Below are 72089 nucleotides of genomic sequence, written 5' to 3' on the forward strand. Positions count from 1 at the left end.
CCATTGCCTAGTTTTATCTGTCAGCAGGTCTTAAGTTCCTGCCATGTGAAGGAGGTTACGAAGAAGATACTTTGTAACTGAGGGCGAAAAGTAAAATGAACAGAAATAATATTTCTGTCACATCATATGTTTATATACTGAAATACTTTAAGCAAATTAAGTATTTAAGATGGAGGTCTCAAAATCACATTAAGAACTTAAAATGCTTCCAAGTATTCAGTTTTCTTTATATGTGTTCTTCCTATCTCTGTTAAATGGCAGAAAATCATACTCTTAGTGGTTCAGGCTGTGAATCTCTAATTTATTAATGGCTCCTCCCTCTATGGTTTCAGCTCCAGAAGCCATCTATTGCCAACCCCCTGCTGTCACCTTAGAAATAGTTTTTACACCTGTTCCTTTTGTAGATCCTCACTTCCTCTAATAGGGTTCACTCTTGTCACTTATAGTTAAGTCACTTTTTTTTTTTTTTAAAGAAGCTCCTGTAATTGTTCTCTGTGCCTCCACTTTCGGTCCATTTCTTTTTCCAAAGCAAAGTCCTGTCATGTTCCCCTTCTTTACGGAGGCCATACTGCCCAAAGATAAAGCCAGGAGTTTACACTGGCATTCACAGTTCCATAGACCAGCTCCAGTGGCTTTTCTGCCTCTGGTCTTACAGCTGTCTGTCACATTCTCTGTTCTAGAGCATTCTGTGGTCTAGCCCTTGAATTGCCTTCACCTTTTTTGCCTTGACCCCTTATCTCACACTGAATCTTTTTCTTGGAAGGTCTTTCTTCCTTTCCTTTATCTTTTCAAATTTTAACAACCCTTTTCAGATCATCTGAAATGATCTTTTTCTTCTCAGAGTTCTCCTAATCCCTCAGTCAAAAGATTGTCATTTCTTCCTGGAATTCTCAGTTTTCTCTCTCTCTTTCTTTCTTTAATTGCTTGGTTGGTACTCTACCACTTTGAGCCATTCCTCCAGGTCAGTTGTTTTTTATTGGTTAACTAGGAGATGGAGTCATGTAGACTTTTCTGTCCAGGCTGGCTTTGAGCTGTGAGCCTCTGATTCCCTAGATCATAGCCTCCTTAGCAACTAGGATTTATAGGCAGGAGCCCCTGGCTCCTGACAGATTTTACCTTTTTATCAGTGAAGTCATTTACCTCATCTTATCATCTGAAACAGTTATTGACTATTTATTTTATGAACATTACAAAAAAGGATGGAGTCCTGGAGAACGAGAGCCATTTTTTTTTTTAAATTATAAAACTGATGTACAGAGAGGTTACAGTTTCATACGTTAGGCATTGGATACATTTCTTGTACCGTTTGTTACCTTGTCCCTCATACCCCCCTCTCCCCTCCCCCTTTCCCCCCCTGAGGTGTTCAGTTCACTTACACCAAACAGTTTTGCAAGTATTGCTTTTGTTGTTGTTTCTCTTATTTTACCCTTTGTCTCTCAATTTTGGTATTCCCTTTCAATTTCCTAATTCTAATACCAGTATACACGGTTTCCAATATACTCAGATAAGATTACAGAGATAGTGTAGATACAATCACAAGAAGGTGATACAAGAACATCATCAATAGTAGAAGCTACAGATACACATGGGATGTTGAAAGTAGTTACAACTGTGATATAACAATCATTTCTACAAAATGGAGTTCATTTCACTTAGCATCATCTTATGTGATCATAAGGGTATAGCTATTGGGCCTTGTGATGCTCTGCTGTGACTTGCCTAAACCTGTGCTAATTATTCCCAATAAAGGAGACCATAGAATCCATGTTTCTTTGGGTCTGGCTCACTTCACTTAGTATAATTTTTTCCAAGTCCTTCCATTTCCGTATGAATGGGCAATGTCATTCTTTCTGATAGAGCAAGAGCCATTTTTGTGTTACCTGGAGCACCTATTATTTTCCAATAACTAAGGTTGAATTGCTAAAGAATGACTGGCTTTCTGTTGTCTTCTCATGTTCAAACCTTTATTCTCTGATTAAAATGAATTGCAATAAAAATTTTGAAGAAGCGGGAAATCAATGGTTTCATTAGTTTAGTCAGAGACTAGATGAGGGAGAATAAGTAAATGATGAATTCGGAATCTTATCAACTAGGATATGATTCCCTCGAAAACTGAGGCATTTCACAGATACTCCTCATATGAAGTAGAGGTCGGAAAACAGACAAATGCTTCTGGAATACTTTCTAAATTTACAAGTACTTTCTGGCCTTTCATCTGAACACAATCACATGAACTTTACAAAAGAGATGATTTGGGTTTACTAATCAGTATCACTTCTTCATGAGCCTAAAGCTCACATGCACCACTATGAAGGTGATAGAATACTATTATAAAAGCAAAGTCTATTTCTCCTTCTCCCACCCACTCACAGATTTACTTATCAAAGTTAGTGCAAGGCTGATCATATGTAGGCATGCTGACGAGATCCATAATTACCTAGTTACCAATTAACACAGAGGGGTCCTGTAAAACCTCTGAACAGTGGTCTACAGAAAAACAGTACAACATCCACTCGCTTATAATCCTGAGAAATACCTGGAACTACTCTCCATAACTTATCTTTAATTTCCCCAGCTGTTTAGGTTAAATTTAATGCACAGTTTCAAATAGGAGTAGACCCAGAGATTATTAGAAGAGGAAAACTGAGCAGTAAATAGGCCTATTTACTTACTGAAGTAAGTAAGGAGACATGATTTTTCAAAGGGTTGGAAAGGATTTCTACCACTTAGCTAAACAGTACCCTGAGTCCTACTTCTCGGGACTCTACAGATGCTGGGGAGAGGATTTACAATGAGGTCAGACAGGGCTCGTGTTATATAAGAAGGCAGCAGCTAAGCCACCTTGTCAGATACTAGGTAAAAGGAGGACTGTGGAGTCTAAGGCCCTTCTCAGAATTTCAAGGCAGTAATTGTAGAATTTAGCCATTCATAAGAGAGTGACAAAGAGGCTGTGAATATTAGAAATATATGTGGAATTTGGCTCTGAATTCTCCATCTGGATGTGTTTCTTTAGACATTAGGATGCAAGGGTAGTGTTAGGACAGGACAGAGAGCTGCCTGCTTTGCCGGAGAGGGCTTTTCTATCTGGTACATCAGGGAGTTCGTATATTTTTTATGGTTGCATATATTATTCTCACTAGTGCATGATTTCTGTCAGTGTGATCAGCACTCATGATTTTTCTATGGCGCAGTGATCAGAACGGTTGGCAACACGGAGCACTTCCTTGTTCTCTCCTGCCTTTGAGCTGTCAGATGAGTGCTTATTGTGTGGAATGTATGTGTGTGGGAAGTGTATAGTAAGTAGGGCACATGGGTGTGTATGAGGCTTGTCACATTGGGATGCGGTTCCACCTAATAGTTTGAGGTTTCTAAGACCAGTTTGTTCAGTGTCCAGAAGAACAGGGGTGAACCAAGGCTGTTCTGATGGTGGTGACAATGGCAGAGTGCAGGTCAGTCAAGGGTGGCCTCAAGAGGAATATGAACCCAAGTGTGTGAGCTCATGCTTATAATCCTAGTTACTCAGAAGGCTGAGATTTGGGGGATCGTGGCCAAAGCCAGCTTGGGTCGAAAAGTTCACAAGACTCCATTTCCAATTAACCAGTATACAGTTCAGCTGGATGGATGATTCAAGTGGGACAGGGCCATTTGTGAGCAACCAAACTGATTGAGCATGAGGACCCGAGTTCAAGCCCTGGTCAGGAATCAGGCTAGTGGAGGTAAATTAGACCTGAATATTGTTATTTGGGGAGAGAAGTGAAATTAAGCAGATCTACAAGCATAACTTGCAACATTTCTTATAGAAAAGTTAACCCACCATATTGAGGCAATCTTTAGTCATGTGTGTCCATAGATTTGTATGCATTGACCAGCTAGCATGGCTGAAAGTGGCCAGAGGGATTTGTGGCTGTTTTGGCTAATCTTTGTTGTCAATTTGATTAGATTGAGAGATGTCTAGAAATTTGGTAACTTGTGAGTACGTGCATAAAGAGGTTTCCAGACATAACCCATGGGGCAGTGACCTGAGAGGGTCACCCTTAATGTGGGCAGCAGAATCAAATAGGCTGGGGGGGGGAGTCTAGAGAGAACAGGAAAGAACAGACAGAACAGGGACATTCCTGAACACAGGTTCCATTCTGTTTAAATGGGTTTTTATTTTTAAATTTATTTGTTGGTTTTTTGCAGTTGTCCATAGCCATTGGGCATCAGCACTAGAGGCTCTTTGGACTTAGCATGCTCCAGCCTCTTTTTGTGGCTGTGTCATTGGGCTCTCATGTTTGGAAGCTTCCAGATTTCCAAACCAATCAGTTGCTTTTCCAATTTCTGCAGCTTTCAGTGGGTCGTTGTGAGACTATGTGGTCACAGGTTATGCAAATCATTCCAATCAATCCCCTGTTGTAATCATATATGAATTCTATTGGCTCTGTGCCTCTGGAGATCCTTGGCAGAAATATGAGGACCAGGAAATATTAATATCCCTAGTGGTGGATGGTTGCCTGTGTTAATTCAAATACTGGCCTACCTGTGAGTATCTGGTTTTCAGCCAGGAAGAAAACAATGGTGTTCATTACACAGATCCAACCTGCTCCATACTCAGACCAAGATGGAGGTGCACAGAAAGACAAGGGGGAAAGCAGATTTGTTTTTAGGATGGAAGAGGAAACTGAATTCTTTAATGTGGCAGTGAGCCATTGAAGTCTTTCATCCCTCCACGAATGACGGCCTTTCCCATACACAGGCGTGGGCCGGCTGTAAGCAAATGCATGTGTCCATGAGAATGTATAGGCTCAGACTCTCAAAGCCAAATACTTATTTAAATTGATATATTATGTCATTAATATTTATTTCTTCTCCTCAATCCTGAGATAACCCCCCACCTCATGCGTAGTATTTTCTGCTCTTGATATTAGAAGATCTATGTGCTACACACTCTGTGTATGGCTTAAAAGCATGTCTGGGATTAAGCACAATTTCTCACTTGGGAAATGAACCTTTCAACTCTCCACTGTGGGATCAATTTTCCACTGGATGTCCTACTTGTTAAAGATGATAAAAAATGCAGAACAACCCCCAGGGATTAGATTCTCCAATTCTTTTTCAGTAGATTTGTTTGCTTGTTTGGTTTTGAATTCCAAAAACCCCTGGAATTTAGCCAGGACACTCTGGACAGTTAACTTGGAACTGGGTGCATTTGCTGTGTCTGTCATTATGAGCACTGTAGAAGAAAGTAGGTGGTTTTGTTCTGCTTGATCTTCCAGTGACTATAAAGTGCTTGCAGGGAACATGACGTGTAATGATAAAGAAATAATTTCAGTGTAGCAATTTATGTCTCCTACTCACTTCAGATTTCTAATTGTAGAAAATAGTCTCATCATACAGAATGCGAGTGGAAAAAAGCCATTTAAAATATTGAGTTAAAGTAAGAAAGAAAAGAAAGTGGGAGAGAAATTAAGGCCATATTCTATTCCAGAAAAGAGATACATCTGCCAACAAAAGCCATGTTAGGCTTAGCTTCATAGCCTAAACAGTTTGTAAGCAGCAGAAATGTATTTCTCACAATTCTGGAGCTGAGATGTAGATCAATATGGTGAGGGAATGCTTTCCCACGGATGGCATCTTTTCCTTTTATGCTCACCTGGGAGAAGGAGCACAATTGAGCTTCCTTGGGCCTGTCTTACAAGGGCACTAATCCATTTCCTAAGGGTACAACTCCGAATACCATCAAATAAGAGATAAGGTTTCTATATCAAGATCTTAAGGGTATAGAAACATCTACACTGTGGTGATCATCTTGGGAATGAGGGTAGTATGGTTTAAAGTTTAAAGGGATCCTCCAAAATGTACTTTTGGGGCTAGGGAGATAGCTCAGTGTAGAGTGCTCACCTAGCATGTGTGAAGCCCCAGTACTACACTTCACTGGGTTCACATGCTTCATCAAAGTACAAAGAGAAACATAAATCCTAATTAATGAGAAGAGATACTATTTTCATTTCATTAACATCAGTGATCTGTAGGATTTCCTGGGAAGCACTGTGGAGACATGAATGTGGTTCTTGTCTTTACAGAGCTCTTGGTCTAGCAGCTGAAGCATCTATATGGAGTCATTATTATTGAGGAAATTACTTCTATTTCTTGAGCCAAAGGCCTGGAAGGATGGAGAAGAAGAATGGTGAGTACTTGTATGAAAGGAAAATAAAAAATAAAAAAAGAGTTAAGGAATTTCCTAGCTTTATCTAAGTATTTTCTGAAACATTCTCATATTGATAAATGAGTATAAACAGTTCTGTAAGTCTGTGAAATATATCATGTGCGGAGAAAATAGAAACAGAAAACAATGAAATTGAACCTTATAGCTGCAGAAAGGAGTCTAGATTTTGGTGCTTAATCCTGAGTTTTAAGTGGAAAATACAGACTAGCAATCACTGCTGGGGCAATTATGAAGAACATTTTTGAGCCTCATGAAAGTTAAGTATTCCAATTAATGCATCATCCTCAAGATAAATGAGCGTTTGAAAGATACTTTCATGCTCCCTGGCTGAAAGTCTGTCCTCCATTAGCAGTGGGAATCAATTCTTGAAAATTATTTGACAATTTGACTTTTAAAGTAAGACACCAATTAACTGAAGCCAAAGTACTGTAAGCAGTGGGGTTCTGTTCATTGAGGAGACAACCATGGCTGAGACTGAAGAAATTTTTTGACTAGAAATTAGGTAGTGAGTATAATGTTATGTTATGTCATTATACAAACGGATTAACATAGGCCAATGTATACTAAAATATGCAATGCATATATTTAAAAAATCATTGCTCTGTGGGCAATGTCTAGCTGGATAATGGTTTGAAGAAATAATTTTTCAGTTTTCCTCCTTGTCCTTATGTAGCCCCTGTATTTGGTTTCCAGGACTCATGAAGCTTTCTGGAGGCTCAGAACCTCTGTTCCGGTTATCTCTGTGGAAGTCTCCTTGGAGTCAGTGTTGCTCTTCTGCCCTGCTTTCTCAAAACTCCTGTTTCATCTTTAAAGTGATCACCTCTAACCTCATTAGGTAGAGTAACAAGACTATACCAATTCACACTGAGAATGAATAATTCCTGACAGGGTTAAAAGAGGATCAGAAGCCTAGGGAATTTGCGTACTAAGAAAAATATTACTCTAAGGGAATTAATCTTGCATGATGGAATTTCACTGGCTTTGAATGGGGACTTTTCCAGACTTATTGAGTGAACCTTTACAGGAATTCATCTCCTTTGAGTTTAGATCAAAGCTTTTTTTTTTTTTCCTCTCAACATTGCAATCAGTTGTCTTAATTTCAATACTAGAGATAATAATTAGTATTAGGTTCTTACCAAAGCCCTTAATATGGGGCTGGGGATATGGTCTAGTGGCAAGAGTGCTTGACTCCTATACATGAAGCCCTGGGTTCAATTCCCCAGCACCACATATATAGAAAATGGCCAGAAGTGGCGCTGTGGCTCAAGTGGTAGAATGCTAGCCTTGAGCAAAAAGAAGCCAGGGACAGTGCTCAGGCCCTGAGTCCAAGGCCCAGGACTGGTAAAAAAAAAAAAAAAAAAAAGCCCTTAATGTCACCTTCTTCCCTCCCTTCCCTCCCTCCCTCCCTTCTCTTCCTTTTTTGTTATTGTTTTTTGAAACAGAGATTTAATATGTAACCCAGATTGGCCTCAAATTCTTCTTCCAGCCTTAACTTTCCAAGTACTGGGCTTAACGCTTTCTTAAAACACCAGAATTGATAGATATCTTTTTATCACCTACATACTGGTTATAACATTAAGCCCTGGCCTATTCAAGGGAGAGAATGCAAGGAGACCATGAGACCACTAATTTCACAGAGGTTGAGCCTTTGCTCATGATTTTTTTTTTTTTTTTTTTTTTTTTGGTCTTCATCTCTGTAGCCTTGGTTTTGGAACTGCTAGAGTACTGGTGTGTCCTGGACATTTTAGATACTGGAGGAGCACTTTCTAGTTCCTTGAGTTGTTTGAGAGACACATAAAAACCATACTTGTCTTCTGTATTCCCTATCTCTTGGCTGCAAAAGCAGTTTAGTATAAACGAGCTATTCAAGAGTTCCTGCACTGTGGCCTATATGGCTTTAGATTCCAAGTTCACAAGGGCTCTCTAGGATTTTGGGTGAATGCCCTTTCCTCTCACAAACCACATCTTCATTGTACAAGTTGTTCTAAAGTGCTGAGAAATAAGACACTAAGAAACTGAGAATTTGCCAGGCACTGGTGGCTCATGACTATAATCCTAGCTATTCAGAGGGCTAGGATCTAAGTATTGCAGTTGGAAACCAACCCAGACAACAAAGTCCATGAGACTCTTACCTCCAATTAACCACCAAAAGCCAGAAGTGGAGGTGTAGCTCAAGTGGTAGAGTGCTAGCAATGGGTGAGAAAGCTAAGGGACAGTAATAAGTTACCAGGCTCTGAGTTCAATCCCCAGTACCAGCACAAAACAAGAACAAAAACAAAACAAAAACAACAAAAATCCCTGAAAATTTGGTAGGGATTTCTATATTATTACAATTGGTTCCTCAGAAGCATCACGCTTCTAATGGAGCAGTTTACTGTTTAAAATATATTCTGGAGTGGGAAGTAGATATGTTCATGTACAATAACATGAGGACTCCTGACCGTGTTTGTACTGTTCTGTATCTTGTCTATGGAAGATGATATATAAACATACACAAGAAGAAGTTGTATAGAAAACAATTGCACACAAATACACATGTAAATGTAAACTGGGAAATGTAAGATTGGGGAATTGTATGAATAGCAGTGTCAATATCTTGGTGATGATATTAAACTATCCTTTAGTAAAATATCACCATAGGGAGGAATTAAGGGTACATGAAATATTATTATTATTATATTATTATTTGGTGCTACTGGGTTTTGAACTCAAGTCTGTGTTATCTTTGAAGTTTTATTTTTGTTCTTGCTGTCCTGGACAATGATTTTTCTGTTTATACTTCCTGCCACTGCTGGATGATAAACCCGGCAAGATGTGGGGTGGGGGGTGGTGGAAAGGGGTACCTCAAGAACTTTTTGCCCACGTTGGCTTCAATCTTCAGTCTTTCCAGCCTCCACCTTCTGAGTAGCTAGGATTACAGACAAGAGCCACCAGTGCTTAGTAACTTGTATTAGGTCTTCAATCACCTGTAAACCTATAATTATCTCAAAATAAAGTTAAAATATGTTCTGTGTCACAAGATTATTCAGAAAGATAAAATGTACCCACCCAACATATTGTAAAACACACTTTCCCAATTGTATTTAGGGCTAAGACCACCACTGTGAGTATATATATATATATATATATATATTTTTTTTTTTTTTTTTTGCTACAATCGGAGCAAGACAACTTAATATGTGGCTAATGACCTAAATTAGGTGTCCTAAAACCTAGCAACTCTTTTTAGGTCTCAAATAAGCAAGGAAATCATGACTCTAGTAGCATTTTTCTATGCTGGTGAGTGTAAATATTTAACAAAGGAACATAATGTGCAGGTTCTCTAATTGGGTTGGTTTTTATTTTGAAGTGTTTACAGAGTTTCAAAGAAAAAAATATTAAGAAGAAAAACCCAAATCCATACATGGAGTTGGAGAAAATGAGTTTAATGTTTTTGTGCTTTTGACCCCTATTTATCACAACACACCCTTTCCAGTAATAGAGTATTCTTGTGTTAAAACAAAGCGGCTCCTTTTTAAGCTGCAGACATTTGCTGCTCTGCTTTTATAACCATACTGTAAACCCCTCACTGATCCAGTATCATTGGTTGTGGAATGTTAATATATCTGGGTTACTAACAGTTTGTGTGCTTATATGAAACACAGCAATTACCAATTTCAAAGGATTCATAGGCAGTAAAATGTGCTTGATTTAATCACTTCAAATTCATTAGGGAATGAGAGATGGTAACATGAAGTAATCATGATAAAAAACATCAATTTATTTTTAAATTTGCATTTTCTCAGGATCTGGTGGCATTCAGAAATAGAACTAATGCATCTCTGTAGCTATTGTGAAGACATAATTTAGAATGAGTGGAAGATATGGAAAGTTATATTCTATACATTACAACATCTAGTCACATTCTCTGTATCAGATGTCATTATTCTTTCTTCCTACAAACATAATGTAGGCCGAGCAATTAAAATTTTCTGGGGTCTTCATGCTTTCTAGTCTCTTCTTCATTAGATGAAAATGGTTCTACAAATAGATTGCTAAATCCTAGTTTTTTTTCTATGTTTCAGTTTTAAATTCAGATGTAATCAACATTAAAATTAACTTTTATGTTAAATGGATAAAGTATCTAGTACATGACAGATCTCATGGAATATGCCCTATAATCAAACACATTCCACCATACATAATTAGCTTGGTCTACTGGGCAAACAGCTGAGTTAATACTGGCAGGGAAAAGGAGAAAAAACAGCACCTAACATTATGGAAAATCAGCATAATTTTTTTCTTCAACCTTTCATTTTTGTATTCCATGTGAGAATCTTGGTGATTGGAATTCTGTGCCTTCTTGACACATGCTGGTGGCTCACACTTATGCCCTTAGCTACTCAGGAGGTGGAGATCTGAGGATCACAGTTAGAAGCCAGTAGCTAAAGCATGTCAGCTTCTTATCTCCAATTAACTACTAAAAAGCTGGAAGTGGTCCTAGGGCTCCAGTGGTAAAGTGCTAGCCTCGAGCAAAAGAAGCTCAGACAGACACATGGCCCAGGTCCTGAATTCAAGCCCCAGGAATGGCAAAGAAACAAACAAACCAACAACAACAAAAACCCAGAGGCACATCAAGGATCTCCAGCATACCTATCAGTTTTGTAAGAATCACAAAAAAAGATTAAGAAATAGATGCTGTGAGCACTTAGAATGTCCTAATTGTGTTATACTTCTGTGTTCAGGTGATTGTCTTACATGTCTCATGGGCATTCTTATTGCATCACAAGCTCTGAGACAGAATTCAATTGTCAGGAAAATCTGCTCCATTTAGTGGCTGCATGAAGTGCTCACTAAAGCCTTCACCTCTACCATGAGCACTGGGCCAGCCGTAGAAAATATATGGATAACAAGAAGTTGAGGTTTTGACAAATTCTTATTTCTATGTTAACCTGCATTGTTTCAAACCTTGATATTTGTTAATATTTTAGGAAAATCATTTTACCCCGGGTATGCTAAGTTTACCTAACAGTATACATGCATTTGGCTTGAATTCACTATTTAAAATGCCACAATAAGGCACTTAATGCATGTATTTGTAGGTGACTTCTAGAGGTTCCTGGAAAATGGACAAATCATTGCTCTGGGGCTTGAACTCAGTTCCTGGGTCCTCCTGGGGGGTGGGGGGTGGGGTGGGAAGGACGACAGCAGAGGAAGAGGAAAGGGAATGATAGACAACTGATAATATTGAAATACACTTTGTCCATGTTAAAGAAAGAGACAACAAATGGCAACAGTGCATCAGCTGGTTATTTTTTTTCCCCTGGCTAATGGACAGTTCCTCCGTGAGCTTTAGGCTTAGAGCATGTCTTGATGGAATGGGAGAGTACCCGATGCTACCTTTCACGACAGCTAGTTTGGGTGGTCAGTTTCAAGTGTTGGGAGGCTTGGTCTTCAAGGTGATGGAGACCCTTTTAAGAAGTGGGGTCCAAGCTGGGCACTAGTAGCTCACACTTGTAATCCTAGCTACTCAGGAGGCTGCGATCTGAGGGTCATAGTTTGAAGCCAGGCTGGGCAGAAAAGTCCCTGGGAGATTCATCTCCAATTAACTACTCAAAAACCAGAAGTGGTGCTGTGGCTTAAGAGGTAGAGCACTAGCCTTGAACACACAATAAAGGCTCACGGACAGCCCCTAGGCCCTGAGTTCAAGCCTTAAAATTGACAAAAAAAAAAGTGGGGTGTGGTCTCGTGAGGGCATTAGATCACTGGGGTGTACCTTCCTAATGGATTGAGATTCTTTCTAGTTTCTTGTTTCTAGATGTGAACTGCCATTGCTACCCACCCTAAGGTGGTATAGCCGAGGAGACTTCCGGCAAGAAGCTTTTCTGGACTTTGGCCATCTAAAACTGAGTTAAACCAAGCTCTTTTCTTTATAAAGTCAGCTTGCCTCCAGTATCTCATTATAGTAACAAAAACAAGAGTAATATAACATCCAAGTTGGCAAAAAACATCCACTCACTTGTGTCTGTCACATGGCACAGGAAAGGTATCCAATCCTGTGTTTTATATAGATATCTTTACAGTAAAGAAATCTTATTATGGCAAGGATGAAGTTGTGTTTCCAGTGTTTAAGGTTTTGACTCAGTTCTTAACAGACTATGCCACTGACTGTGGTAAAGAGCCCCCGGTTGTAATTTTCAAACACAGTAGAACTACTGCCTGGGACATTGCAAGGAAGATTGTACAACAGATAATCTCACACTTATATTCCAACTTCACAACTCCGTGCTTCTGTGAAAGTCACTCAGCAGCACTATATCTTATGGATCTGAATTAAGGTCCATACATACCATGGCATTCCAAAACGTTCAACACCAACAACAAAATTAGCAACTTTTTGTTTTGGATCTTGAAAATATGGATCTATCAAAAATGTATTTTCTCTTCTGTGATGTTAATTTGTCAGTTAATGGCAGTACATTTTGTTTTTAATTTGAGAGACAGTCAAGGAAAAAAATGTATAAGGGTGCTACTGAGTAACTCAACTATTTTGATTGCTTCTTTGGTCTATCCCGCTATAACTGGTCTCTTGCCCTTTTTTCCTCCCTCCTCACCCACACTTAAATCATCTGAAGGAAATGAACATCTATGGCATAATTGCTTGTCAAAGAACCTACTAAAAATGTCCTGGGGTTTGGCCTGGATTTGGTATTGACCAAATGTTTCATGGTAGTTCTGCTATGGACACGTTTCCCCTCTGTCCCTTTGCAATGTCTGCATGTATGTGTAATTTTCTGAACCTGGATGTTTTCGATATTTTTTTTTTTGTCAATCATGGGGCTTGAACTTGGCCAGGGCACTGTCATTGAGCTCTTTTGCAATCTACCACTTTGAGCCACAGTGCTACTTCCAGTTTTTTGGTGGTTGAGATAAGTCTCATGGATTTTCCTTCCTGGGCTGGCTTCAAGCTGTGATCCTCAGCTCTTAGCTTCCTGAGTGTCTAGGGTTATAGGCCTGAGCCACCAGCAACCAGCTTCTTTTTAGATTCTTGACAAGCTTGATGTCACATGCTAAAAATTATTTATTGACATAGGTGAAAATAAGTTCCTCTGAAGTTTGTTAGGATAGAGTTACGCTTCTGAATTAAGAAAAAAAGTTACAGTTTTATGTATAAACAAATTCCTTTCTTCTCTTTTCCCAAGAAATGCTGAAAAAAAGCAGAGGAAAGAACTACTTTGTATCATTGTAAGTCAATCCATCTATAACTATGTGCCCTATGAAGGGACATGACACATTCCACACACCTGTGCAACCCTTTATTAAAGCAACAATCAAAATACAGGATGGATCACATGGTTTTTTAGTTTTTTGCTACAGTAATATCAACTTATAGTCATTTGTTTACATCTTTAAATTATTTTTTAAAATGTGGACATTTTATAGTTTTCAAAATCACCAGACTGACATTTCGTTCCAGATACATTGTTTTTTGAATCTTTCCTTCCAATTTAACAAAGAACATCCAGAACTATTGAAATACATAGATAGGTGCAAACAATTTTGATCCTAATTCACTGATCACGGTTCTGTGGTGTAGGAATGATACCTTAAGAGGCCTTAGTTATTGATTAAATTAATAATAATTTATGCCAGAATATTCTTCTAAATACTCTTTATTCTCTAGCTTTGATTTTGACTGTGGCATTCTTACTAGCGCCTCTGTAAGTTACATCTTTAAAAAGAACCTCATTTTAAAGACAGTAATTGTCCTTATAATTTTTTTACATAATATTCAGTCCTTCAGAAAGTATAAGCGATTCTGTTTTATTTGATTATTTTCTCCACAGTTGATTTGTGAGTCACTAAAGAAGCCCCCCTAAAAAATGTCATTAAGAAAACGAACTTCCCGGGCTTCTTAAAGGACTTTATATTGACTAGTTGAATGTAAAAGCAAACAATATCTTGAAGGTAACAGGTACTCAGAATATGTGTATGAATATACAATGAGGTTTGGTAGCTAGTCAAAGTAAGTCAGTTTAAAAAGTAAGAATAGAAATAGTAATTACTTAAGGGACTGCCAAAAAGATATGTGAGCTAGGTAGAATAGTTGAACTGTGCTGAGAAAATAAGAGTATCTGAAGTAGAAGTTAATGTTCCTTTTTTTGGTTGTTATTCCATTTCTTTTTAACTAAATGAAAACACTGAAAGGAAATCCCAGTGTGAAGAACCACAGGGATAATCCTTTAAGAGTTCTAGCACTAACAACACAACAGTTGTATTTCAAACCTTGTACCAAAAGGTTAACTGACTTGTGTTTCTAAAAAATTCCTTCCAGTGCTAGACCAGTCTTGCAGTCACGCCTGCTGATTTCTATCAGTGCACTGACATGCAAAATGTGCCTGTGACATGCAAATATTCTTTGTGCCTCACATTTTCTTCATGTGCTACAGAAGTCAGCAGATCTAGTTCCCAGTGAAGAACAGCCCAAGCGTCAGACTTAAAACAGGTTATCAGTCTAGGAAAGCAATCTCCACCACTATAGTTAAGACTCATCCAATCTTCCCATAAAGTTGCTTTTTTGCAATTTCACGTTTGCTCTTTAAAGGGAAGGTTAAACAACACAAACATACATAATGAAAGATGAAACAAATAATAAAATAAGGTAAAGAAGGGAAGAAGATTCCAGAATTCATTGTGTGTAAGGCTTTGTAGCCTTAGTTGGGACAAAGGAAAGCTCATAAGCGTCCAAGACATTTGGATAGAACACATGACACAATAATGCTTATGATGGGTGAGAACATTCAGACATTTCTAGACCCATTTCTAGACAGATCACATATGTCACATTTGGTTCCTAGAGATTTTAGTCAAGTATTAGTATTACTTTTTGCCACATATGATGTACAAAAAGATGATCATAGCAGCAGATCTGTCCTGAAGGTATGAAAATATAATATATAAAACAAAACCATTATAAATTACATAGATTTTCCATATAAAATTCTTTTTATTTCCCATTTGGAATAAATACCATCCAAGTGTATAGATCACCTCAGTGAACGAAATACGCACATGTATGTGAAGAATTTTTAGAATTTCAAGAAAAAATTGCTGGGGATATGATCAGAATGATTTCTGAAACCAGATTATTATTTTTTAAACAATGACCTATATAAGACCTAAAGGACACAGCTTGGGATTTAGCGTTAAACTTTAAAAACTGGGGCCAAGCACAATGTGCTTGGGCACACATTCCTTTGCACTTTGAATTTCTAAGAAGCTGCTCAACAGCTCGCGTTAGTTTTTGAACAGAATCAGCTGAAGGTCATGCATGAGATTTTCTGCCCTTCCCATTCTAGCAGGAGGGTCTCTCTCCTAAAGATGCAGCGGGGGGGATGGGAAGGGAAATTCCTATCATAAGCTAAGCTCCTGTAGGCTGTCTATTGTTACACAAGGCATTTTGATGCCTTAGAGAGGGAGAAGATTTTGAAAGGTCTATATAATCTACTTCACTGCCATTTAAAAGAACAAAACCAATTTGGAACCATTCTTTGGTCACACATTTCAACTCTTGCTTCCCACCTCCCCCAAATCTGCCCAATTTTAGCTTATTATCCCCAATCAACATCTACACAGAATGGCCTCCCTTCCCCTGTAGTTTCCATATGGGAACCTACACTTGAGTTTAGGTGGAATGAGAACTGAACAGAATGGAGAAAACTTCACATGGTGGCACACAATGTTTGCAATTTCCTTTTCTTGCTTTGGGCATCTAATTCAAAGATAAGATTATTTTTAAACAAACCTTTGGGAAAGTTTTATATTCTAAGAGTTTCTGCAATCTACATAGCTAAAACACTTTTGCAGAGAGCCCAAACATGAGTCATGGTCCCATTCATTGCTCACGACTAACGTTTTAAAGGTAATGCTTGAGATATTTCTAAGAAGATAGGAACAGGTAATTTCTTTTCAAAGGGATGTCTAGCTAAATGTCATCATCTTGGAAAGTTGCCTTTAATGTCCATTTTATCTATGAAAAGGACTATCCAAGGTCACTTCTAAATCCAAGCCCAATACCCTTAACTATAAAAGCTGTAAAAGTCTGGATCACAAAGCCAGGTGCTGGTGGTTCATGCTTGTAAATCCTAGCTACTCAAGATCCTGAGATCTTAGGATTGCCATTTGAAGCCAGCGTGGGCAGGAAAGTCTGTGAGACTCATCTCCAATCTACCACCAGAAAACTGGAAGTAAAGCTGTGGCTCAACGTGGTAGAGTGTGATCCTTTAGCAGAAAATCTCAGGGATAGTTGTTCAGGCCTTGAGTTCAAACCCCACAAATGACCAAAAAAAAAGTTTGCATCACAAAAGCGTCTAGTGTCACATACCCACTCTGCTTGTGTGGTACAGTGGGGATTGGCATCATTTTCAAACTTCCCATAAAGCTAAATACTTGAACTTGAGGGGTCTTATGGACCACTGAGTACTACAGAAAGAAGGGAATCACTTTCCCGGATGGTGACAGAGTGAAGACTGTGTATCTGTGTCCTCTCTCTCATTGCTAGCCTGTCACACTTATCACACACCCATGTAGCCAGCACCCTTATACCATTTAATCTTGCCAAGATTACATGTGAATTGTGCAAGTTGTCCTAGTGGTTTTTTTGAGAGGTGGAGGGATTCCACAATTTGTTTGAAATGCTATGATTTTTCTCTCCCAAATTGAGCCTCTTTGAGTAAGCAATGCAGTATAATGTTGGGGAAAAGCAGAGATGAAAGCAAAAAAGATAGTAAAGTAGTTGTGAAAAACAGCAGAAATGTTCATATTGGTGTGGCTCTCTGAGAGACTGAGACTGTTTAATGATGTGCAGAGTGCTTCATTTTACAGATCGAGAAACTGAGGCACAGACTTGCACAAAGCCAGGCAGCTGGTTATTGGCACGGTAAGGTCGGCATTAAACCTCTGGGTGACTAGCTTCATCTACTTTCTGTAACATTGTCCTGCCTTGCATATACTGCTGTTTTGTGGGACTGGTTCATAATTCACTAATTTTGGCGTAAAGTTAACAGCATGGTTCTCTATGCCTCTACCCTACTCTTTCATTCTGCCTTTCAAGGGTCAGTATGTCAGCTACGCAGGTTCCAAAAGTGGACCTGTTTATGTACTTCCCATATCTTTCTCCTGATTTCCTGTCACATGTATTTGTCCTGGCAAACCCTTTTGGGAAGCTGATATCTACAACCTGTAGGAAGTCATCAACTGATTCCAGGTAAAGACTAGAATGATGTTACTTAAGTGTAAACCATCAGTTTTCAGGGGTGCAGGAGTGACCTTCGAACTTTAATCATCTTCCTCCCCACTATAGTTGAGTTTACCAAAAGGCTCTTAGAACCGGACAAGTAAACACATTTTTATTTGACTATTAAAGTGCTATTCTGGGGCAAAGGGTTTCTCAGTTTCACAACAGCAGCTTCAGTGGGGAACTCAATAAAAAACAAAACAAAAAACAGTACTATATGAAAATGGACCTGGAGAATGAAAAGAAACAAACCAAAACCAAAGTCAGCTAGCATAAAAACTACTTTGGAACAGTACAAATGACTTCTAGCTATCAGCCCTGGAAATGGGGGCTGGTACCAAAAAGCCCATGAGGTAAATTTTTCTAAGGAAAACAAAGGACAAAATGGCAAAGACAAATCAGAAAGATCAATTAGTATTACTATCATAACAACTATCCCCTTATGAAGGAACAGTGAAGTTAATTTTAACTGAGAAGAAAAGTGCAACAAACCCATGTACGTGCATCTGCTATGGTAACAGACCTATAATTTTTAAAAGGAAAAGCAACGCAGTGTGCATTGGACAGGGCTCTTGAACTCAGAATCTCTTACAGTAAGTGGACTCTGCCTGAAGGGCATCGCCAATTAAGGGATTTGGCAGAGAATGACCTCTCCAATTCAAATCACATGGACAGATACTTTCTGTCTGAGAGTATCGATTCTGCATCCTGATGTTTCTCGCATCCTTTTCTACTGCAGAGATTCCAGTCATGTCAGCTACACGCAGGTGTGTTCCCCTTGGAAAATGGCATCACTCCTACCTAAGGGATGAGAGTCTCCTGGTAAGGCTTAGCGGCACGTGCGTACTAATCTGTGTGACAAGGAGCAGCTCCTGATTTCCTTGATATGCATAGCTTTTCGGAGTTGGTATTAGACATGGCTTTCATAAATAATGCAGGTGTTTGTGTCATCCATCCCTGCTGGCTCTGTCGTCTCCAGGTGAGCTGGGGGCAGTCCTCGATCTGATCCCTCCACAGGTGTGGGCTCTTCCGAGGTTAGCTCAGTCGATGTGATGTCTGTGGAAGGCTCTCCGGTTTCTGGTGAGCGTTCGGCGGATGGTTCTGTCTCCTCTTCATCTTTGACCTCAAACTGTACCCCCTCTTGGTCATCCCCGTGATCTTTTTTGGCTTGGGGGTGCACAGACACCTTGATGGCAATCTGCTGGGGCTGTTCATGCAGCGACGAGGCGTCCGAGTCGGCGGTGGGTGAGTCACTTCGCTTCAGAGAGTTGGGGATGGTGTACACCTCATCCCTGTCGGTGGCCTCCTGGCCTTCTGGGGTGTGTCTCACAAAATTCTGCCCCTGCTCCTCCAGCCCAACCACTTCCATGATCTCCTCCATGATGGTCCTGCAGTTCATGATGAGAGGGGGCAGAGGCACACTCCTGGCAAGCTCTTCAATGTAACGGGCAAACTCCATGGTTTTGAACTGGGTCACTTTGGCAAGCTCTAGCGTTTTGGCTGAGGTGATGATGGGGATGCGCTTGGCGATCTCAAAGGCCTTTTGCAGCTTCTCTGCGCCTTCGGTCCTAAAGAACTCGTTGATGGCTTTCTCAGTCTTCTTCAGGTGGCTGCTCATCATACACAGGCGGGTGATGTTGAGGATCATGACGATGGTGAAGGCCACGAGGCACACGACCATGTAGTAGACACCCATGTCTCCGGAGGTGAAGATGACTCTCAGCGTCACTGTGTTGTTCACAGTACCATAGATATTAGAAGCCACGCACGTGTATTTTCCTCGGTCAGAGAAAGACACCTTGGTGATGTTCAGGAGGCCACTGTCGATCAGTTGCCATTTTCCTGTTGGAAGGGAGAGGACAGATTTCAACCAAGAACACAGAGATCCATTAGTCAACAGTGGGGGACTATTTACCTGATGCCCTTCCCTTGCTATGGGCCAGGGACATGTACTACATCAAGTGGCCATGGTAATACCCTGGGAGGAAGTACCAATACTTCCCCCATTTATAGGAGGGGAAACCGGGGCACAGCAGAACATTCTTCCCAAGGCCACCTATTTGGAAGTAGTGAAACTAGAAGATAAATTTCTGCTCTCAAGAGATTGTCGTCCTCTTGTTTCTAGCAGTAAGATAAAATGAAAAGAGTCTTATACATGCTAGGCAAGAGCCTACCACTGTGCCACATTCTCGGCCACAGGTTACGTTGCTAACTAACAAACTATATTGTGCAACACCACATCCTAATTGAGAGGAATAATCTGGAAAACATTTTGCTTTTAAGAAAAAACTCCTGAACTGTATAACTTGGAATTTTTAAAAACTAGCATATATTAACATGAGCTGGCTCATGCCTGTAATCCTAACTACTCAACCTCTTGGTTGAGATCTGAAGATCAAGGTTCAAAGTCAGCCTGGAATGAAGTCTGTGAGACTCTTCTCTACAATTAACCACCCAAAACTGGAATACCAGCCTTGCCTTGAGTAGAAAAAGCCAAAGTGAGATTATGAGGCTCTGAGTTCAAGCCCTAGTACCCGAGCAAGCATGCATCTGATTTTCTAGCCTTCCTATAAGTGTGACTATTGAGTGAATTTTTATGAGTATCAAAACATAAAGCATTTTATTTATTAATATTTTAGTGTTTTTTTTTGGTCTTCCTTTTGTTTTTCTTCTTTGGTATGAACAGCTTTTATGGTTCTGGGAATAGAGTCTCTATCCAATGAGCTCGAAATTAATTCCTGGCCTGACCCAGGAAGCCCCTGAAAACATGATCCTGGGTTTGGTGCCAGGGTGTTGGGTTTGAGCTCGAAATGAAATTCTCCTAGCCCTTTTTACTGCTGCTCCCGGAGGAGTGAGGAGGCTCGAGGCCTGGCATCTTGGGACTTCTAAAAGCTCTCTCATTCCATCAGCCAACCAGAGGGACTTCTCTTGAGAGTGGGGACAATTTAACACGCAGTTTCCTTTTAAGTATCTATTACTACAATGTGTTTTACTTGTGTCTTCCCCTGGCAGTAGTGACTTATTTCCACTAAAAAGCCCGAGGCTTCCTCAAATCAGCACACCTTAAAAAAAAAAATCTCAAGGGCATATAAGTGCCCAGGGTCTCAATGGACTGTGGGATGAGGGAAGAGCTTTCTTTATTCCTAAGCTCCAAGACACTTTCCCCCTCCCAGTAACAGAGTTTCAACTCACAACCTTAAATTTGGTGCTCTACCTCTAGAGCTATGCCTCCAGGCCTTGGTGCTTTAGGTTATTTTTCAGGTTAGGAGCTCATGCGTTTTGCCCAGGCAGGCACTGGGCCAACACTCCCGAGCCCTGGCTCCCAAGTAGCTAGGTCTGCAGGAGTAAGCCACAATGCCTGGCTCCAAGGACGGGAGAGGCTGGAGGCAGTTTCCCCACTTGCTGGATGTGGTAAACCTAGCACAAAGCCTCCTCATAGATGAGTTCACATTACTTTGCCATCTGAAAGACCATCTGTGAAGAGAGGTTCGCGGTATCCCCGAATAATCCTTTCCTAACAATTCAGCCTGTGAATTCCCCCTCTCCCCCCAAGAGTAGAAAACATTGGTTTGGAAAGTCTAGTGACTTTTCAGTGTCTGTGGCGCTCTCTGTTCAGATGGGACACAGCAAGTCTGCCACCTCTTCCATGCCCTGTGCATGAGCTTCCATCCTTCAGCAGCAGATTTATGGGAACATAGAATAACTCAAGGCCAGGGAACTTGCTTAATCCATTTATTTCCCTGTAACTTCACATATCCTAAAACAGACTACAGCAGACATAGAAAAAATAATACCCCCATTGATGCAAAAACTTATTCTATATGGAAGATACTGGATTCTAAAGACTTGGACTAGCCTTGCAGGAGTTTATCTTCTTTTATCTTCCTTCTTTTGTTGGAAATCACAATAGGAAATAGGATGAAGGTAGAAGAGAAGGTAAGGTCATTTGTATAAAGAATGGTTGGGATCCATTTGTTTACTTCTTCCCCACCCCACTCTAAGTGGAGAAACTATGAGTAAACACCAAGATAGAACATTTCTATGCACTCTGCATAGAAGAACCACAGATCAGAATACTAAACTACAAAGCAGGTACACACAGAGATATTCCTGAGTGGTTTAAACTGTAGCTGCATGGGAATGTCAGTGCCAGGCACTGGATTTTCACGTAGCTGCATCACGTCAGTGCAAATAAAAACCTGAGATTGTCAGTAGCTAATGCCAAGTCAGTTCCATTTGGAACAGTTTTGGAAGCAATTTTTCAAAAAGGCAGATGGCCAGGCACCAGTGGCTCATGCCTGTAATGCTAGCTACTCAGGAGGCTGAGATCTGAAGATCGAAGCCAGCCTGTATAGGAATGTCTGTCTGTGAGACTCTTATATCCAAACTACCAAAAAAGCCAGATGTGGAGCTGTGACTCAAGCCTGGAGCACAAAAGCTCAGGGACAGAGCCTACACTCTGAGTTCAAGCCCCAGGACCAGCACCAAAAAGAAAAAAAAAAAGAGAGAGAGAGACAGATGTTTATCCATTACCCCCTGAATACAATATGAAAGAACACCTGTACTGTGCTTCCCTCATGCTCTTCCCATTGGTTTGCTTGTTCACTTCCTGTATCTTGCTCAGATTGTAGCCCTCCTCCCACTCCCCTTCCACCACCACTTCTTCCACAGCTGACTTGTGAGCTGACACACGTAGGAGGTGTTAGGCTAAAATACTGACACCATGCATTATAAGACTAGAACTGGCCCAGAAATCAGTCACAGTCTTCCCCCAGCCACTCCACGCATGAGTCAGGTGAACATCTCCCTCCACATGTGACTGCACAGATTGTGGTGGCAACCTCTCCTCTGCAGAGAAAAGCGAACAGATGTTGTTTCTGAGCTGTGCTACAGCGCGTGTGCTGTGCTGTACAACAAAGCTGACATTTTAAGAAGGGCAACGATCTTTTAAATCCTGTTCACTCATTCAGTCAACGAATATCATTGAACAAATTGTCTGTGTTCCAGGCTCCACGCTAGATGATGAGAATACAAAGATGACTAAGAGCCAGTTTCTGACTTCCAAAAGCATCCAGTCTCCATAGGGAAACAGACTCCCAGCAGACAGCTCCAGTCTTGCCTGCCAAGTGTGACGGCAGGCGAGGAGGAGTGGGAAGAGGCCGAGGGCTCTGTAGAAGAGGCCAGCCAGGTGGAAAAGGGTGCAGGTGGGAAGGGGAAAGGAGTACAGAGCAGGGACTCCTAGGTCCAGAGTGGGAGGGTAGAGGCAGGGAGCACAGGAGCAAGACAGTACACAGTGTGAGCTGCCAGAGCTGCCAAACCATGTAGAAAACCAAGCAGGGCTTGGATGGAGACAAGGCTCGCTAAGAATGCAGGGCCAGGCCACCAGAGGCCCCATAGTATCCTCAGACTCCATATCTTCCCTATGAGAGAATGGGAGCCCCTTCTGCATTTGCACCACCATTTCACCTGACTAGTCTCAGGCAGCCTTGCCTTATTTAACATCATAGGCCACAGGACCTTCCTACCCGCTTCCTCTCCGCCTGGCATGCGCTGCTTCTCCCAATGCCCTGCTCACACATTCTTAACCCCTTTGAGACCCCACCCTCGCAGCTCACCTCAATCCCAGAGAAAGCCTCTGACACGAAGGAGGCAGAGGAGGAAACTTGAAAGTCTGGAAACAGATATCACTGACTGTAGAAAAATTTAAAATAAGGATATGGCCTTATTGGGATAAGTGACTGATCATATGAAAAGAATAAAAGGTGAATCTCTATTTTATGTGATGCATACAAATAAGTCCCAAGCACTCTGAAGATATAAGTATAAAATTAAAAGTACAGAATTAATAGAGGATGTAAATGTAATTCTTACAATTCTGGGACAGGCAGGATTTTCTAAGCATTAAAAAATCACAGAAGTTATAAAGAACAACACTAATGGATTAGATTCTTCCAGCCCCTAAATTAAATTTATTTTTGCAGTATAAAATATATTACATTAGAGAAAAGTTGAAAGCAAATAACTTGGCTGGTTGCTGGTGGTTCATGCCTATAATCCTAGCTACTCAGGAGGCTGAGATCTGAGGATCACAGTTCAAAGCCAGCCTGGACAGGGAAGTCAGTGAGACTCTGATCTCCCTCAATTAATCACAGAAAAAGCCAGAAATGGCGCTGTGGCTCAAGTGGTAGAGTGTTAGCCTCAAGCAAAAGGAGCCCAGGGGCAGCACCCAGGCATAGAGTTCAAGCCCCAGGACCAGCAAAAAAAAAAAAAAAAACAACTATATGCTTAACGACTATGAAATATAAAACTATGAATTGTGCCACTCAGAACAAAAATCCAAAAGAAAAAAATGAAAACAGGACATGAACAAGTAACTCACAAAACAGTATTCGCAAATAGTGTTAAAGTATCTAAAGTCACTGTTGATAGATAGCAGTAAAGTTTAAAGAGATCAGCTGTTCACCAGTGGTTTAAGCCCGTGTCCCCAGCCACTCAGGAGGTTCACATCTGGAGGGTTATGGTTCCAAACGGGCCCATGTGGAAAAAAAAAATCCAAGACACTCATCTCCAAAATAACCAGCAAAAAGCAGAGCTGGAGGCATGGTTCAAGTAGCAGAATGCAAGCTGGGCAAGCTAAGAGTGAGGTCCTGAGTTCAAGCTCCAATACTGCCAAAAAATATTCAACACCCATACACATATCATGAGATCAAAATACTATTTTAAGACATAACTTACACCTTTCCAGATTGTCAAAATGAAGAGGGGGTACTGCTGGCAATTATGTGCTGGGAATGTATGGAACAAAACCAACCCCTTCTATTGCTGAGAGGGGTTAGGTTGCTGGTGTATTACCAAAGTCAATTCAGAAGCATCCATCAAAATTTAAACTGGATGTAGCCTACGACCTACTTTTAGACTTCTTGAAATTCATTAAATCAGTCAAGCCTAAACCATCTGGGAAAACATTAACGAATACAACATTATCACGATAATTAAAAAACTCTCCTCTTCAGAGAAATGATTCCAGAGCTTTCCTCCCCTGCTAGCTGCCTCTAGGAGAAGCTGAAACAACTGTAGCCTCATTCCAGGAGGGAGGCTGGCCTGAGACTCACTGTGCTCAGCACTGTGGACAGGGCTGGCTCGACCTTCTGGCAATGAGAATGGCAGCATCATAGGGCTACTGTTAATCCTGGAAACATCTAGGAAGGCTCTGGTACAGGGGTGCTTGCCACTCAACAGGAGCCAACATATGGTACCAGCGGAACTATCACTCACACAAACAACTTCTGATCAAATTATTCCTGCAGAGATGTGAGCAGTGCCAACACATCCAGGAACGGAAGAACCAGAGGGAAAGCACACACATCGCTTCCCCAGACCCCCCAATGACTGCTGTTCCCCAAACCCCATGTTTACTGAAATGCTAACTCTTCCTAGCTCTTCCCGATCATCACTGAGCATTAAAAATTAACACTGTACCCACACACTAAGCTCTTACAACTTCCCACAAATTACTCATTCAATGGAAAGGACATTTTTTTTCTCCCTCAGAGACAGCCTTCTGTGTAAACCAGCTGATACATGGTTCATCTTTATTTCCGAGGAGTGGTGTAAACACATTAAAGCTCTCCTCACAACCTCCTTTAGAAACCTGGCCTCTCAGGCTTTCAATCTGCCAAAACAAGTATGATGTTTTCTTGAAATCAACTTTATTCAGGTGGTGAGAGTTCCAAGTCATGTAATTTATGCAAATATCAACAGAACATTCTCTTGAATGACTACCACACAAAATGAATACATGTATTTGTGCCTATACATGTGATGCCTATTTTCCACTAGGTGAAATACAGGTACCTGAAGACATTATAAGACATAATTGAACACAAATTTAGCACTGTATGTCTGCACCTGTTCCAAGTCATGTTGCAGACAGCTCTCTGACGCCACTGTAGAGTCAGGTTATAAACACCACCAGCTGCAAGGGCTCTTGTGCCGCACGCCCTCAATCCTAAGAGACCTCTTGAAAGAGTGCTGGGGCAGTCCTAAGAGGCTATTTCCTGCAGCATACAGAGCAACGGGGGCCCAGGATAATGCAGCTCAGCTCAGCTCAGCTCAGCTTTTGGCTTAAGAAGGTGGGTGTGGAAGGATTTTGCTATTCAGAACCTGCAGCTCTATTTTGCTGAAAGGTATTCATATCTGAAAAGAACCTACTGCCTTTTTATATCCTGGAAAAGGAAACTTCTGATCCTCTAGCTAATTTGGTCTGTTTTGTTTTGTGTTAAGGGCCCTGCATGTAATTTCATGAGGGCTAGCAATCCTCTTTCCTGAGAGGAACTACAAGTGGTCTTCTGAAGCAAAAGCACCCTACACTTGCTTCCTATAAAGAACTAATAGTTTGGGGAATCTCAGTTGTCATCCTTATCTGAAATGGATCCGAGGGGTTCTTTTCACTGCTAAGACTGAAGCTATGTGGACGCACACTGCAAACGGAGCCCAGCTCATTAAGGAAACAGAAATGGTTACCAGGTTAGCCCGTAATATGGACCAATTTTGAAAATAAACCTAGATCTAATAAATTGAGCCCCTTGATAGGTACTCTTTGGGCTAGGCCCAACAATTCTCAATTTGAGCTCTGTTGTATTTTGGGTTGGATGATTCTTTGTTGGAGGGCTCTGTCCTATGCATTGTCGGTTGTTTAGCAGCAACCCTAACCTCTACCCGCTAGATGCCAAGTCTCCAGACTTGGTCACATAGAAATAGGTAGCAGTGAGGCAAATGTGTGTAATATAGTCTATAACTCTTCAGTGTATACACTTTGTAATTTCCCAGACTCTGCTTGCCAGGAGTAGAAGCAAATTAGATGTCAAAAGGTTTTTTGTACACAAAAGTAATGTTTCCACAGCACTCACAACATAATTTAAAAACTTCCAGTAACATTCAAAGGGTATTCACTTTTTAGAGCTTATTGAAAGAGTTGAGAATTGACACAGAGTATAAGAAACTACCCAGAAATACGTTCTTTACATTATAAAATGCATTTAATCAAGAAACAGGGGTTTGAGCCCTTGAGATCTATTATTGTGAGGACATGGCCCAAGATGAGCAGTAACCATAACAGTTGCTTGATTTATTCTGGGCTAATTCAAACCCATAACTCCACTTGGTGGTAAAAAGGATTACCTCTGTTTAACAGATGAGAAAACTGTAGCTCAGAAAAAGAAAAGAACTTGCTCAAAGAAACATTATAATGTGAATCTTCTGAATTTCCAATAACACACAAACATTCATATCACATCTGTAATATATTTACACATATACACATGTATTTATATCTATGCACACAATATACATGGGCACGTATATATCGTGTGTGTGTGTCTGAGTGTAAAGTTGGGAGCTGATAAATGACATTCTTAAAACTTGGCTGGCTTGTTGTGCCTTGTAGAACTAGTTAAAAGTCATTTCACAATCTATTAAAATATGCAAAACAACACAGCAATGTAAACTGAAGGCAAATTTTGTAGTAATGAATTCCACAGAGCTACAATAGCAATGTCAACCACGGTGGCCATCCTATAATTCAGCTCAGTTTACTCAGGTGCTAAATTCTTAAGGTTTTTTTGGTGATAGGACATGACCGAAATACACAAATTAAGTTCATAGTAAAGGCAGAAACCTAACTTGCAGAAGAATGGAAAACTTACTCTCTAGCAAGTCAAGGGTGTGTTTACAAGGGCTTATCAGCTGACTTTCTTGAAACTCTTGTTACTTATCATCTGATAAAAATGTTAATGTGGCTCGGTACTGGTGGCTCAGCCTGTAATCTTAACTACTCAGGATGCTGAGATCGGAGGAGCCCGGTTTCAAGCAGGGGCAGGAAAGTCTGTGAGACTCCCATCTCCAATTAACCAGGAGAAAATCAGAAATATGCAGTGGCTCAAAGTGGAAGAGTGCTAGTGTTGAGTGAAAAAGCTCAGAGATAGCACCCAGGCCCTAAGTTCAACCCCCATGACTGATAAAAAAATTTTTTTTTAAAAGGTTAAGTATAGATGGTTTAAAGTCCCTATAAGATGTCACGACAAAAATACATTAGATAATTAATTCCTGAAATTAATTGGTACTTTTTTTCCTATAAGTTTTCTGGCAACTAGACATTTCTACTCACCCCTAGCAAAACAAAAACAAAGTAGTACATTTCGTAACCAGGTGGAGTTAGTTATGTTGCTTGTTTGCTCAGTTATTTCCAGAGTATGGTTGGTGAACCACTGCACACTGATTCTTTGGTGAGCTACCAAAACAATTCTTCCAGCCATAGACTACCCAGTAGTCAGTCTCTCTTGATCCTGCAGAATGGAACTGGCAAGCACCAGGGACCCAAGTGAACCAAATGCTATTGCTGCCAGTGACAGCAAATAATCTCGTTCTTTCTAGGAGCTACAGGACTGATATGAATAATAGCTATCTCACTTTCTCAGCAAACAAGAAATTGCCTCTTTCCAGGCTAATCACCAAATGAATGGTGGCCTGCTCCAGGAGCAACTGGTCAGATGACTTAGACTGACTTCATGCTTGATGTATGCACTGGACTATTTGTTAGGAGTACTGCCATGACAGACCTACAATATACATGGAAGCACAGAGAGAGTATAGGAATTATAAATCAACTGAACAAATAACTCAAAATATCAAGTAAGTTAGGGTACCATGTTATCCAATTTAAGATTAGAAACAATAATATGATCAATTTAATGGGCAGTTTAACAACATGTATCAGTTCTCTTGTACTGACAAATAAATGTGCCTTTGTAAAAGCCTGAGTTTGAGTTAGAAATTCTTTAGTCCTTTTGGCAGCTAATCAGCTTGATTAGTCCCCACTAAGCTGGGGGGACTCACTTCTCTTCTCCCTTTAGGTTCTGTCTTTTTTTTTTGGCCAGTCCTGGGCCTTGGACTCAGGGCCTGAGCACTGTCCCTGGCTGTTTTTTTTTTTTGCTCAAGGCTAGTACTCTGCCACTTGAGCTACAGTGCCACTTCTGGCCGTTTTCTGTATATGTGGTGCTGGGGAATTGAACCCAGAGCCTCATGTATACAAGGCAGGCACTCTTGCCACTAGGCCATATCCCCAGCCCTAGGTTCTGTCTTGTTTGTGTCATACACATACAAGGCGTAACCACACAAATTCTAACTCTGTCCAACTAGGATGGTATTCTTTCCACCAATACCCAGTTGGGTTCCATGAGCCCAAACCCTTTTCACCAACTAAGACCTGAAGAGTAAGCAGATGTTGGTTTGGCACAGAGGTCAGACTCAACACCAGCTGGCCACACTCGACTTGTGTAAGATCCTGTCCTTTCACCTGGTTTCCCAGACAGAGGATTAGTAACAACTCACTATCCTACTTATCTTAAGGATCAGAAATAATATACCTAACTACACCAGCTTCATTAATGGCAGTCGTTAATGAAGGCGATCGTCATTTTGCCAGCTAGGTTTAAGTGGTAGTTGTGGGATTTAGGGAAGGTTCTATGGTAGTAGCATCATTTTCCATCAGATATTCAACTCCTTCTTTGTTGAGTTATAATTGCGACATTTAAACTTCAAGCCAGTTGGTTTGAAAAATGAAACCTATGCTATAAAACAAGTATTTGCTCTATCAAAAATGAAAAGCTAAAGTCAATGAGTTCTCTAACAGCCTATTATAGCACCATGGTTCCAATCTTTTTAAGAGGAAGAATCTTTCAGTTTTGATATTCTTTTCACTTTTGAGACTTTCTATGTACTTCTTGGTTGTAATATTGTGCGTATTACTCCATGCTACTTACCCTCTAGAATTACTATTATTATACACTTGTAATTGTAAAAGCTGAGCTGGAACATCAAGTTACTAGTACTATGGGTTCTTAAAAACTGAAAATACACCTTCTTTAGGAGATCTTTAAAAGGTAACTGACTTATATCAGCAAGGCCTCTGGCTCCAAGAATGGGAGAGTACTGAATTCTGAAGAGCAGTTCTGTCTGCCAAAGGCTTTCCAACAGCTACCTTGTAATTTACTGATGTAATTTATTATTATAGGCCAGCTCAGCCTCACAAATAAAAGATAACTGAGACACGTGTGACTGTCAATATCTAGATGAAGATGCCAATGCAGTGTCTACTTGTTTTCCAAGACTAGGTCCGTGGCTACAAGAACCTTTTCAATTAAGACTGCATATTTCTCTGAGACAGCATGCTCAAAACATGGAAATTTAGGTCCCAACTCTACATTGTTCCTATAATTTTCTTCTTTTCTAGTGCCATCTCTTTAGTATCTAGCTCTTTAACATAATGGGGTAACCTTTGCTTCATGGTCCGGGTGAAAGGTGGATGCACATCTGGAATCTTGTTCCCCCCAGTCACTCTGACATCCCTGGCAGTGGTCTCACCCTACAAAAAGACCTGATTAGGTAGCTATAGGGGCTACCTATAGCTCCTATAGGAGTGTGGAAGTTACTATGGCTATAGCCCTCCCTTCACAAGTGTGACATCACCATGGTTTGACTTGTGATCCATGGAGGAAACATCTGTAGGAATGGAAAAGAGTGTGGGTTAGGGGAGGTATTCCCTCTTCTCTCCACTGTTTGTCATGAAGCTTCTAGTCATAGCCACTCAATGAATAGCACTACCTCAGACAAATTTCAGTAAACATTTTATGGTTCCCTAATTTTATAGAACGTGGACTTCTCCCAGATCAAACATACAAATAATTCATAGTAACAATATTTTGATGTAAAGCATGAGCTTTACAATACCATACAGCATTGGATGGCTAAGCAAAAGTAATGTCCTTGTCAGAATGACAGCCAGACCCCCTAACGCAGGCAGCTAGGCAACTCTACTGGAAACACAGGGGAAACAGGAATCATGTAATTTTGAGAAACTCCTAAGGAAATAGAAGGCATTCATTTCTATCCTTTCTCCTTAGCAATTAAGAGAAAATGAAGGAAAGATTAAAAGTGGAGGTTTTCCTGGAGCATAAACTCTTCTGAGGACTGTTCGTTGGTTAAAGGTTAAGGGATGGGAAGCGGAACACATGCAAGAAAGGAATAAGCTGCTATTTTTGAACAATGGTTTCTTTACTCTCCACCCCCAGTGGCTTGCTGAGGAAAGTAGATTAACTCCTTCAGGTCAGTGAGACCAGACTAGTGTTTTCAGACAATTCTTTCTCTCATCTAAAACAAGCAGTGCATTGATTCCAATCTTGTCTCTGGCTGGAGTCTTTCCTGAAAAAGCTCAGGGCTTAGAAATGGGAGTCACACTTTTTGGTCTGAAACTCATTCATTAATAAACCAAGCATTCTCCCATTGCCTCTCGTCCCTTCTTACTATTTCATCCCTCCCTCCCTCTGGACCTGGGCCCAGAAACTTCAGCCAGGTCCCCAGGAGCCCACAATGACCCCACTGGGTGGTTGAGAATATTCACAGAGACTTCTTTTAAGAAGTGTGGTCTTCAAATGAGCAGTCCATGAATTAAAGTGACATTTAATAATAAACAACTGCCACATTGTTTATTTGGGCCATTTCTCTGTGAGAAAATAAACCTCTCATAAATGAATGGAACATGACAGGGGAAATCCATCTTACTTCTGTCTCTATCTAATGTTTTGAATGCATTATAAAATTCCAATAGACTTTTCTTAAAAGACTTCAATGTTTGCCCTTTGTTTTCTGAGCCAATGAATAGAAACCAATAGAATTAGTATTGCGTTGAATCCTTGAGGATATATATTCTTTTTTTAACCTTTGTTAAACAAAAAGAAGTGAATTGCATGAGACATCTAATAATCAAGGGTGCTAATTCTCACATCCATGTTTATAATTGACATTTGATAGAACTTTAAAGCTTACCTCCTCCTCTTTCCTTCTCACCCTCTTCTTCTTTCAGCAGCTTGCCAATGGAATTATACCACTTAAACTGTGGGTCAGGGAAGCCATAAACACTACAGTTAATCAAGGCACTGTTCCCTTCCTTGACTATGATATGGTCAGTTCTGGTAATGATTACAGGCACAGAGCCCAAGACCATGTCAGTGCCATTTAAAGTGCTGTTACTGACACTCTTAGCAGTTGCTAGAGTGGACACTAGGATTAGAAAGGGCACAGAAGGTAGAAAGCACACAGTCAGATGGTTCTTCAACATGTCCATCTTCTTTGCTTGTTCAGTAAGGCAATAGATGGTTTGCCAATGGAATCTTCTTTCAGAAAACACACTGTTCAGAGCAGGCCATGGGACAAACCTGTCCTGGAGCCATGGAGATGGTGCTTGACTAAGAATCTGTTAAGAAAGAAAGAATCTGTTAAAAACAAAAATTACATACAAATAAACATGAACATTTATATACATAAATAGGAACATTATAATATTATTTGTAAAATACAGCAATCCAGCTAAACTATGAACCTATATAATTCTTAAAACATACATTCAGAAAAGATTCCAATGTTAAATTTTGGTTCAAAGGAATAACAGCATAGCTTGCTTTCCTATTAAAATATAGTTCTTAACAAGAATGGATATATTTCTTATGTTACATTGATGTCATCTTACTTTAGGAGATCAAAATTGATTTGGGGGCTAGCTCAGTGGAAGGCTCTGGATTTCATCTCCAGCACTGCGGGGGGCGGGGGGGGATTGGGGATTCCTTCATCATGCATTATAAGGTTTCTTCCGACCCCACCGGCTGTCTTTCCTGTGGCTGGCATGAATGTTCACCAAAGCTGTTTCTAACCCTTCCCATCAATTACATTGGTCCCAGCTCAGATTGCTGGCATTACAAAGAAGTTCAGAATCAGCTTGGCATCCCCATAACTGCCCGTGATGGCATCCAGGACACATCTTTCACAATGGCCCATGCGCCCATGAGTTCCACAGCTTTTTTTTCTCATCTGTATTCCGGTTCCCTACTAATCACTCACGGAATTCCCTGCATATGATCTTCATCTGCCTCCCAGAGCCTTGGGATGTATGGGGTGATGTTATAGGTGTCTATGCTTCTGTCCAAAGATCTAACCTTCACCCTGTTCCTACATTCTCCATTTTATCTAGTATCCTAGGGGAACATACTCAGTCCTCCAAATTCCAAGTTCTGAAGTTCCAAGTAAGTACTGAGTTCTAATAAACCATCTAAAGGTTGTAGCCAACCATTCTTCCAGGTTCCTTAGCCTCCACACTGGCATTTCTAGCTCTGCTGTTTTACCCAGTCTCTGTCTCCCACCCTACACCTGTTTCCCATCCTATTTCTGTTTCAGTTCAGGCCAATCTCCCTTGTTCTCATGCCACATTTTGCTTTGCCAGTATATGACTTAGATGCAGGCAAGCATTTCCCATCCTGTCAACTAAACCCAGGGGAGCGGAGCATGATTAGAGAGAATTACACAATCATTACTTATTGAGAAAATGAAGGAATTATCTCCAGTGCTTGTTAGGCCCTTGGTGACACCTGGTAATGTTTGCCTGTGCTCAGTCAGTTCATATTCTCTTCACATAATACTTATAGACATCTTCAGCTGCAGAATCACCATCTTAGCCCAGCATTATACATACAAACAACCAAGACCACTTTTCTCCTACGTAGGGTTTGCAGACATGAATCCCTTCTCTCTTCTCAATTTCTGGAAAACATTCAATGTCTTAAACCCATTTCCTCACCTTCCATTTACTCTCCAAACTACCATTTTCGATTTCTAAAGCAAGCTTCTGCACAGGGAACTTAACTTGCCAAGTTCATTCCTTCCTCTTACCAAATAGTTAACGGGCACAAGTAACTCTTCTTCCTCAAAAGTTTTTTCATAGTTTCCTTAGCTCCTCCAGATTGCTCTCAACAGTCTTCAATCTTTAGTGGTTCCTACTCTTTTCACTCCTTAAAAGTCAGTTAACCCCTAGAGTTTGGCATTCTTCTTTAAAAGAAATGCAGGCCAATTTGCCTTCCTCTCTTCCTCTCTCCCTCCCTTTCTTTTTTTCATGCTGGTACTGGTGTTTGAACTTAGGGTGCTCTTCTTTAACTTTTTCACTCAAGGCTGATACTCTACCACTTAAGCCACACTTCCACTTCTGGCTTTTTGCTGGCTAACTGAAGAGTCTCACAGACTTTTCTGCCCCGGCTGGCTTCAAACCTCAATCCTCAGATCTCAGCCACCTGAGTAGCTAGGGTTACCAGCACTGGTCACTGTACCAGGGTACCTATGCCTTCAATTCTCATTGACGACCTTCTCCTTCCCATATCCACATCCCCATCCTGACTCTTGTGTGAGTTTCAGATTGTGGTTACCAACTTCTCACTGGACATCTTCCCCCGGCCCCCACTTGACATCTTGACCTAGATGTTCTGCAGATAATTCAAAATTATTTAAAAAGAAACACAGTGTCTTATATGCAGAACATGCAGTGGTTCATTTCTTGAATCTCTTGTATCATCCAGGAGACCATCCTCAATGCAGATGTGGATAGGGATCTCCTGAATTCAATGGTGGCCCTTATCTCCCCAGAATGCTGTATTTCTCCTCTTAACCATTGCTTAGACCTGCACATTTCTTATCACTTTCTTTTGCCAGCCTTCTACATGATGGGCGATCTTTCTCTAATCCCTATGACCACTGGTAAAGTAACCATAGCACACCCCAAATCATGCAGTAGCATTCCTTTACTTGGCAATCTTCAAGGTGTCCCTGTTGCCATTGTTATGGCAGATTATGCTTCCTTACTTTTGTGCTGTTCAGAAATACTTACAGAACATCTACTGCTGTGTAAAGCACTATTCTCAATCCTAGAGATGCCAAGAGTAGATCTTCATGTTTGGGGGAGGTTATACTCTCATGGAAGAAGCAGTACATAAGCGTACGTGTACATAAGGATTTCAGTTACTAAAAGATGCTTTGAAAAACACCAGAAGGCTCTGGGTGCTGCATTAGGAGGGGAAGCAGGCAGGACTTCACGGGAAAGGCGGGCCCTGAGCCAGGACCAGTGAGGTCAAAAAGCAAGACCCTGGTAAGAAAGCAAGGGTCAGTTTAATAGCAGATGCCTAAGGGAAACAGACAAGCCACTTACGGACTCGAAAGCCAGAGGATGAAGTTGGGATCATACGTTCATCAGGATATTTTAAGCAAGAGAATTTCAGAATATGTTTCCCTAGTAATCAACTTTACTGTGGCATAATGTACAAACAAGAACGCGTGACCACTTTAGATATAAACTTTAGTGGATTTTTTTTTGATAAATCCATACACCCATGTAACTGTCACAATAAGCCAGATGATTTCTATCACCACCAGCACCTCCCTGTGTGCCCCTCCTCAGCGTTAGCTTTCCTGACTCTATGCAGTTATTTTTACACGTGCCCCTAAGGGTTAAGGCTCAGTACCATCGTGGGAAAGACTATTCTTTCTCCAGCATATTACCTTGCTTTCTTGTCAAAAAATGATCGATTTTATGTGGGTGGGTCTATTACTAAACTCTTTTATTTTGTTCTACTGATGACTGTAACTTATCCTTATCCTACAGGACTGACCATCCTCTCTTCATCATTTATCTTTGTATCTCCAGAGCCCCACGTTGCCCTTGACACGCAGAATCCTCAATGGATCTGTCTGCTGAATGATTGGAGATATCTTCACAGAGGAAAAGCCATTACTCCAATTCCATATGCGTTCATTCACATGGTAGCAGTGAGTTGTCTTCAGGAGGGGAGAAGAGAGTGTTAATGCTGTGGATTTCCACACTTTCCTCAGGATTCAAGCGTCTTCCTGCTCCGGGGAGGCCAGCACATTCCCTAGCAGCACAAACCCTGTGGCCAAGGGAGATAGCACAAGCTGCAATGGTGTGATAGACATTGCTGTGACTCTGAACATGTCCGTCTTTACTTGGCTGAACTTGTGGTTTCCTTTCTTCAAGGTAGTTATAAGTTTTTGAAAAGAAAGCATCAAATCGATTGTCAGGAATTAGTAGTTTTAGAAAGATTTCACTATATCCATATACTATATCCTTTTAGTTCTTATTCTAAATTTGAGAGAGAGCCAGAGAGACAGGGAGAGAGAGAGATAGAGAGAAACATTTCATGTGCTGGGCATTCTGCTAGGGACTTAGGCGACGTGGAACAAGCTCAACAAATCACAATGTAGCTGGGGATGGGGGAGACGAGATGGATAATCTCAGCATGGCTTCCAGGTGTGATAGCACTGGCCAGCCTGGCCACTCCCTAGAGGTTGAATACCCATCTCAAGCACCTGTCCACACCTCTCCCTTCCCCTTGCTACAGGCCTCAGGGCTTATTGGGGGGTCTAGTTTTTCTAACCTCTCTATGATACAGTGTGCACCAAACTTCAGTCTCTCCTCTTAGCATATGATCCTGTACTCTTCCGTTTCTCTTCGAGCAAATGCCCCATTACAAAGGAGAGTTCCTGTGTGGCAGAAATCCACAAGTAGACTTGTAGGCCTTAATACCAGACACCCAGTGTAAAGATATACACTTTGGTAGAATCAGCCTAGAAGCAATTGTTCAAGTAAATTACAATCCACTGTGTAAAAAAAAAAAAATTACACTACATCTTGTGAGTTTGGGTGCTAGAAAAACATTCTACAAATTTATTTTATTTTTTAGCTTATCAGACTGGGATCTTAGACAAGATCATGAAAAGTATGGTTCATAACTGTCTAACTTTATGAAAGCCAATTCAGCCACTAATGTGTAAACTTTTAAGTACTATAATCCAGCAGCTTACACTGTAGTTCTTTAAAATACAAGAACAAAGACCACAGATTTCAAAATCAGGGTTTAACAATAGCTACAATGGACAAATTGTTAAGCTTCATGGCTTGCTCATGGCCTTTGGGAAAAAAGAAGATATTTGGCAACCATCAAATGTTCTTTCTTTAATTTAACCTCTTACCTATCTTCTAGTACTTGTTTTTTTTTTTTTAATGCTTGGAAAATGCTTTGTTGGTTCTTGGTTCTTGCTACTCTACCTACAGTTGGCAAGATTATTGCCATGTTCTTCTAGACTTGGGAGAAAAGAGCCTCTTATTTACGAGTGTTTTGAACAAAATGAAGAAACATTGTTTTTCTCTTGGCACAGTTATTGCTGGTATCTTCCTATCCACTGTGATGAGTAACTAGTATAGTTGCACAAGTAGGGCTTGTTGCAATATCTAGGAGAGTCATCACTATTTTCTTTTCTTCTTTTTTAGTTCTTTATTGCTTGAGGTCCTTGGGATTGAACCCAGTGTCCCCCTCCCCGCCCCTATGGTTTTGTAACCAAAGGTCTTGCTATCTTGTTTGGGCTGGCCTCAAACTCTTTTCTCCTACCCCTGCCTTCTTGCCTCTACTTCTTGAGTAACCGCGATTACAGATATGTGCCACCACTCTTAGCTGAATCACCTGCATTTTCATTTGTGCAGGAATGATGCCATGGGCACAAAAGGTTCTTTTTGGTTGAAGACACCTTGAGAGGTTTCCAGTGAAGCTTGAAGACCTTACTTTCTAAGAGCTGGAGACAGGTTCTAGAATACCCATGAAATCATAAATGCTAAAATTTCAAAACTAAAGCCATTGTAGTTATAAATGTATGCCTGTAATTTTCTTTCCCATTTATCATCAGTAATTAGAAACACCCCCATGACTACTGTAAAAACCAAACTTGAATCTTAAAATATTCTATTTTATACCTTTTAGGAAAGATGACAGCACCAAAATTAGCTTATTCTATCTTATTTAGCATCTCTCAAGATCAACACACCAAATTTCTAGGTAGTTAAGTTGATCTCATAACCCACAGGGGTTAGAATATACAGATTTAATGACTATTTCCTAGCAGGTTAAATACTAGACCTCCAGGAGCAATGTCTACAATCACACCGGATCGCTAAGGTGTGGCTTATTTGCCAAAAACCAATGGCTGACATTGTTGGTGAAGAAGCTATAGGAACACATGAATCATGAATTCTAATCATAACCTTGGGGTAGCACAATCCACTCAATGCCGTACTTGGGTCTGCAGAGAGCCACCTTGAGCCATCAGGCAGAGTCCAAGGACAAAGACAAGTCCTGGCTTGTCTCTCCTTTCTACTCCTAACTCCACTCCTGGCCCACTGAGAGCTATGGCAAGGACAAGCAGTAGTGCTGCCATTCAAATGTACAAATAGTCTCAAACTTAAGGCTCTATGCAATGTATGGTGAGAATTAGGGCCCCTGTTATGGAGCAGCTGGTAGGCAGAGGGAGAAAAAAGATCAAGGAGAGACCCTGTGCTCCTGCTGGCTTTTGGTCTCATTTGCTATTAAAGTGTAGCATTTCTCACTAGACACTATGTTGAAAGTAAACTATATAACCTGTGGATGGGACAGGAAGGAAAAACTGGGAGAGAGCAGGGAAGGGGTGACATGGTTCACAAATGTGCTCATGACCTGACTTTTGTAACTGTAACCCCTCTGTATATCATCTTTATAAAAGTAATAATAATTTTTTAAAGCATAGCATTATGTCTATCCCCAGCTTCTAACTGGGCAGGACAGAATATCTACCCCGGATATGCTCAATTGCTGTGAGCCACCACTGGCTGAGCTGTTTAAACTCACTGAACTATCTAGGAGAGACGCAAAATAAGATGTCGTTATAACTCTAAGGTCCTTAGAGAGCTTTACTTTTTTGATATACAAAATGTATATACTTTTCAAAAAACCAATGTCTTAAACTAGTTTTTCAAGCTTAAAAAGAAACTAATTTAAGAAGCTCTTCATCTCATTCTAGATCTTCATCTCATTTCTCTCCCACATGGAATGAGGTTCTCATTACACAAACAGAGGATCGTATGAGTTAGAGTTAAAAGTTAGGGTTCTCTAGGGTTATTAAGTCATTTAAAAAATCACTTTAAGACACAGATGCGATTCTGTTAATATCCTACTAAATACAACCTGGTTAAACTTGGAAAGAAGGGAAGTATTCAGAGGATCTGTTACAGTAGTCTTTATTTATAAAAGTAATAGGAAAGTTTCTTAGGAAAATAATCCACACTCAAGAGGCTGAAAGTGGGTCATCTCTAGGGTGGAAATGACCAGTATTTAAACCCTGGCACACATTTTCACGGAAGCGGAAGGGGCTTTGTTATCCTAGGAACTCTTAGTTGACTCACTTTAGGCTAGACTAAAGCCTTCCATGAACCCTGACTTGGGTGGGGTACTAAAAACACCCAACCATCTTACGACATCCTGTAGTTCTGGTGGGCTATTTTGATCTCAACACAGGATATTTACCTGTTCTCTAACATTTTTCCCTCCTCAAGAACTGGAGGCCTTGAAGTACTCTCCATTTTAAGGTCCCTTTGTACGTCCCCGTGGCGCTCATGGCTAACTGCTCCCCCTTCAAGAACTGAAGACCCTGAAATGGTGCTGGGAATGGGGAATCAAAGTCACTATTTGGCTACATCGTGCTGTTGTGAGGTGTAGGCCTAGCTCAGGAGTCTCTTGACCTTGCTTTCTGTGGATGGAGACATCTGAGATCTTTACTTTCTGTCTCCTTGAGTTGCTGCGATTAAACTTTAAATTTCTGTTTGTAATTGAATCTTAAACCCATTTTGCAAGAAGTCCTTGATCTATGTAGTGTATAAAATCCTATATATACTCAGTGGCAACTGGCAGGAGCTAATGGATATCTGAAAGCCTGGGTGCTTGGGAAAATGTTCAGAGGACCCCAGTGGGCACTGAGGTGTTTTTTCCTGATGTTAAATCCTAGCTGCCTGTCTACAAGTCCAGGGTGCCCAGCACCCTTGTCTGGACAGAGGCAAACCCGTGTTCTGAGCAGTTTGCCGAGCAGTTAGTCTAGACATCAGACAGCCTTCTAAAATAAGACACAGGGCCCAAAGCAATTGTGAGCTTATGTTTTCCTGCTGATTCCAGATACTCTGTAAACTTAAGGCCTGGCTAGAGAATGAGTCTTTGTGCACAGACAGCTTCCCAATTGGCCAAATGTAATTATCTCCGTTGTCTGGAGTTGGAAGGGCAGTTTTCCATCCCATCTTACAAAGGCACAAGGGGGTGGGGAGGGATTGTGATAAGAGTGGAACTTGTTATCAGCCTGAAGGATGAGCTGTAGCCAATGAAGACAGAGAGGAGCTTCTGATAGGAACATGCTCTGCTTCCTAAGCCACAGCACGTGCTAAGAACATGCTCACAGGTCCCCCTACAACCAGGGAACTGAGATTATACTACAGCAATGGGATAGGATCATGTTTGTGGAACAAAGAAATAGGACAGTCCCTGGGGTCAAGGTCAAGAGTAGAAATTCTGGAACAAGATGTGAGGAGAAAGTCAGTTCTGACAGGTTTACCCAGAACCTGGACCGTGGATATCAGCTCCTTTCCTCCGTTTATGATTCACAAGTGATGGGTGAGCCCTGGGCATCTGCGGCTGGGGGCTACACACCCTTCCATCTCTAGGTCCTCAAATTCACTATCCATGGAGCATACAAGCGGGGTGTGACTAGGGGAAAGGAAGAAATGGTGAGGGTGGAAAGTCGGAAAGAACAAGGGAGTTATTCCTGTACAGCTACAAGTCCCATCGTAGTCACTACCTTCAGGGCAAGTGACTGTGGTTCCCAAGCCTCTGTGACCTGCAGGTGCCCGCAATAACCACTTGGGTGCCGTGGAGTTCACTTGTTCTCCCTGGGGAATAGGGCATCTCGTATGCATGAAGAAAATGGACTCCAGAGCTCCAGGCCTGAGGAATTCCCATTCACTGATCCCTCCAGATGCTTTCTTCCACCACGGATGAGAATCAGCTTCTAAGGGAGACTACCTAGGGGCTGGTGGGGGAGTGGTCCTCTGCAGGCTTCTTTCTGTTCCAGCCCCATTCCCCTAGGGCAGTTCATAGTAAAGACAGGGCCTCACCGCGTTCACCTTACTACCTGGACTACGCAGGTGACTGAGCCAGTAGCCTGCTCCAGACTTTCCTCCAGACCAGGAACCACTTTGCTGCACCACTGGGGGCTCATCAAGGTGCAACACCTGGGACATCGTGGGCCTAGAAATCTCCATTTCACTTGGTAATTTGCTACAGGGAGGCTTTGTGAGCGTCAGCTCTTGGAGAGATAATTTAAAATTTTTAAATTAGCGTATATTAACTGTACATGCTCCAGGATCTCTCCTGATGCAAATGATAAGATTTTATTCATTTGTGTCCCCCCCTTCCCCCCAGCTGAATAAAATCCATTCATATACTTGTTATTCACTCAAGGCAAAACCATTCTTTTCATTAACAAAATTCTATCACAGCACAATGTAATTGGCCTTTAAATATTTGTTGACTTTGCTTAGTACCAGAATTCATTGCCTTTATTATCTTCTAATGATTAGTAACAATCTGTATATGGGGAGGGCCTCAAAGACAATGAAACTTAAAAAAAAAATCCAAACCCTTTAATATTAAAATTCTTTTTCTTGTTGTTGTTCAGCAGTTCCTTGAATGCCTTACAACTAGAGAAGGCCTTTCTCCCTGACTGACTTCGATTACATTTCAACTTCACAACCTCTCCCTCCCTCCCGGCTGCTAATCCTGGAATGTGTTAGGCTAACCAACACCCTTGCCCTTCTTATTCTCATTGCCTGTTCCAGTTCTGCAAAGCTTGGGAGGTTCAAACACTTCCCTCCTGATGCTCTCAGGTCTTTGCCCAGTGTCCACTTTCTCATCGGGGTCCTCTTTGGTCATCCTACATGTCCATCCCCCTCCACCTGCGTGTTCTGTGCATCAGCTTCTATTTAATTATGTGCTGGGTCTGCCTCATTAAGATCTGAGATCCTTGAGGGCTTGCTGTGCTGCTGCTGCTACTTATTGCCCGGCCCCTCTGTCTAGACACATGCTTCACACACAGCAAGGGGTCAGTAAATTTTTTCCATTTTTATGCCCTTTTAGACCAATTGCCATCTTAGTGGTGAGCTACACCTACCCTGCATTGCCTGCACATTTGACCCATCTCCTAAGGAAATGTCTGTTCTTTACTACAAATGGAACTTTAAAATGCTTCAGAAATGCATCCTTGCCTTATGGTGTAACTTCAGAGCTGGTACAGTACTAGGAAGGTGGCCTGGAGGGCAGAGGCTCAAGGTGACATGGAAAAAGAGGGAGGGCTATGAAACTGAGGAGAACCCTTCCCTTCCTCTCCCCTCCCTTTCCCTCCCCCCGCCCCCCTGCCAATCTGCCTTCCCCTCCTTTTCCTTACTCCTTTTGCCTCTGGATGTTTGGTTAAAGCCATTTAGATTCACTAAAGCCATTTAGATCAACTAAAGTTTCTTCTTTCTTCAGAGTAAGATTTCATCTATTGAAAAAAAAATCTCACTGCATCACTGGAGAGGATCATTAAATAGCTTTTCCTCCTTCTCGCTTTACCAGCTCATTATCACAAAGTGGAATTGCATAACTAACAGTCCACACATGAAGTGGCTTTAACAACTTCTACTGAGAGCTGGATCTCAATGAAAAACAAATCTGAAGAGATCCTATGATTCCGACTCCACGTGACTTCATTATTAAGAGCAAGACAATAACATTCTTCATAATCGCCCAGCATTTATGGATTATAAAACATGGCTCATGGTCACACGTTATCCCCTAGGAGCTTCACTATGCTCTGAGATTCGGGCAGGCCGGGGCCATTCTGCCCACATGCCTAGGGAAGCAGCAGAGCCCGGACGCCAGCCCACACCCTGAAGACCCTTGTGGTGCCCACATCTTCTGACTTCAGTCCAGGGAACTGCACACAGCAGTTAGTGAGTGCATACCAGAGCTTGGGCAAACTGAGTGCAAACATGTCTAAAATAGCAAGTAATTATTGTTTTACAATTTACATCAGTCAGGTGCTGGTGGCTCACGCCTGTAATCCTATCTGCTTAGAAGGCTAAAGTCTCAGGATCACAGTTTGAACCAATCAGGTCAGAAAAATCTGAGACTTATCTCCAATTAACCATCAAAAAGCCAGAAGTGGAGGTGTAGCTCAAATGAAGGCATAGAATGTTCACACCGAGTGGAAAAAGCCAAGCAAGTGTGGTCCCTGAGTTCAAGTGGCAGGATGTGCACAAAAACAACAATGTGTTTTGCTATGCTGAGCACACGTTCCAAGTGTTCACAATAATTTCTCATCTGGGCAGTCAGCTTCACTTAAGGTGATAATAATAATTAGGAGACATTCATATACATTAAAGTGAGCACAAAGAATGAGTGCACTCACATCAGCTTAGCACCAATCGAAGTAGGGAGCAGAAAAAGTTTAAGAACAGTCCTTTATCCGACAGGGGCTTATCCCTTCCGTGATAACAAAACAAAAAACAGGAAGTAAACTAGGTAAAGGCCATAGAAAGTCACTGGGCACCACTAGAATACTTTCAGTAAGAAGTCAATCACTGTGGAAGTAAAAGGTTGGTGAAGAACAGAGGGATGAATAATGGAGACAGGACAGTTTCCCAGTAGGAATGGTGACTCAGGAAAATGTAGAAGTAAAGTCAGCATGACAATGAATGAAAACCTGTGTTACAGGATGTTTTTGTGACTCTTATGAATGGCACCTGCTATGTGTGCTTGTCTGGAGAACTCCAGGATGCAATGTTAGGGCACTCATCCATAAACTCTATTTAATCAGAGGGCCTCTAGGGCTTCTTAGAAAGAGGGCTTTGGGTTAGATGACTCATTACCTACAATGCAAAACCTAACACCCAAGGTAGCCATAAAATGGAGGCAGAGATGAGGTTACCTACACAGGCAAGAAGACAATAAAAATCCTGTAGGTCATGAGGACAGATGTTGAGGGAGAAAAGCTGAGCTCCAGTATTTTCTTGTTGAAAGTGTACCATTGAAATGGAGAACAAATGAACTAGATTCAGAAACTGGGTAATCTTTGTTGTTCAAATCCTGAAGCAAACAGAACTTTCCTTCCAATTTAGAACTTTCCAGAAGAAATAGCAGAAAGGCGGAAAGGGAGAAGGCCAGAGCAGAAGGGAAAGGAGACCTGGCCTGTAGCAGGACAGTGTAGCCGAGTGCATGCATTTAGAGGGAAAGAACATACAAAAATGACAAGAATGGCAGCTGTCAAATAAGAAAGTGTAATTGTCACTAGCAGGCCATAAGAAAGTCCTGGCTACTGGCTAATAGTGAAACAGAGAAATCAACCAGGAAATAGTGGATTTGTACCTTTTATCATAGTACATCTATCTCCATGCAGGGAATCATGACCTTTAGGTAAGAAAGGCACTATCTGGTCCTCAAGGCCATAAATATACAGCCATCATTACAGGTCTGGGGAAAAGCGGTACATCATGTCTAGAAGAGGTACATGCATTAATGAACCTGAGAGAATGATCTGAATTAGTTCAGGCAGCACCCTCCAACCCCGTGTGAACTGGGTGGACCCTTGTGTATGAAGCAATTTACTCCAACCCACTGATTTCCTCAAGCACCAACCCTTTCTTTATGTTCTTCCTGCCATCAGCAAACTCAGGTCCTCAAATGGCAGGAAAAAGCCAAGATTACATTTAAATATCTCTTTGGGGAGCTTTCCTCTTTCCCACTGATTACAACATCATTGCAGTCCACCCTCTAGATAAATTGCCCCCCAAGTCCAGAAAGAGGGAAGTCCACACCAATTTTCTTTTGGTCTTCTCAGCATCTGGAAGTCCCAAAGACTTGGAAACAATCAGAAAATGAATTCTGGGTCCAGCAATGGCAAGACTGCCCCATTCTCTCAAATGTGGCCCTAGCGATGGCTCTATGCCCTGTTCTACTTTAATCCCTTGTGGGATTACAGCACATGCTGTCGAAATTGGTCTCTCCAGAGTTGCAAGGTCTTGGCCCTGGATAGGAGAGCCTGGAAAAGCTGCTCCAAGCCCACAATCCCTCCAGACAGGCAGGTTTCTTAATTTCTCTAATACTTGACACAGATAATCCAATTAATTACATGGGAGTGGTTTAAAGCCCCTCCTTTCATTCCCTGCCCAGATATCCCCATCAGCCAAGTGATTCTCAGCCCTAAGTATCTTGCAAGCTCGCTGGTTTTGCTCTGGCACTCATTATCTCTGACTGGCACTACCTTACTAGTTGCTCTTAGGCCTGCCTCTCATCTTACCAGTCTTCAAGCCACTTGCCATGTTGTTACTAACATTGGCTGACTACAATATTTGATTTAAAATCCACTTCATGTCTTTCATTTGTTAATAATGTGAAGCTAAAGTCTTTCATGCGAACGCATGGTCTTTCCTATCCTGACTCCCAGCCAGTCCTTGGATGTTATCTTTGAGTCTCCCCATCACCTCCACCCTTGCTTGTACCCTTGTACCCTTGCTGACTCCCAGAGTTTTCCACGGCGGCTCTGTGCCTCCCCACGCTGCCTTCCTTCCCTCCCTCACACACTGGCCATGCTCTTACTTAGTGTGGAGTCTTGGCTAAAAGCCTTCAGGACTGAGAACATTTTCTTCTCACTCGCTCTACCCATAATGTCATATTTTTGCCTGAATTGTCTTTTTGCATGTCTCTTTCTCTAATGGGTTATCAGATCTCATTAACAATTGTTGAATTAATCCATGATTTTTTTTTCTTTTCAGTGCTAAGGCTCAAACCCAGAGGGGCAGACCTGCTAGGTAAGGGCTACATCTCCAGCCTTTGAACCCATGAGTTAATGAATGGATGGTATATAGACTTGCAAGAGGCAGGTATGAAATGCAAATTGGGAGGCATTAATGCATGGATGACTGACAGATGCAGTCAAGGGGAAATCTAATCACCTGAAAAGAACACAGTGGCCTACACGAATCCCAATGTTAGAATCATGGGAAAGCAGAGGAGCAACCCCCAGAGAAAGAGCAAGGGAAGAGAAAGGAAAGAAAGGCAGTATCCAGAAAATCAAGGCAGATCCAGAAATGGAATGGACTGTGAAGGCTGTCAGAATAAAAGTTGAGTCACATGTATCAAATCCTAAATAAATTAAGCTGGGAACTTATGAAGGAAGGATTTTTACATAGGATTACTTGGTAATAACTATCACAAAAGATTTTTCACCAGAACAAAAGCTTACAGAGAGCTGCACAACCTCACACAAAGTACAAAGGACATCTTCCCCGGCAACTAACTGTCTGTTGAACCTTAGACTGACATCATACTTGTTAGTAATCAGTATGACCCAGCATTGTTTCAAATTTTTCAAATGTTTCAAATGTTTCAAAATGAGGGGGATGTGATCCCCCTCATTTTGCTATAAAGTCTGCCTCTTGCATCAACTTCTTTGCATACCCCAATAGTTTACTAAGGCAAGTGTATTCCCATTGCAATGCTCAGTCCCAAATAAATGTCATTGTTCTTTGAAGAGTCTCTCTCTGGTTGCTTGTTTTTCTTTTTCTTTTTGATTGACAGATTAATACTTAGCTACTGTTGCACAGTTAAAAAACAAAACAAAAAAACAAGAACTAAAAAAAAAAACAAAAAACAAAAAACAAAAAACCAAGAACTATTGCATCATTACATAAGGATGTTTGGGTCAAAATCTTATGAAGTTATATGAATGAAAGCTCCACAATATAAATATGTACAGTTTTATTTTTATTAAGATAAGATTTAATCAAATCCTACTCTTGTTTTCAGTAGCAGATATTACCAGCCCAGGGCTTCCTTGCCACATTTTTTTTTTTTTTTTGGCCAGTCCTGGGGCTTAGACTCCAGGCCTGAGCACTGTCCCTGGCTTCTTCCCGCTCAAGGCTAGCACTCTGCCACTTGAGCCACAGCGCCGCTTCTGGCCGTTTTCTGTATATGTGGTGCCGGGGAATCGAACCTAGGGCCTCGTGTATCTGAGGCAGGCACTCTTGCCACTAGGCTATATCCCCAGCCCCCCTTGCCACATTTTTTGAGAAACCTGCTTTTCTCTTACTAATTTTTTTTTATGACAGTGACTTCTGTCTCTTGTAATACAAAAGTAGGTTTCTTCAGTTAGATTTTCCAGGCACAAGAGAGATAGCTACTCAATCAGACTGTAAATTTTTGCCAGGGAGGTATTGAGGCCTTGTCCATCAAAACAAACAACAAAAAGAAAACAAACTAGAATGTATTTGCAGACAATGAATGGATTTCTTAATGTTAAGCCTGGAAGTGAGGTGATATAATATTTATAGCTGTCACAATTCCTGGCCAAACACAGGGTCTGTGGCAAACATTGGTAATTGACTGTGGCAGTCCCCCAGCTACAAGCTTATGACATTGTAAGCAGCTACTGGCAACTGTGAAGAGTTGGCACATAGGAAATCTCATCATTCTCAAGCTAATTATGTTACATTTGAGTTTCATTGCTCTCTGCTTACATGGCATGGTATGCACACCGCAGACCAGATAACTACTGACAATACAACAATGAACAGAAATAGAGCAGCGGACCCCTGAATTATTATGGGTTATATCCTGATAACCCATTGTAAAAAAAAAATAGTCAAACCCTCCTAACTTGTGGCCAGCTCTAGCTAAAATGTGTCTTGACCTATTTTAATTTTATGGCTTTCTATGACAAATTATGAGTAAAAGTTTTCTCTAGTTATTAACTGCATAAGCACAAATGAATAGCATGTCAGATTAATTCAGAGGATTGAACTGTAACATGCTGTTTAGAGATCTCCTACTGGCCCCTGACCATGACTATAGAGACTCCCTTTATCAAAACACTTCCCTAGGAAGTTTGGGGTTTAGCTTCACATTACTTTTTCTTTTTTTAGAAAAACGAGTCAGACAGCAGCCTGTCCATGTTATATTGCGAGTTAAAAATCCTTAGCTTAAAAAAAATAACAATTTTAACTAGTTTTCCAAGGCTTATCTAAAAATAGGATAAAACCCATTGCATGACCTTGAATTGATCACAATAATAGAATCACTTAATTCCCCCGGGTCTTATCCCTGTCCATTGTATCCTTATCCTAAGTCTTTATTTGTACATGGTGGTGTTGGCTTTCTAAGGCTCCTGTAAAAGATCACTACAAACTTGGTGAACTAATGTATTATTTTACATGACTGTGGCTCGGGAGTTCAACAGCAGTCTTTTTTTTTTATTAATTAAAAAAAATTGGGGGCTGGGGATATGGCCTAGTGGCAAGAGTGTTTGCCTCGTATACATGAGGCCCTGGGTTCAATTCCTCAGCACCACACATATACAGAAAACTGCCAGAAGTGGCGCTGTGGCTCAAGTGGCAGAGTGCTAGCCTTGAGCAAAAAGAAGCCAGGGACAGTGCTCAGGCCCTGAGTCCAAGCCCCAGGACTGGCAAAAAAAAAAAAAAAAAAAAAAATTGACACGGTGTTGTGCAAAAGGGGTACAGTTACATAATAGGGCTGTGTACATTTCTTGTGATATCTTACACCATGCTTTTCTTTCCCTTCCCTAGATTAGGTAGACATATATACAATACACAGTGTACCAAAAACATATAAAGTAGCCACGTGGCCTACGCCAAAAGAAATTCACCTAGGACTTTAAATGTAACGTCAACAATAGAGTTTGCTTATCCTTGTCTTATATGAACGTACATACATAGCTTTTGAGCTATTGTGATCCACTGAGAGGTCTATTTTTGACCTTTATATGTTGAGTAATTGTTTGGTTTTAGTAACATAATGTAGGGTCGGTTACTGACCCAAACCTGTGGGAAATACCATTTGACAAGAAGTTTTTGGTTTCGAAGACCTGGTCTCTACTGTCTCCCCCTCCCCCCACCTTAACAGTCATATATCAAGGAGATCATGCCCCTTTGTTTTCTCAACAGCAGTCTTAATGGGCTTAAAATCAAGGCGTTGTTATGTGAAAACCCTTGTTTTCTTGCTTTTGCCAGCTTCTGGAAGCTGCCTGTGTTCTTTGTTTTGTGACTCTTTTCATCTTCAAAGCCAGCAAGCCAGAGGAAATATCCTCAGGGGCCGGGACACTAATGTCCGCTTCCCTTCTACACGTATGGTCATCCCAGAATGGACACTAGATCACCTGGTTGATTCAGGACAATCTCTCCATCTTTACGCATGTCTGCAAAGTCTCAGAGTGCGCTCCTTTGGGGGGCATTCCTGTGCCTATCATAATGGGTTTCTCTGGCCTAGGAATCCACTTCACTGCTTAGGAGATTAGAAACCATTCTCAGCATTCCCCAAAATTATCCAATGGACCTCAACACTTCCACTAGGCTCTCTTCTCTCCTTAACCCAAGGGGTAGCTTCTCATCTCCTCATGCCCTTATGTGTACATGGACTGCAGTATTTATCTTGCACTGTGCTTTATTTATCCTCAAGCATGTCACTGCAACTAGACCATGAGTCACAATGTCTTACTCATTTTTGCAGCCTTGGAGGCCTAACTATAAAAATTTATGTGATATTTTAGTGCATAAAGACCTCAGGTGCAGGCAGAGGCAAGGCCAATCAATGTATAGAACTTCTGTTAGGAACAGAACTTATTAACTGCTTTTATGTGGTTGCTATTGTGTAAGCAACCTACTCTTATAACCATCCCATGAAGGTATTGAAGCAAATTAAGAATCAACCTTTTACATCTTAAAACTGTTTCTAATTTTAATGTGATTTACCATGGATGATAAAATATTGTCCTTTCTGGGCAGAGAAAGGCAAGTTGCACCCCACCTAGTGGGTGAGATGCCAAGTTAGAGAGGTGATAGTATTTGCTTGTCTTAGCAAGTGAGAGTTCAAACCCTAGTTACATAAAACAAAACAAACAAAATGACTTAATTAACTGGGCTTTTGCGGGTATGAGTCTTCAATATTTTGGATATGTGATTACAATATTAATTTACTATTATTTCAGAGTCTGGAAGTTCTTATATTTAAAAGAAACATTAATTTGCAAATTAAGCAAAATGTAAACTGCCAAAAGTATTGAAATTATAAGCCAAAGAAGCAATTGAATAAATTTAAGGGAACATAAGTTGGAGAAAGATGTAATTTTAAAGTCGATTTGCTATGAATGTCTTGTCAAGAAAGAAATGCAAACACATAGAAGTAAAAGCTCCCCTTCAAACTAACTCCTGTTGGCTGGTAAAGTTATGGGAATGTGGACTTTGTAAAGCCAAGGCAAGTGTGTAAATAGGCTTTTGGTTACATCTCATTGATTTGCCCCAACACCGTGAACATATTTGGGATTCTTCAACCCAAAAGAGAATCTACAGATCTATATTAAACTCTATATTCATAAAAGGTAAACTGAGGCCCAGATGCTTCTTACAGATCTTGAAGACTACAAGGCTTAGAGGAATCTCTGTCTACTTCCACCCAGGCATGCAGCCTGAGAGACCTCGGGACCTGCTGCACTGTGTAAACTGGCAGTGTAAGCCTTGTGCACAGGACATCATGGTAGATTTGATGCCTTTTATAGAGCACCATTATATGAGCACCATTATATGTGCTGTTTCTCAAGCTTCTCAACTTTCCTATACATATATTTAGAAATACATGTAAGAACATTAAGCATCACCAACCAAACTATCTGCTAAAAGGGCGAACTGAAGGTCTAAGGTCTAATGGTGCTCATGTTGTTGCTTTTTGCAGTTGTCTGGCAATTTCCAGCTTTTCTTGTGGTTAAATTGGGGTGGTGGGTAAGCACTGCTTAGAACACATGTGGGAAATCACCCAGAATCACAGTTCCAGCCACTCAAAGATTGTAAGCAAGCAGGAAAGACTTTTCACACCCGAAGGAAGCACCAATGCATCTCTAAAATCTATTAAGAATAAGAACAAGAAGTTTCCAACAAGCCGAATTAATTCAACAATGGAATCTACTAAGCAGCACTTAGTGGAATTGGCTTGAGAATTTAGCTTTAGTGAGAAGCAGAACTAGTTCTCATTACTCGGGTCTTATTAGAGCCAAGAGTTCTAACCCGTGGCCTTAGGAACCCATAGTAGAAACTGAGGTGGGACTTACAGATTGCACTTTCTGCTTTCATAAATGTCAGTAGAACTACATCGTTCAAACTTACTCTCCTGAAAAGTCTTCCCATCTTGCATTTCATCCTGAACAATTTTTACTATGTTGTGCATAGTAGCAACTGGGGGGAAAATGTGTTTCATCTAGAAACAAAAGTGAGAAAACTTGAAAAAAATTGGCTTCTGCAATGCTAGGTTTCCAAGTTCTTAATTTAAAGCTAAGGCAAAATAAAGATTTCTACTGTACTCAAACTTCTAGCAAGTGTCCTTAAAAACAATGGCAATTGAACCCAAATTGATTTTCTCCAATGCAAGCAGATAATAGACTCACAACCCATCAGCGTTTGTTTGCTTGGTTTTCTCTCTCTCTCTCTCTCTCTTTTTTTTTTTTGTAGTTTGTTTTATACATTTTGCAATTCTCAAGCTCAAGACTTTATAGAGAGGAAGGCAGGTTAATGCTCACGTTTAGAATAAATCGCTTCTGCGAGCACTTTGCTTTTTAAGCCAACGAAGCACGTTTCCCCACGCCTGGCCACGAAGCGATGCGATGTCAACTTGCTATGGTGTCAAATGCGACAAACTCTGGGAGCTGAGTCGCTGGCGAGGCGAAGGCTCCGGGACGCCCATCGTCAGGCCGAGGCCCCCGCCAACCCACGACCCGTCTTCAAAGCCTTGGGGACCGCGGCCACTGAACCTCCCCCCGCCCGGGGAAACTGAGGCACCGTCACGAGACACATATCCCGAGCTCGGCGAAGGCCACCGGTCTTCCTCCCAGAAGATCGGGGAGGCTCTGGAGCAAGGCGCCGCGGGGAACGCGCTCCCGGCCCTCCCAAGGTGACCGCAGACGCCTGGGAAGCGGCTGTCCCCAGCCCAGCAGCCCCGGCCCCGCATGGATCCCGGGCATCCTGCGACCCCCGCGAGCCCCAGGCTAGGACCTCGCGGCGCCTCCCAGCGCGCAGCCTCCGCCGCAGGCTCTGCCAGCCCCGAGCGCCCGAAAGTTCCGCAGCTCCCGCAGCCGCCTGGCCGCAGAGCCGGCGTGCGGGGCCCCCTCCCACCCGCGCCCCGCCGCCCGGGCTCGCCGGGTGCCCTCGCTAACCTGACTCCGCTGCGCCACTCCGGTGGTTGCCGTGCACCCCTCGCCATAGCCCGCTCCAGAGCTGCCGCCGCGCCGCGCTCTGCAAACCCGGCTCCCGGCAGCGCCCCGCGAGGACCAGCCGCCTCCTCCGGCACCGGGCAGCGATGCGGGCTGCGCCGCGGGCGGCCCCGAGTGCGGAGCTTCCACCTACGAGCGCCGGGGCCGGCCCGTGGCGAGCATGCCCAGTGCGGCGCTCGGGCGGCGCGGAGCGTGTGGTGTAGCCGCCGGGTTTTCGCGGCAGCCGCGGGCGGAGGCGGGGCGCGAGCCGGAGGGGCGACGCGGGTACCTCGCTCTCCGAACTCGGGCGCGGCTGTCGTGTGCACCCGGGAGTGGCGCAGCCTTGGGGGCAGGACTCGCCGATCCCCGGGGCTCCGCACCGGCCCTCCGAGGATTATTCCTCCGAGCGCGCGAAGCCCACCGGGGGCGCCGAGGGCGGGCGCTGCCGCCGGGACGGCGAGACTGGTCCTTGCCGGCAGACGCGGGGCGCCCCGCTGGCTTTCCCAGCCACTTCCCCGAGCGCTCAAGGACACGGGGGAAAGGCGGGCTCCAGCGCCGTCCCGGGGCCGGAGGGAGCCCACAGCCCACCCGCAGAGCCGCAGTTTCCGGGGCTCGTCCGCCCAGCCACCTCGCCCGGAAGAGGCTTCCAGACCTGCTCGCCCCAGTTCGCTGAAGGCTTTTTGAAGGAACGCATTCGGGAGTTTTCCCTCTCGTTTTTTTTTTAATGAAATATTTGCAGTTTCTGTGTTTTCTCCAAAGGATAGATAGTTAAACTGGTATAATTATTCTAAAATTATTTTTTCATGGCATGCAGGAAATGTTTGTATTTGCATTTCTTTCTTAGCTTAATTTCTTTAATCACAGTGTGATCGTGATCATCAGAGTGTGGTACACAGTACGATCGTTTTTTAGTAGAACAAATACTTCGGTGCACGATCTTGCGACGGAAGCTAGTGGCTTATTGTGATCATCCTTGCTCAGGATTCTCTGGGACTTGCTTGGCAGGTCGTCAGTTCCAGGGCGCGGACCCGGCTCCTGCCCGCCCCTGGCCACGCCCACCCCACTGGCCACACCCCTCTCCCGTCCCTGGCCACGCCCCTCTCCTGCCCTTCCCCTCCAATCCCTCCCTCTTCACCGTCGATTGCCAGGAAAACCTGGACAAGTGGATTTCCTTTTTGCAAATTACGGATCCTGGCGGCTCCTGCAGTCAGACCCGGCACGTTCTTTCCCCGGGTCAGGCATGGCTATCAAAAAGATAGGAAGCCTTAAGCCACTCCCAGTCCCTCTTCCCTCTCGGTCCCTGGCACAACCTAGACCAAGTGACAGGCTCTGACCGCGAGCGAGCCCGGAGCTCCGACCTGCACAAGTGGGTCTGGACCCGACTGAGCATGCTCCGGGCAGTGCCAGCCTGCCGCACGTGGCTGTCCCTGGTCCCCCAAGGTGGCTGTGACTGCGCTCGCGGTCACGAGCGCAGGGCTCGGGAGACGGGTTGGAATCTTGGCTCGATGTGCTCATCCGCGTGGACGCAGGGCGGCCCACCTGCGGCCAGGGCCCAGCGGGCGGTGGCTTCCGAGAGCAGGCAAACCCATCTTTCCCTAACAATCTGAAATTAGAAATTACACGTTGACCGATTTTTGTCGCATCGCGCATAATAATCAGAGAGCTGAGCTCACAGGGCTTCAGTCTTTCAAGTTAACAATAAGCTTTTTCAAATTTTTTCTTTGGCCACTATGGTTTGCACTCCGGGCCTCAGGCTTGCTAAGTGTGGCTCTCCACTATTTGAGCTACACCCCAGCCCTGTATTTTTTTTTTCCTGAATAATTTCAACATAGAATCCTCAGAACTTTTCTAGCTTGAACCTCCATCTTTCCACTCAGCCTCCCAAGTAGCTCGAATTACAGGTGTGAGCCACTGTCCCAGCTCAATAAGCTTTTTCTTTTCTGCAATTGCACTAGAACATTAAATTAAATCTCTGTCTTTATTCTCAAGGAATTCAGCAATAATTATTTTTCTTAAACATTTCTACATTTGCTCAGAAACGTTTTCCTCTCTTCTTCTTTGCTTTTAATCTCCTAGAACCAAACTGATGTTATTTTTGAAACACTTGCTTAGATGTGAGGAATCCTCACTTACCTTACCTTGAATCCTCATTTACAGAAACGAAGCCTGAAGTGAAAAAAAAAGGACTTTTTTTTTTTTTTCAAATGAGTAAACTCAGAGGGGGGTGGCAGTGAGAGACTTTCTTGAGTTCAGGAAGACAAATGGGATTGCAGTGGCTTTGCCTGACAGGTGGAAGATGGGCAGGTGGCTTAATTCTTAGTGTGGTTAGCTATTACTTGGGGAATAGGCTCAGTGTGAGTTGCTCTTCATTTCAGCCTTTGACCTTGATCATCCCTAGCTCAGCTTCAGACGGGCCAGAAACACCATTTCCACTCTGGAAAAGTAAATTTACTTAAGGCTTCCCCACTAAATCTTAACTTGACCTGGGTGCCCCTCATCTTTCTCTCCATTGAGCGCTGAGACTCCATTCTTGCTTGTAGGGCCAGAATGCTGTTCTTGAATGTGCCTAGGCAATATTAACACCACAAATACTTCGGCCTATGAAAGGTGGGCACTCCTGTGTGTCTGAGGTCCACCATGACTGGACACCTTCTCTGACTGATATTTGTGACTGGTCTTTCTCATTCTCCTCCAGTCTCTCCTCCTTTACACCAACCATGGTCTGTTCCCCTCTGTTCCCTGTGGTCTCTCATTTCATGTGATCATTGGGCCAAGGTAGCACTAGTTGCTGTGTGTCCATATGGCTATGTCAGCTGTTTCCTGCTATAATCTTTTCTGCTCAAACAGATACCTGTCCCGATTGACATCTTCACTTGCTAAAAGTTTATATATTGTCTTTGACCCAGGCTATAGTTTCCTTTCCACCTCCTTCAGAAATCAGATCTTTGTGGGTAATTTACCAAACATCTTAACTGGATTATGATTCTCAGGAAACTTAGAATTTGTCTCAAGTAGAGCTCATGACTGGAAGAGAATGAGGGAGGGAATGGCATTGTCCAGAAAGAAATGTATTGGAGCTGTGAATATGGCCTAGTGGCAAGAGTGCTTGCCTTGTATACATGAAGCCCTGGGTTCAATTCCTCAGCACCACTTACATAGAAAAGGCTGGAAGTGGCACTTTGGCTCAAGCGGCAAAGTGCTAGCCTTGAGCAAAAAAGAAGCCAGAGACAGTGCTCAGGCCCTGAGTTCAAGCCCCGGGACTGGCAAAAAAGAAAAAGAAAGAAAGAAATGTACTTATGTGACGATACCTCCTGTGTACATCACCTTTGCAGTAACAATTAATAAAATAAAAAAATTGAGCTCATGAACTGTGATTGCTCTTCTGTTTTTCTAGCTTGATTACTGGAATATCTATCTTCAGATCTGGATATTTCTAAATCCATTCACTTGTCTTTTCTCTGTTGTCTACCTGGTCACCTTATATCATCTACCACCTACATGGTCCTCTTCAATCCCCATGGCCTTCACCATTAACCATAGCACAAGAACTAAGAGGATCTTCTCTTTGAAGTCTCTTCCTATCCAACTTGCCTCACCTTCTCAGATTTTTCTTTTTAAGCAGATTATATGAGTTAATGTAATAATTACATATCATCTTGCAAATTCTTAGTAATAGGTCTGCTAAGAATCCTTAAATGAACTCAATATGAAGTGAACTTAATATTTAAGTATTGCCTGGCCCCTGCCTGCCTGCCCACATGAGTCTCCAATCAGTGTCTTCTAATATCCCATGTCCTGGCCAATCTAAGCTACTTGTTGTACAAGCCCACATCTCCTATACTGGTTTTCTTTTCCTACCGCTCTCCTGCCTTGTTTACATGCCAAATGTTCAGGCATTGAGAATGATTTCAAATTGGGTATCAGCTGGCCTTCCTGGGATTCTTCTTTGCCATGTTTCCATGATGACATCTGACCTTGATTTCTTTCCTTCATCTCTTCCACTGTATTGCATATACTTAATGGCAAGAACTTCGTCCCATCATGGTATCTTTGTTCTCAATGTCACTAGAGTTTTACTTAATAAATGAATGATCAACTGATACAATATTTAAAGTGTGTTAATTTTTAAAATGCTCCCTAAAGCCTGTAAATAGATTGTGACTTGTTCTTGCTTTTCTTTTTTTTTCCAGAATTGGAGCCAGACTTTTCATCCTTTGAAAGTTCACCCACCTCCTCAATCAGGATCAAAGAACAAAGTCAAAGAACAGGTCACGTGAGCTGGAATTGGTGCCTGAGGAGCATGAGTGAGGTGTCAGGCTTTTCCTCCAGAAACCCAACTAGAGTCTTCACCACCTTCAGACAGCAGGAAGTCGTTTGTGAGCCGGTGTGATATGCTTGTTTGACCTGTAACTACATGCTCATTAGCCCTCAGATTCCATTGTTCTCAATCACTGCATTTCCTTTTGGCTATGGAGTTATAAACTAATTATGTGGTTACTCCTTAGAAGATAGACTTATTTATTTCAACCCATGCCACCCCACAAAGGCAGATGGACCTTTTAGGAAGATCTACCCATCTTTGTCATCAGCTAATTTGTAGAACTAACTATAACTGCAGGGGGAGGGAGAGGATGAAAAACAGTCACCTACAGGTCCATGAACCCATTACAAGCCCTTCAGGCTAGAGTGGTCCAAAACTCCCAACTCTATGAAATAGGGACACAGTATATTTGAGACACAGTTCTCAATCATATGGATTAAAGAAAAAATAGTAACTATTGGCCAAAACTTCAAATGACCTCTATTTTGGTTTTCTTTGGCAGGGACACACACACACACACACACACACACACACACACACACACACACACACACACGAGGCTATCAGCACATTAAAAATGTTTTCTATATTTGTGTTTCTTAATTAGCCTGGGCTTACATTAGAGAGTCTGCAGAGTGATCTAATGGATTTGCTGGTTTTGCACTGCTGCCACCCAAGTGTTATTTGCTAACACTTAGTTCTTCAGTGTGTCTTCTTTAGGATGGATGAATAGGACAGTGGAAATTTTGATCTTAGACCCTTTCTGGAGGTGGACACTGAGAGGGGAAAAGATCCTAGCCGAGGCTTCTTTGATCCTGGGAGTTAGAAATCACACATCTAAGAAATGAAAAACAAATACTTCTCCAGTAACTTGTGACTTGCTGGATGAGATGAGCAAAGCTTCCTGAAGAGTCTGAGTCAGCATTAGGAACAGAATCCCTTCCTCATAGGGGTTAGAACTGTGCACTGAGATTGGTCATTTGGAGGTATACATGCCTGTGTGTGGTCTAACCCTTACACAGCTGGAAAAACCAAGAAGTCACATGGTCGGCTTGAAACTCACAGGGGGCAGAAGCCCCAGTGTGAAGAACTACACCCTTCCTCTTGGACATCCCAAAGCCTTTTCCTCCTAGGCCATTTGCCAAGTTGGGAGTGAATTGGCCACTCTAGCTAAATCTACCACTTTCTAGAGATTTGTGGATTTAGGAGCAGACTTTCGGGATGTATTGAGGATTCAGCTTCCTGTGTGTAGGGGATGGTCTTTCAAAAGTGGGGTAGGTATTTCCATGTGATGGCTAGAAGAAAGCACCCTTTGCTGAGAAACATGAAAACCAAAGCTCTGGAAACCCTGACTGGGAGGTGGGTGAACTTTCAAGGGGTGAAAAGTCTGGCTCTGAATCTGGAAAAGTCATGTCTTACCCATAAATTGGAATTTTGTGCTTCCAGCAATTTCTTTCGATAGGAAGGAAGAGAGGGAGGGAGGGAGGCAGGCAGCCAGGCCAAGCATCCCTTCACAGAAGAGAAAATTGAAGATGGTTGACTCATGTAATCAAAGAAAAAGAAACAAGCAAGAAAACAAACATCCAAACAACACAACACACTCTCAGGCATCATGATCCACAAAGTGACTCCTTTGCCTTCAGAATGGAGGCCATGCCACCCACATCAGAATGCAGCTCAGAAGAGAGGGGCTGCCAAGCTCGGAGGGTGGGAGAGCTCTTCATGGCCACCCTGGAAGGAATAAATGTTTCGTTGCTTCTGATGAGCAATCCCAAAGAAAGTGTGGCAAGTCTCATGGCAATTTTCTGTGGGAATGCAAGTGTAGGTGATTTCACCTTTTTGAATAAATATGACCCCACAGATCTTGTAGACATAGAGCTTCTATGCGGCAAAGGCTAAAGGTGGGGCCAAGGTAGGGAGGGAAGAGGCCAAAGTGGATGTCAAGGGAGAATGAAGGTCATGGGAGGAAGGGTTAGGAACTTACAGAAGTAAAGATGGTAGAGGGTGGAGAATGGTCTCTCATTTAGTAGGATTTGAAGGACCCTGGTCAGCTGAGCACCCTTTGGTGGTAGCTGGTTTGTTTTCTCAGGACTGCCCTGATGGAGCCTGGAGTCAGTGGTCCAAAGTACAGAGTCTGTCCCCGGGATACCATTGGGAAGAGGTCAAAAAATGTAGGATATTCAAAGTGGTTACCACAGTGGATGATTTCACAGTTCTCAGTTGACCCAAGCCTAGAAACCGAAGTTAGCTCATAAATGCAACTTTGTTCTCTTCAATCGCAAATGAAGGGAGTGCAAATGTGGTGCCCGTCAATATGGTGGTGGGTTTCTCTCCCCAAACAACACTTGAGCTACATGTCTGCCCCCCAAACTCCCCAATCCAGCTCTTTGGTCTATATTTTGTTTTTTGAGATGGGACTCATCTAGCCTTGAACTTGAGATTCTTCTGCCTCTGCCTTCTGAGTAGCTGCGATGATAGATATGTGCTATCATTTCTAGTTTCATTGCTTTAATTAAGAAGTACCTTGAAACTAGTCATTTCTGATCCATGAGGGATGTTGTTATTGTGTTTACCAACTAAATGGAGCAGCTTTCTGAAACTGCATGGAAATCATGGTTTAACAGCTCACACATATAGGAAGATGTCAGAGGTCCAGCTAGGAATCCACAAGCATAATGATGTTGGCCAGCATGGTTGAAAAGGCAGAGTAAGAAGCACTACACAGATCTCTCTCAGCATGATTGATTTCGGTGATTTATAATGCTGTGTGTGCACTCTGGCTCCAACTTAAAATTACTGAAAATGGACTAAGCTTGGAAGAGGAATGAATACCCAGCCATCTTTACGAATCTTTGATTGTGACATGGATATTACATTTAATTACATTAAAAGTCCACTAGTGCTTATTGCCCACGGGAAACATGATAGATAATGAGTTCACTCTGAATAGAACTGCCTGTTATGTCAGCCATTTTTGCTACCCATAATTCATCTGGTTCTAGGCCCCCATCAGGAAGGTATCAGAAAAACAGGAGAACCAAAGATGGCTATGAAGATGTCAATTTTGCAAAAGAGAACAAAATAGTTGTCTATAGAAAACCAGCACTCCATCACTCTGCCCTCTGCACATTTGACAGATTGGATTGTACACATATTTTTTCTTTTTTAAAATAATTACTTATTTATTGTTAAAGTGATATACAGAGGGGTTACAGTTTCATACGTAAGGCAGCGGTTACATTTCTTGGGATTGTACACATATTTTGTGATGGGAATCTACTCACACAACCAGTGCCCGGACCTGCTAGACCTGTACCATAAAGGCGGGAGACTCTTTGAACACTCCCTGTGACCCTGCCCCCTAAGCATGACCCTACTTAAGTCCCTCTACCCCTGATGCTATTATGTTATACCTCGTGGTCCTGACTCCCCTCAGGTCACCATGGCGTCCCTCTTCAACTCTATATTAAAGTTCATCTGGTCTGTTTGGGTTGTTTTCTGCTCTTTCTTTAATAATACCCTTGTGATTCAGTTTCCTCACATTTTGCTCTTTGCTCATTTTGGTACTCATGGATTTTGGTTCTATTAGTCTCAGTCTAGTTATCTTTTCTCTCTGAGTATCTTGTTTTTGCTTGTATTTGTCACACTTCTTGTTTCTCTGGACCATGTCATTTGCTTTTCTTTTATGTTTGGGAAAGGAGCCATAACCGTTGGTAGAATGGAAGACACCTCTCAGAAGTGAGCCAGGCAGTTGGCCTGAGCACAGGGCAGTGTTTCCAGACCACATGCTGAGCTGGGTGATTGCTGCTTCTCAGAGATTGGCTCAGGTGAACATTTCTTCTACATAACAGTTGCTGTCTAACTTAAAGTGTTCAAAATGTGATGTAATGGACAAGTAAAAAACAGAGACGTTGCATAGTTCAAGAATCTTTAGCTTAAGTGAAATAAACTCCATGTTATGAAAACTAGTGTTAGGGCTGGGAGTATGGCCTAGTGGCAAGAGTACTTGCCTCCTACACATGAAGCTCTCAGTTCGATTCCCCAGCACCACATATATGGAAAACGGCCAGAGGGGGCGCTGTGGCTCAAGTGGCAGAGTGCTAGCCTTGAGCAAGAAGAGGCCAGAGACAGTGCTCAGGCCCAGAGTCCAAGGCCCAAGACTGGCCAAAAAAACCTAGTGTTATATCACTGTTGTAATTACTTTCAACATGCCATGTGAGACCATAGCTTCTATTGTTGATGATCCTCTTGTATCCCCTTCCTGTGGTTGTACCCACACGATCACTGTATCTCATCTGAGTACACTGGATACTGTATATACTGGTATTAGAACTAGGAAAGTGAAAATCAAAATCGAGAGACAAAGGATAAAAAGACAAACGACTCCAAAAGCAATACTTGCAAAACCATTTGGTGTAAACCATCTGAACAACTCATGGAGGGAGAGGGAAAAGGGGAGGGGGGAGGAGGGGAATGAGGGAGGAGGTAACAAATAGTACAAGAAATGTACCCAAGGCCTAACGTATGAAACTGTAACCTCTCTGTACATCACTTTGACAATAAGTAAGTATTAAAAAAATAAACGAAAAAATAAAGTAAAGAAAAAGAATCTTTAGCTTTTTGACTCATATTGCATACATCTTTTCACATATGTATATGGGTGAGCTCTACTTACAGAATGCACTGAATTGTGAAGAAGATACATAAGAAGTATTTCTGACTTTAAACAGGCTGCTGTGTTATTTTTCTCCCTCTTGAGACTTTCCTTACTCAACTTTCCTGGCTTTGTCATGGACTCACTTCTTGTAGAAAATGGCTGTATCTAAAAACACCTTCCCAAAGTCATGCCGAAAGCCAAATACACAGGGTGATGGGCACTTTCTGGGAGCTCAAGGTTACCTTGGATTGGGAGTTGTCTTGCCTCCAGGTCAGGCTGCCCCCCCTCCACCCCGTCCTCTGTAATCAAGGTCAAAACTGATGGAAGAATATCGTGGCTGTTTGCTGGTACCCTTAAATACCTGTCACCCTCTGCAGCCCCTAACGTGGGCTGATGGCCTTTTGTTTTTTTCTGAATGGAGGCATTGCTATAAACCTGTTCTGGTTCTATGAAAGGGGCTTATGAGTGACCCATGGGGATTCCCTCAGAGTTGCTTAAAACCTAGTCCCTCAAAATCAGCCTCTCAGAAACTAAGCTGTCTATAATTGTTCTTACATTTAGAGATGTAAGGCTCTTGAGAGTGTCCAAGAATGGAACTATGAGAGGACAAGAACCAGAATGTAAGAAGAGAGGATGGTTGTCTTCTCTCCATACGCTTGTGAGTGAAGTGCAACTTTTCGATAGAACCTTTGTCTTTGCTATTTATCAGTCTATGAGGATGGGTCTTGGTGAGAATCGATTTCATTGGTTGCATTGACTGCCAGACTCTACATGAAAGTCACCGAGGATCACCACTATCTACAAAAGGGTAAACTGAGCCATGCTTTGTGAGCTTCTGGATGGTTTGCTCTAGATGTCATCCACAAAATTAGCCATATCATTCATGAAATTTCAAGTGGGTGAGATGCAATATTTGGAGCATCAATCTAGTATTGCTAAATATGTAGGAAAATCAAGTTTAATGCATTTGTTTTAATTTACTTATAAAATGAACACGTCCAATTTGCCTAACAGTCTAGGGATATTGCACAATTTATTGTGGCAGTTCATTTACAAAATAACTAAAATCTCTTTTCTTCAAGCCATAAAATAAAGTGGAGAGTGAATTGAATCCCATGATTTATAGTAGAAGATTAATAAAAACAGTAAGCATGGTGAATGCATTTTCAATGAGATTACAGTAAGAAAAAAATACCAGCAACCATAAAAATCAAATGAATTTTAGATTTTAATCTGTCCAAAGAACTTTCCTAAGCAGCAAATTCAGTGATTTTATTTTCATCTGGCACAACATTGAAATGGTCATATTTTGCAACCTCTAATATATGTTATCTCTCTTCTCCAACCAGGGTGAAGACTCTTTGAAATAGGGCTCAAAAGCCCTTGTTCTCTTAGCCTGTGCCTGTAAATGCTAACTTGCATTTACAGGTGCTAATTAATTAAATGCCTTTTTTTTGAAAATATCAATTGCTTAGTGACTTAGGAAGGTTTAAAATGATCTGCTCTATCTATGAAGATAGGAAGCATACTAAAGGAAGGCTGTAAGTTCATTTTGAATAGTTTATCTGCAACACTAATAGTTTTGTCACACAGAATGGTCCAGAGGCCGATTGGCTTGGCCAAGAACAGGAAAAAGGACCCAGAACAATTGGAATGCCCAAAGTCAGTGATGTTCTTAACCAAGCTAATAGTTTCCTGAGTCTTGGTGTGGCCAGCCTACTATGGGCTGCGGACCCCAGACAGGGGCCTTGTCTGACCTTCTTTCCCACTCCTTTCTGCTGGCCCACTGCCAGCAAAAAGAGGATTCCCTCAGAGTCTTTGAATTTAAACATCTTCTTCCTAAGACAATTTCTCTATCAACTCGTAATTCGAATCTGACATTGAATACTTTTACTGGACTTCACCACACAAGTCTATTTATTCAAAATATTGGGCTAAAGGTAGTACATTTGTTTGCTGGAGTTACTGTAGCAAAACCCCATCAACTCCAGTTTAAGCATCACCTCTTTGGCAACCCTATCTTCAATTCAGAGGTACTGTGAGATGCAGGGGTTTAAGGACTCGAGCACCTGACTTTTGGGGGACGCAGTTCATCTGATGACAGTGTGGTTGTCTTGTGGAAGGTCAGGATCCTTCAAATCTCATTTTGCATGGAAGATCATCAGATGATCTTTGTGAATCTCCTCCATCGCACCAGCTTCGTCTTGCCTTCATTGACTTAAGAAGACTTCTCCTTTTCCTTCTTGTTTTTGAGCTAGGATTTTGCTGTCCAGGCTGGGATGGCAGGAGTTTGCTACCAGGCCTAGGAATCTTTTCATCATTACACAGGCAGAGACTTTTCCCAACTCTACTACCACCTGTTAGTAATTTGGCCTATGCTGTGTCCTGATTTTTTCCCCTGACATATGACTACACTACCTTCTCCTTATTTCTTGTGTCATGCATTTACTAGATTCCCTAAATCCACAGATTCAGTTTAGGAAGTTCTATTAGTGAAAAACATCCTGATACCTAATTTTGAAGAGTGGATGTGTGACAGTGTGGTTGAGTTTTGGAGCAAAGTGTCAATAAGTGATTACTAGCTATGCAAAAACCCAATGATCCTTCCTTCCTTCCTTCCTTCCTTCCTTCCTTCCTTCCTCTCTCTCTCTCTTTCTTTTTTTTTGGCCAGTCGTGGGCCTTGGACTCAGGGCCTGAGCACTGTCCCTGGCTTCTTCCCGCTCAAGGCTAGCACTCTGCCACTTGAGCCACAGCGCCGCTTCTGGCCGTTTTCTGTATATGTGGTGCTGGGGAATCGAACCTAGGGCCTCGTGTATCCGAGGCAGGCACTCTTGCCACTAGGCTATATCCCCAGCCCCTCTCTTTCTTTTTTGCCAGTCCTGGGGCTTGAAACTCACGGCCTGAGCACTGTTTCTAAGCTTTTTCTGTTTATGTGGTACTGGGTACTGAGGAATTGAACCTAGGTCTTCATGTATGCTAGGCAAGCACTCTACCATAAAGCCATATTCCCAGCTCATGAGCCACCATTTTGAGAATTGATCATTAATTTTGTTGGGAATGTATACACATTCATGTTCTTGGGACTTTTTGAATGTTTTCAGGGCTGGAAGGCTCTACTGGGCCTTCCAGTGTAGCAAGATGTTGTACTTCCTCAATGTAAAAACTTTCACTTTTACTTTCTAGAGGCCAAGACAGTGATGGTCAGTATATCACAGCATTTAGTGAAGCCACAGACTTTCTTTTGGGAAATAAAGTCAACAATTGAAAATGTGTTATCTTTTTGCAATCAAATTAGTAAATATTTTGAGAGCAAAAGTATAAATTTGCCATGATTGCCAAGTAAAGGCTGCCATTTAACTTTGAATAGTTTGTGAAATGTGCTGTTAAATATAAAAATTACAAACATGGTCATCCATGTAAAATGTTAGATGGAATTTTTAACATTTCTCTGTAATTAATGAAAACAAACATTTTGGAAAGTAAATGAGACTTCTGGACACTGGTAGCTCATGTCTGTACTTCCGCAGGCAACTCAGGAAATTTAGATCTGAGGATTGAGGTTGAAAGCTAGCCTAGGCAGGAAAGTTCATGAGACTATTATCTCCAAGTAACCACCAAAAAAGCTGGAAGTGGAGCTGTGGCTCAAGTGGTAAAACGCTAGCCTTGAGCAAGAATTCTCAGGGAAAGCACTCAGCCCTGAGTTCAAACTCAGGACTGACAAGAAAAGGAGAGTTTTCAGAGGATGAATATATTATACACATCTTTGATAGAAAAGCAAATTATTAAATGGCTTAATTGGAAAATAAACACGGGTATATTCTCCTCCTTACCATGAGTTAAGATAGTCTAAACATTAAAATTTTTAACTAATATGCAGAAATATATCTTGTTGATGAATTCAGTTAATATCTATATTAATAGCAAAAAAGGTATATTTGTGTAGTTAATTGAATGAACAGTTTTGGTCAGATTAACTCCTGGAACTAGTAAAATTAAAGAACATTGCATTCCAATTCCTTCTACATGTGAGTTCTAGTTTTATAATTTTAAAAATAATTTTTATAATTATATCAAAGTCAAACATTGTAGACTACAACCTTTTCAAGAACGCATCCTGAGGCAAGACTCCCACCTGCTGGTGAACATTGGTTGATTCACTGTGCACTTCACATTTTTCCATTCACTACAATGACATAGGAAGCAATACTATTTGCGGCTATTTTATAGACAAGAGTTTTGAGATTTGCAAGGAGTCAGAAAGCGCTTTTGTTTTGGGCAGTCATTAGCCAAGTGTACACCTGCAGGTGAGAGATGTATAGAAGTGGAGCTATGACTCAAGTGGTAGAGTGTTAACCTGGAGCAAAAAGGTGAACTTACTGCATTCTTGTGCTCCTGCCTGCTTTTCTCAAGCTTGGGTATGTTATGGTAAGGCCGGGCTCTGCTGAGACCCCTGCATGAAGCTGTCTTTCACGCCTTCCGGTTGACCTGAGCTCAGCCCTGGGGTCATCCTTCCCTCAGGCTACTCTCAGCAAGTTCTGCAACCTTCATAGCCTTGCATTGTGACATGGGGACATGAGTTTTTGTTTTGTTTTTGTTTTTGTTGCCAGTCCTGGGGCTTGAACTCAGGGCCTGATCACTGTCCCTGGCTTCTTTTTGCTCAAGGCTAGCACTGTGCCTTTTGGGCCATAGCACCACTTCTGGCTTTTTTCTATATATGTGGTGCTGAGGAATTGAACCTAGGGCTTCATGTATACAAGGCGAGCAATTTACCACTAGGCCATATTCCCAGCCTGGGGGACATGAGTTTGAATGCCAGCTCTAAACTACTTCTGCAGCAATCTCTCAGTACCTTTCTCTTCCTCCTTGTCGTCTCCTTCCTCCCCCTTCTCCTCCTCTTCCTCCTTCTCCTCTCTTTTTCTCTCTCCTTTCATACTCCCCCCTTTTTGTTTAGCAGTATTGGAGATTTAACTGAGGGCCTTGGGCTTGATCAGCATCTCCTGAGTGCTAAGATTACTGACATGGGCTACTGGGCCTGGCCCAACAACTGTGTCTTCATCTGTAACATGGGGCTCATAATTTTGCTTGCATTAGTTGTGTGCATCCAAAGCTTTAGCTTCGTCATTGTTATTTGTGATCCTTAGAAGATTCTCTTATACATTCCTCTCCATAGTCAGAAGATTTGCCAGGAAATGCCAAATGAGTTACCTATACTGACAAATCCATTTCTAAGTCCTTGTCTTCCCACTCAGACCTTGAAGACTCCCATCATCTGCAAGCAGAACTTTCAGTTCTTAGACTAGACACCACCTGAAGCCAGGATGGTTTAAAGAAGACCTTGGGGTCTGATTTAAAGAGTCTCTAGCCTTGCTTGTCTATAAGTAGTGTTTGCTCATTAAACTTAACTTTGTATAGGCTAGAAAAGTTAAGACTGATCATGACGACCATTTCAATGTGCAAGAGAGACAATTAGTTCAATAACATTAAATAAGTGCTTACTAAATGTAGCTGAGGAAGAGTCCTTATCTAGAAAGGCAAAAATATGGCCACTGTTTTATTCCCAATATTGAGCCAATTGTGCTATGACATTTATGCCATATTTCAATTTCTCAAGTTCATTTGTTTTCCTTCTGATTTTCCAAAAGTCAAGAGTATGCATTTTCTCCCATTTGCCCTTTCTCTTCAGGAGTGCTAAGCAAGTGTATCAGCTCTATGGATGACTGTGTTGGTGGTACAAATTAACCAGTAACAAATTAACCAGCATTGGGGAACAGTTATTTAAAAAAAAAATGTAGTGTGTAGCAAGTCTTTGCTATGTGGGAAGTATTTCCTACTCATTTGTTCTAGGTATTGAGAAAGCTTTTCAGTTGTCACCACGTCATCTCCATGTGAATCTGGGAGCCACAGACAGGATGTGCACCATGTGGTGTTCTTGAGAAGGAGGAGAAGGCTGAGAGCTGTCTGGGGATGGAGATTTGCACTGAGCCCTTGCATCTGCACTTCCGGTTTCTTAGAAGTTCTGTGGAAGGACTTCATGGTCATTTGCATTCATTAGTAAACTGATACAAGGCACAAAACCCTCCACATACTAACCTGAAAATACTGCTTGATAACATTCTCATGGACATCACCGGGCTAGTACTACAAATAGAGCAGTATGTAGTGCTTTCTGTTTTTTTCTTCCATTTTCTCTTAAGCCCACTCCAGTCAGCTTTTCAACTGCACTTTACTCCAGAAAACTTCTTTTATCCAGGTCATCAATAGCTCCCCATGGTGTAACCAGGAAGTCATTTCTCACTCAGCAAACAAAGCAGCAGCACTGGGCACAATTGGTCACTCTCTATCTGCTGGCCTTTCTTCCCTGACTGGAGAGGTCTACACTCTCCCGATACTTTGTGTCTCCTCAGACCTTCTTTTTCTTACTGGTTCTCTGTCTCTCTGTCTCTGTCTCTGTCTCTGTCTCTCTCTCCTTTTTGTTGGGCATGGTGGGCCCTGTCTCTGAGCTCTTTTGCTCAAGGTTAGCACTCTACCACTGAGCCACAGGGCCACTTCTGATTTTCTGGGGGTTAATTGGAGGTGAACCTCTTGGACTTTCCTGCCTGGGCTGGCTTTGAACTGGCATCCTTAGATCTCAGCCTCCCGAGTAGCTAGGATTGCAGGTGTGAGCCACCAGTGATCAGCTTGTTCTTTTTCCTAAAGCCTTTTCTTGGTGTCCTAGAACTGAGATTGGAGCTAAGGATTCTACAGATGTAATTAGGAAGTCTTCACCAAGGTGAGCTTGGAGGCCTCCATGATGGATAGGAAGCCTTTGCTATGGGTCAAACCCACACTTTCTGCAAGTCATAAACTCAGAATGGGGATTTGGCAGGCGGGCAACCTCCCTAGTATGCCGGCATTAAATAAGGCAGCTTTCGGCTGGCCACCATTCAGGGAACTGCAGTGAGATGCTGTCTTCACCTAGGCCCTCCTGAGGAAGCAGAAGGATCAGCAATTAGTAGCCTTTTCCCAGACCCAAGGAAGCAGCTTCATGGCCTGAGGGCCACTTTAAAAACAAAGCTGAATAATGGAAAAGGAATAACAGCAGACTTCTCACCAGAAATCTTTGTTTTTTCAGTTTTATTTTTTTTCAAATTTTTATTATCAAACTGATGTACAGAGAGGTTATGGTTTCATACGTTAGGCATTGGATACATTTCTTGTACTGTTTGTTACCTCCTCCCTCATTCCCCCCTTCTCCCTCACCCTTTCCCTTCCCCCCCCCTGCTGTGAGTTGTGCAGTTCATTTTCACCAGTTTTGCAAGTATTGCTTTTGTAGTTGTTTGTATTTTTTTTACCCTATATACCACTGTTTACCAGTATACATGGTTTCCAATATACTCAGATAAGATACAGAGATAGTGTAGGTACAACCACAGGAAGGTGATACAAGAACATCATCAATAATAGAAGCTACAGTTACACATAGCACGTTGACAGTAGTTACAACAGTGATATAACAATCGTTTCCATAACATGGAGTTCATTTCACTCAGCATCATCTTCTGTGTTCATAAGGATAAGCTATTGGGCTCTTGTGATCCTCTGCTGTGACTTGCCTAAACCTGTGCTAATTATTCCCTATACGGGAGACCATAGAGTCCATGTTTCTTTGGGTCTGGCTCACTTCACTTAGTATAATTTTTCCCAAGTCCTTCCATTTCCTTACAAATGGGGCAATGTCATTCTTTCTGATAGAGGCATAAAATTCCATTGTGTATATGTACCACATTTTCCTGATCCATTCGTCTACTGAGGGGCATCTGGGTTGGTTCCAGATTCTAGCTATGACAAATTGCACTGCGATGAACATTGTTGTGCTGGTGGCTTTAGTGTGATTTTGTTTATGGTCTTTTGGATAGATACCCAAAAGTGGGGCTGCTGGGTCATAGGGGAGTTCTATATTTAGCCTTCTGAGGAATCTCCATACTGCTTACCAGAATGGCCGAACCAGTTTACATTCCCACCAACAATGAAGTAGGGCTCCCTTTTGGCCACATCCCCTCCAACAATTGTTATTGTTGGTTTTCTTGATATAGGACTTTCTTACTGGGGTGAGATGGAATCTCAATGTTTTGATTTGCATTTCTTTTATGGTCAGTGATGTAGAGCACTTTTTCATATGTCTCTTGGCCATTCTCCTTTCCTCATCAGAGAAGCCTCTTTTTAAGTCTTTAGCCCACTTGATGAGGGGGCTATTGGTTCTTTGAGGATTTGTTTTGGAGGAATGTAATTTTTTTTAGTTCTGCATATATTTTAGATATGAGGCCTTTGTCCGTTGTATGGCCGGTAAAGATCTTTTTCCAATCTGTGGGCTTTCTGTTTATTTTGCGAGCTATGTCCTTTGCCCTGCAGAAGCTCTGCAGTTTGATGCAGTCCCATTTGTCCAACCTTTCTTTGATTTGTAGCCTTTCTGGGTCTTTGTTAAGGAAGTTCCATCCTGCGCCAAGGAGCCCAAGTGTTTCTCCTACTCTTTCCTTTAGTGTTTTCAGGGTATCTGTTTTGATTTCGAGGTCTTTGATCCATTTGGAATTGATTTTGGTGCAGGGTGATATTTAAGGATCTAGCTTTAGTTTGTTGCATGTGTTGAACCAGTTTTGCCAGCACCATTTGTTGAAGAGGCTATCTTTCTTCCATACAATTTTTTTAGCTCCTTTATCAAAGATCAAGTAGGCGTAGTTCTGTGGGTTCATTTCTGGGTTTTCAATTCTGTTTCATTGGTCTTCAGGCCTGTTCTGGTGCCAATACCAAGCTGTTTTTATTACTATAGCTTTATAATACAGCTTGAAGTTGGGTATTGTAATTCCTCCAGCACTGTTCTTTCTGCTTAGGATTGTTTTTGCTATTCTGGGTCTTTTATTGTTCCATATGAATTTCTGGATTGCTTCCTCTTTTTCATTAAAAAATGGTGTTGGGATATTAATGGGTATTGCATTGAATTTGTAGATAGCCTTTGGCAATATTGCCATTTTGATTATATTAATCCTCCCAATCCAGGAGCATGGGAGGTTTTTCCATTTCCTTAGTTCTGCCTTAATTTGATTTTTCATGTTTTTAAAGTTCTCATCATAGAGGTCTTTCACTTCTTTCTCACCAGAAATCTTAAAAGCAAGGAGAGAATGGAGTGGGATAGTGGGATGATTCTTTTTTTTATTTTTATTTTTTTTTCCTGCCACTCCTAGAGCTTGAACTCAGGGCCTGGGTGCTATTCTTGAGCTTGCCTTTTTTTTTTCCTTCTTCTTCTCAAGGCTGGTGTTCTACTCTTTAAGCCAGAGCTCGACTTCTAGCTTTTTGATTGCGAATTAGAGATAAGAGCCTCACAGACTTTCCTGCCTGGGTTGGTTTTGAACCATGATCCTCAAATTTCACCTTCCATAGTCGCTAGGATTACAATGCATGAGCTACTGGTGCCCAACTAGAATAATATTTTAAGTCCTGAAAGTAAGCAACAGCCAACCTAGATTAATCTATCTACCCAGCAAAGCTATCATTCACAACCGATGGACAAATAAAAGCTTTCAGTGATAAATAAAAGCTAAAGCCACTTATGACCACTAAAGAAATACTGCAGAAGACACTCCAAGAGAACCTTAAACACCAAAGAGGAAGTTAAGCCTAACCATAAATTTAGAGTATACAATAAATCTTACCTAAGCAAATGAAAAATAAGTGGTCTCATGGCTTTTGTTTGTTTGTTTGAGAATATGCTCATGATCATCCTACATTAGCCTCTTAATAAGTTCACTTCATTTATGTATTATGTTATAGTTTTCTATGAAGTTAGTTTAGGCCAAATTTAATTTAACAATACCATTTTTATACACTTCAAATATCCTCTAGTGTTTGTACAATGGGATTTCAATTCAACAAATACATTTATGTAAACAATATACCTTGATCAATGTAAGAGTAAGATTTCCATTCTAAGGAAAGACATGTGTAGTCCCCTTCAGAAGTAGAAAAACTCTTAGGGCCTCCTAGCTCCCCTAAACAGAGCTACTGTGCTCAGTGCAGGTAGAAATTGGTAAGTTCAAAACTCGTGTCTGTAATGCTCCTGTGTGCATCCAGAAACTGGGCTTGAACTCAGAGTGAACTCAGGGCCTTGTGCTCTAGCTCAGCTTTTTTTGCCCAGGTTTGGTACTCTTATTAGTTGAGCTACATCTTCAGTTCTGACTTTTTGCTAGTTAATTAGAGATAAGAATCTTGCAGATTTGTCTACTCGGTTGGTTTCATAAGCATGAGTCACTGGGGCCCAGCTAAATACCTGGTTCTTTATGGGCCTCTTACTTTATGTATGTGTGGAGCCTATAAAAGTTCAAATAGATCTAGCTATTGAAACTTGAAGCATGCAAGGACTCTTATCAATTGTGGAGGAAATACGTAAACAGCCCTTAGAATTCTATGTATTGGTCTTGTGACAGTCTAATACTATCAGTTAAAGAGCCAAGCAGGAGAGGTGGGAAATCTGTTCAAGATTTATAAGCAATTAACAAAATTGTGATGCTGAGGTTTTCTATGGTTCCAAACCTAGTACAGGTGATTTTAGTATGTTGTAGTCTAATGGGTCCACAGATTTAAAATGGTGCACTCCAACAGAACTATATTCTTTTAGAAAGTAACACATTATGAAGATCAGATAACTATCATAGCACAACCATACTTTGTGTAATGACCCATGAACATAGTCAATTCAAGTAGAAAAACAAACCCTAAGGAGAAAGGAGACAGATGCTTGATGTTGAGGCATTTATATATAGAAAAGGGTTTGAATCAGTTAACTTTTTATTGAGTCCTACTTCCCAGTAGACAATCACAGGGTTAACTGTCTACATAGCTACTTGGACAGAAATATTTTTTTGCTCACTCTATCCAATAGGGTTTAGAACTCAGGACAAACTGCCCATCTCTTATAGTTATCTTACTGTGACCAAACTCTCCCTTCTCTAACCCTAAGACTCTCTTGAAAGAACAAGATAAAACTAAATAATTTAATTATTTGTACATGATCACATATATGCATATACATGTACACATATACATACACATATACATACATATACGCATAGAACAAAAGCATACTATTGAAAAAAATCCTACTAGGGAGTCAAAGTCTCTTTTGTAGAACTACCTTTTGAAATTGAACATCCTCAAGAAGAAGAAAAAGCAATCTTTAGTAAATAGTTCTTTTGTTGTTGGTCGTGGTTTTGCGGCTTGAACTTAGGGCGTGAGTACTGTCCCTGAGCTCTTTTGCTTAAGGCTAGTGCTCTACTATTTTGAGCCACAGTGCCACTTCCAGTTTTCTGGTGGTTAACTGGTGATAAGAGTCTCAGGAGGACTTTTCTGCCCAGGCTGGCTTGGAACCATGATCCTCAAATCTCAGCATCCTGAGTAAGTAGGATTACAGGCATGAGCCACCAGTGCCAAGTTGGTAAACATTTTTCTACCAAATGATTCCTACATATGTATCTGAAATCAAGTATATATTCCTGGCTATAGCAATGATTTGTTTCTTTTAAAGCTGAAAATT

The 72089-nt window shown here is 41.8% G+C and overlaps 1 protein-coding gene across 3 annotated transcripts; it reads right to left on the minus strand.

Annotated features, from left to right (window-relative positions):
• Positions 1 to 16458: 16458 nt before the first annotated feature.
• Positions 16459 to 52286, minus strand: Mfap3l (microfibril associated protein 3 like). 3 transcript variants are annotated; one of them, XR_007208504.1, is made up of 4 exons: positions 52151 to 52286; positions 31362 to 31789; positions 17589 to 19322; positions 16459 to 17519 (listed from the first exon to the last, which is right to left on the minus strand). XR_007208504.1 is itself a non-coding variant. In XM_048330255.1 (3 exons), exons 1-3 carry the CDS (start codon positions 52243 to 52245, stop codon positions 18391 to 18393), a joined length of 1455 nt encoding a protein of 484 aa, XP_048186212.1. In that variant the 5' UTR covers positions 52246 to 52286; the 3' UTR covers positions 16459 to 18390. The 3 variants fall into 3 exon arrangements, 1 of the variants encoding a protein (XP_048186212.1); XR_007208505.1 differs by lacking the exon at positions 52151 to 52286 and adding an exon at positions 51516 to 51772 and having other exon boundaries at positions 31362 to 31788; XM_048330255.1 differs by having other exon boundaries at positions 16459 to 19322.
• Positions 52287 to 72089: the final 19803 nt, after the last annotated feature.

Source organism: Perognathus longimembris, chromosome 21 (genome assembly GCF_023159225.1).
Source record: "Perognathus longimembris pacificus isolate PPM17 chromosome 21, ASM2315922v1, whole genome shotgun sequence".
NCBI lineage: Eukaryota > Metazoa > Chordata > Mammalia > Rodentia > Heteromyidae > Perognathus > Perognathus longimembris.

Excerpts from the sequence above, each read along its gene's own strand:
- Mfap3l (XM_048330255.1), bottom strand. The coding sequence starts at position 52,245 with ATGCGTTCCTTCAAAAAGCCTTCAGCGAACTGGGGCGAGCAGGTCTGG. Across the intron at positions 31,790-52,150 it reads CGGACGAGCCCCGGAAACTG|GATTCTTAGTCAAGCACCAT; the intron begins CGGCTCTGCGGG and ends TCTTTCTTAACA. Across the intron at positions 19,323-31,361 it reads TGAGAAGGAAAGAGGAGGAG|GAAAATGGCAACTGATCGAC; the intron begins GTAAGCTTTAAA and ends CCCTTCCAACAG.